The following is a 63,145-nucleotide window of genomic DNA, read 5'->3' as shown; positions in this document are numbered from 1 at the left end:
TCGTACAACCTGCCTGCCTGCCTTCATTTGCGCTTTCCTTCCTTCTTTCTTTTCTTATTTTTTCTTTTTATTTTTCACTCCCTCCCTTTGTTTTTGTTTTTACATGTTTCCCCCCCTAACGTGTGGTTTTCTAAAATCCCATCTGGTGCAAAGTATGATTATCTATCAGGCTTGGTGTCCTGGATTCTGCAAGCTGTTATCATAGTCAGAATTGGTCATATTCTATGCAGAAAGAGTTGTTCAGATGGATTTACTCAACTGTAACAGAGAGAATTCAGACGTTAAGTAGTTAAATAGGGTTTTTTTTGGGGGGGGGGGTGTTTTTTGTTTTTTTTTCCCCCACAGGAAGCAGGCAGGGCTGTAGGGACAGAAGTATCAAGCCCATAAAAAGAATATTCAAGGGTGATAGTTGTCTTTCTCTGCTTGACTTATTATCATATGATCTCCCTGATATGAGGAAGTGGTGATGCAACATGGGGGCTTAAGTGGGTAGAAGAATAAATGAAACAAGATGGGATTGGGAGGGAGACAAACCATAAGTGACTCTTAATCTCACAAAACAAACTGAGGGTTGCTGGGGGAAGGGGGTTTGGGAGAAGGGGGTGGGGTTATGGACATTGGGGAGGGTATGTGCTTTGGTGAGTGCTGTGAAGTGTGTAAACCTGGTGATTCACAGACCTGTACCCCTGGGGATAAAAATATATGTTTATAAAAAATAAAAAATTTAAAAAAAAAAAAAAGAATATTCAAGGGTGAAAGCGTGTTTGTGGGCTGCAGTAGGAGGGTGTGTAAGTGGCTACCAGGCCATTGTTTCCATTCTCCATTCTCCACAGAATTTCTACTTCCTGCCCACAGCTACACCATCACGCTTACCAAGTTGTTGTGCCCTATTTCAATACCACCAAATACTTTTTGGTCCTTATGTTTCTTGACTTAACTATATTTGACACCATTGATCACTTTAACCTTGAAACATTCTTTCCTTACCTTCCCTGATAAATGTTCTTGTAGTTTTCCTGGGCCCACCACTGAAGAAGCCAAGGCACTCTCCTCCTCAAGGCTGCAAGCTTTTGAAGTCTTCCCACCTCCCAGATTGTCCCTACTACCTCAGTCTCAGCAGTTACTAATCTCTGAGTTAACTCAGCATCCAGTTTGCTCTTTTAGCTTCCAAACATGAGTTGTGATGTTTTAAAATATGTCAACAAACTGATACTTCTCCCTTCAAGAATGGAACTGACAATGTCCACAATAACTAAACTATGGAAAGATCCCAGATGCCCATCAAAATATGAGTGGATAAAGAGGTTGTGGTATATATATTCAAAGGGATATTACGCAGCCATCAAAAAAACTGAAATCTTGCCATTTGCAATGACGTAGATGGAACTAGAGGGTATTATGCTAAGTGAAATAAGTCAATCATAGAAAGACAATTATATGATCTCTCTGACATGAGGAATTTGAGAGGCAGGGCACGGGGTTGTGGGGGGATAGGGAAGGAAAAAAATGAAACAAAATGGGATTGAGAGGGAGACTCTTAATCTCACAAAACATACTAAGGATTGCTGGGGGGTGGGGAAATAGGGTGGCTGGGTTACGGACATTGGGGAGGGTATGTGCTATGGTGAGTGCTGTGAAATGTGTAAGCCTGATGATTCAGACCTGTACCACCGGGACAAATAATATATTATATGTTAATAAAAATAAGTAAGCCTGGACTCAATGAGTCATGTCTAACGAAGAACGTGGCAGAAGTGACAATGAAATGAGAACACAAAAGGCAATGTCGCTCCTCCCTCATTCCCTTGGATCCCTGACTCTGGGGGAAGCCAACTGACATGTCACAAGAATATTCAAACAGCCCTGTCGACAGGCCCACATGGGCAGAAACTGAGGCCTTTGGACAACAGCCATGTGAGAGAGCCATTTGGAATTAGGTCCTCTGGCCCTAGACAAGCCTTCAAATGACTGTGGCACCAAAACTAGCACCTAACTAAACTGCTTCCAAATTTCTGACCCACAGTAACTATGAGAAAATAACTATTTGAAAATCATTTAGTTTTAGGGTAATCTATTATGCAAGAATAGGTAACTGAAACACTAGTATTACCGATAGCCTATATTATACCCTCCCTATAATACCAAGTATTGTTTTAAATTCCTGACTACACCCCAACTAATACAAAATGCCAATCTTTTTTGAGTTTGTCATTGGCTGGCAATTTTTGGAAATTTTTTTTTTTAATGAAAAGCCAAAGGCTTGGACTTTTAATTATAACTTAATCATAATTTTCAATAGTTTAATGGCTCCAATTTAGTATTTTAATACATGAGCAGGAAGCGCAGACTGATAGTTAGATAATGATATATGTATAGTTGGTTTAAATATATATTTTATATATTCTCTTTATAGAATGTCTCTTCCTCTCCCCCAACCCACTCCGTCCCTGGCTGTCCTTCTCTATCTCCCTCTCCCTACCCAGTAACTCTAGTCAAGATGAGAAAGGAGCTAAGGAAACAGATGCACTGAAATTTAAAGACTTGTCCAAACTCATATAGATAGTAAGTAGTGGAGCCAAGATTCAACTACAGAGACCACTTTCAAATTCTATGCTCATAATCACTATGCTATGCAACCTATCAGAGTATATATATCTGATCACAAGTTATGTATATCAAAATAGGTAACAAGTTCTGATATTTATCAGTACGGTTACAGAGCCTACCACTTGGCTGGTATTTCCTTCCATGGTATTCACACTGTTAATAGTTAAATATCAACTGTTCTAAGCATTGACCAAAAGATTAATATACACATACATATACACACCAGAGGGACACAAAAGAAAACATGACTGTTTTAAAGAAGGTACCAGAAGGTACACACACATAAACATCAAAATTCAAGGGAATTATTTGAAAGTAGCTCCAAAATACGTAATGTCATACCCCAGTACATGATCTACAAATCAGTTCTTGAAGATATTTAGTGTAATCATGAACACATCACCTTCTACTATGTTTACTTAGAAAAGAAATGAAAAGAAAAAAGAAAAAACATTAATCCAAGTCACATTGGGAGATTTTTATTAACTTAAATTGACACTGTTAATTTTGTCTGCCAACTCCTTACTGAATATACCTTTACTTGATACAAACCTACCCGTTCTTATCAATACCACAGGATCATGAAGACTTACAGTAATCAGTGTTTTATGATGCTTAAAACAATGTTCAAATAACAAGTTATTTCACTGACATACTTAAAAGAATATTTTGGGGAGTGTCTGAAAGCTCTTTTTATAAATAGTAATTGATATATTTAGATAGGTATTTGGTGTTGAAGATAAACACTTCTAATATAAAACATTATTTTAACACATTGCTCTGCTAATGAGACTAGTTATCAGATATAATATATTTCTAACACTAAAGAATAAAGCTTTATCTTCATATTTATTTTATTCATAGGACTCTCATCAATGAAGAATGTTGAATCTAACAATAAACTGGCATATTGTGAGTGACATTCTATAGAAGTGAAAAAGAAAGCTGCAACAAAGAAACTAGATCACTGCATTATACATTCTTTATACAAACAGCCCACTCTGAACAGTAGAATTAAATGCAGACCAAATGCTTTTAAAAGTTTTTGTGCCTAGCTGGCAATTATAATCTCCGTACACTAAAGAGAAAAGGAACAATAATAATACAGAACACAGTATTTTTAACAATTATCGCACATTTAACACCTTCAGCCATCCACTGGGTTCTCCAATCAGATTGGCAACTGAAATTTCACATCCACCTGGGCTTGCTTGGCTAAGGTCACTATTTCAGAGAGCTTTACAACCTGGAAGGAAAAAACAAAGCATCTTTGTTTCCGATTTCCACAAAACCATAAAATCAGAACTACCAGTAAATGTGAAATTAATGCACATTCAATCTTTCTCACTTAAAACATCTGGGCTATTCTGACATTTTATAAATCACTTCACACTTACAAGCATTTGCCACTCTTGAAGGATAGTCAAATCTGAAACTCTTCATAACTCACACCTCAGCTCAATACCTTCTGTATGTATGTGTGTGTGTGTGTGTGTATACCTACTCTTTTTTATTGCCTAAATTTTATCTATTTTAAAGACAGAAACTGTGGTTGTCTTAATTGGACACCATACAGTGCAAAGTACATCTAATCAAAAGTCTGTTTAATAATATGTATATAATCCTAACTTGCAATATCAGGATAGGAGCTTGAGTCTAGAAGTTAGTATTTCATATTTTGCCAAGCTGAATTCCAATGTTGTGTCTATAATCTGTGTGAGGATAGCCAGCTGGTACCATACAAAGGATTAAAATTAAACATGTCTAAAACAAAACACAAATTCAGCTTCTGTCCTCCCCAGGTGAGTAGTTAAGAAGAGGTTTCAAAGTTAGGCCCCCTGAGTCTAAATCCCATTCTGATGTTTATGACATGTGATCCTGATGAATAAGTTAATTTATTTGGCCTGTTTCCACATCTATAAAAATAGAAATTGTATAATCAAATATAATGAGATAATACCTGAAGAAAAAGCTTAGCATTGCAAGCACAATAAATAAGTGGCAGCAGTTGCTACTATCATCATCATCATAATTATTAATATTGTCATACTTCCATAATCTCACAGTCAGTAGAAAAACAATGCAGTTACAATTTAATCAGCTGTTCACTTTTGTCTTTTATGGTCTATTTGATCAAGAGTTGATCAATATTTGACTGATTCTTCTCCTTTTTTCCCATGTCCACAAAGTTTTCTGAAATACTTTTGCTCTACCATTCCCTTGCTCAAAATCTTAATCTTTAAACTCGGGATTGAGGGGCACCTGGGTGGTTCAGTCAGTTAAAGTGTCTGCCTTCAGCTTAGGTCATGATCCCAGGATCCTGGGATAAGAGTCCCGCATCCAGCTCCCTGCTCAGGAGAGAGCTTTCTTCTCCCTCTCCCTCTGCTGCTCCCCCTCGGCCCCATTCTCCCCCTCTCTCCCCCGTCAAATAAACAAATAAAATCTTAAAAAAAAAAAAAAAATTTAAAAATAAAGTCAGGATTAAGTATAAATCTGTCACTAAAGTGCAGCTGATTTTTATTTACTAGTGTGTACTTTCCCAAAGAATGACACTAGACCTTTATTATTTTTATGAAATGATATCACATTAACTCAGCAAATCTCAAAAGTCTACTGCTGATTAAAACAGACAGCCCAGAGGATTCCACGAAATGACCATAAACAACAGTTGGAAAAATCAAAAGTTCTCATTAAAAAAACACCTCTATGTCTACTATGGAGTGTGTTCCAAGACAGATTACTAAGTAAAAGAAATGACATAAAATATGTTATCATCATACAATGTGAGAAAGTGGAGATACAGATATATATGTGTGTATATGTATGTGTGTATACACAAACACACACGTACACATTACTTGCATATTATTTTTGAAAAGTGAAATGATGAACTAAAACCTTCTTTTAAAAAGTGGCTATGTGTGGGAAAGGAGGAAACAGGCTATATTATAAAAGTATAAAAAGTTTAAAAGTAGAAAAGCTAGATTCTCTGAATATACCTTTGGAACCACTTTGGAACCACATAATATTTACATAAAACAAAAATTCCTTTAAAAGTAAATGAGGGGGTGCCTGAGTGGTTCAGTAGGTTAAGTGCCTGACTCTGGTTCAGGTCCTGATCTCAGAGCCATGGAACTGAGCCCCACATTGGGCTCCCCGCTCAGCAGGGAGTCTGCTTGTCCCTCTGCTGCCCCCCACCTCCATGCTCTCTCTCTCTCTCAAATAAATAAAATCGTTTAAAAAAAATAAAAATAAAAATAAAAATAAAATAAAAATAAATAAATGAAACTAACTTAGACTCTAAAATGAGCCAGCTAATATTGCCAACAATGAGTGTTTCTGCTAAATATTAGGAGCACTGAAGTGATTATACCTATCATCCCATCTTATACACTTTGCAAATTTGCCCTTAGATATGTAATGTAGCATGTTTACCATTTTAGCAGCTTCATCCAAGTCATCACAAGCAAGAATTTTAAGTCCACTGTCTGCTATCAGTGCCTTAGCATCATCAACTCTTGTACCTGGAAATGATTTATACAAATATAAAGATGTTTTAAATACATGCTTAAACTCATTTAAAATGCAGGTCACAATATGAAATTTCAACATAGGAGTACTTTCATCATCTAAAATAAATGCTTCTAAAACCAAAGAAACTACTGTAAGATTCTGGAGCTACCTCAGGAATATCTTGCCTTACCATGTCCATGGTAACTTAGGCAAGTCCGAATTTTAAAAAAGCACAACAAATAAATAACATAATAAATTATACCAACCAAAACTATAAGCAATTTCCCCCAATATAAGAAATATTTTCTAAACCCACATCTTAAAAATTTCCTATTATAGGGGTGCCAGGGTGGCTCAAGTGGGTTAAGCCTCTGCCTTCGGCTCAGGTCATGATCCCAGGATCCTGGAATAGAGCCCCACACTGGGCTCTCTGCTCAGCAGGGGGCCTGCTTCCTCCTCTCTCTCTGCCTGCCTCTCTGCCTACTTGTGAGCTCTGCCAAATAAATAAATAAATAAACCTTTAACAATTTTTTAAAAAAAAATTCCTATTATATATTAACATTTTCACTTCAAAGATAAAGCTATTTGAAAACTCTATTTTAAATTTATTAAACTCCTTGGAATTAGGAACTTTTAAACAATCAAGAGTTCATGGAACAACCACAAGGTATCTTTTACACTCACCTTGTAACCGTACCACAATAGGTATTTTAATTTCCAAATCCTTTACTGCCATAACTATACCCTGTGCAATAACATCACACCGCATGATTCCTCCAAAAATGTTGACCAGAATAGCCAGTACCTGTGAATAAAATGGTTTTTGTAGATTAAAATTTAAAAGCAAGGAGTATCGGTCCTTCCTTCTCAAGAAAATACTAGTGCCTGTGCCCTACCAATTAATTTCATGGTAATAATTTTCAACCAAACCATCACCTTCTCTGCAGCTCCCACCACTGAAGTTTATGCAGTCCACCACGTACCAGAACTTACTCTCCCCAACATGGGTGATTTCAACACCTGGCTTATACAGCATCTTCTCTCCTAGCCCATATGAACAAGATTCCCTGATCCTATTTACTCGTTTTCTATTAAACAGCCATTCACCAACATGACTGCCCCAGATCATGATATAAGATAACATTACATGCAAGTTCTCCAATTTAATATTTACTACCTATCATTCCTTCTTCATTTATCCCCACCAACTCAACCAAATTCTCACACACAACTGAACCTCAAAGTCACTCAGCTTCTCCTGAATACCCACTCCTAGCTACACTTCACATCCAAATCTCAAGGCCTGTTTGGATCAGCATTCTTACATCATCACTGATAGTCTGAATCACTATTTTTCTATCATTTCCCCCAAGAAATCTTTTTCTATTTTTTAAAAAAGAGTTTTAGTTCATTTACCTACACCAGAGCTTCCAACTAGCAAAATACAAATGGGTTATAGACATACCAAGATATTGTTCCCCTCTACCCACAGAGCAGTTAGGAGGATTCTGGGACAGCTAGCACCTCTGCACCTCTGGGCCAGTATCCTCTGTCTACAAGCAATCTGCTACATCTATCTTCTATACCCCACTGAAATACCATTTTCTGTGAATGACAGGACATTAAAAAGACTGAAACACATTTAACTACACTATGCATTCCTTATTTTTACCAGTATTATTTCTAGACCTTTAAGAAATGAAGGAGTAGACTAGAATTCACAGTGACCTTGGACGTATCCTCCTCTCCTCCCTCCCACCTCATTCTCGGTAGCTTCAATACATACCACAGGCATCACCTAACACGCGTGCCTGAAAGTGTCTCTACCATGTCACTTTTACCTCTGGTTCTCCAACTAATGATCACCAAGGCTAAATCGTTGACTTGACCAGAATGAATGTTTCTAGAATATTAAGTGTACAAAGCCCACTCTCTGCTCAACCTCCTCTCCTCTCACCTCCAGCTCCATCAGACCCAGTCTTTTCCTCTTAAAACCTTCTAGTCTCTCAACCTTGATCTAATCTCCCAGATTCTCAGCAGCTCTGGCTTTCTACACTACAGGGCCTGGATCCTGTGGCTCAGTGATCCAGTGACACTGTCACCTGCATGCTTAACTTCCCCATACCCATTCCTCTCAAGACCAGTCGGCCTCTGCCATCCCTTCAAATAATGCACTCTTGGATGATTCTAGTCAATCAGTTTACTCATTGCAACTTCAAGGAAAACCTAAAAAGTTAAAACAACAATAACCCGAAACATCAGCATAACCTAAAGAGCAGTACAAAAATGACTCTTCATTAACAATCATTTCTTTAGTGGTCTGCCTCATATCTCTCACTTTCTTCATAAGCCTCCTATCTCACCTTCAAGCTCTCTAATTGTTAGATGTGATCTTCCTTTCTCCAGTGACACCTTGAGGAAGGAGTTAACCCCCCCTCTCTAAAGCTAATCTCACTATCTCATTAGTGTGTCATATCTCCTCCAGGTCTTCATTCCATTAGCTAAACTCACTTTCTTCTTCATCCTCAAATCTCTTCTCTCCTTAGATAGAAATAGTTCATATTCTTGGTCTTCTAAATAAACAAGAAAGTAAACATACACTAAACACTAAAGTTCTCCTCAACCCCACCTCCATTCAACTGCTAACACTATGTCCTTCTATACCCCGGGGTTGCCTCAGTGGCTCAGTCGGTAAAGCTTCTGACTTTGGCTCAGCTCATCTCAGGGTCCTGGAATAGAGCCCTATAGGGTGAGCTCCACATTCAGCAAGGGGTTTGCTTCTCCCTTTCCCCCAACTCATGCTTGCTTGTTCTCTCTAATATATAAAATCTTAAAAAAAAAGAAAAAGAAAAGAAAAGAAAAAGAAAGAAAGAAAGAAAAAAATACCCTGAAAGGGTAATCTCTGCCGGAAGTCTCTACTCTCTCAATTCCCAATCAGAGCTAACCTATTACAACCTGGTCTCTGGCCCTTCTTCCCTATTGTTCTTGCTAGGGTTCCCAATCACTAATTCAGTCCTTACTCTACCTGATCATTCCTATAGATGGACACTGCTGCCTACCCCTTACTACTCAAACTCTCCACCTTGGCCTTAGATGTCATTGCTCTCTCCTGATCTCCAGGAGGTCTCTCCTGATCTCTTTTTCTATTTTGTTGGGCCTTCCTTCTCTCTTCAGTCCTTCAGCTCCAGCGGTGGGCAGGGGCTCCCATTCTTGGTTTCAGCCTCCCACCCTGGGTCATCTTACCAACTTCCTAACACTTCAAGAGACACTTCAAGAGAGACACCATAAGCCAAGTTCAACCCAGTCAGAAACACCTATTTCTCCACTTTGCCTCTGACTACACAAAATGCTCGCCACCGAATGATCTCGCCAAACAGAAGTCCTTAATGTTAACCTAACCAACCCTTCTCTGTAGCTTCCCAACAAAAAAGGAAAAGATGAATTTAATGATTCTGTCTCAGAAATGCCTCTAAATTAGGTTTCTTTGTTTTATTCTTACTGACACTACTTCTGTCAGGGACCTCTTCATAGTTTTGCATAAGCAGGTATATAACAACTGAACTCTCTCTCCTGCCAGTGCCTCCTTCCACTCCATTTCATCCTCTACTAACCCCAGTTACCTTCTTTAAAAAAAAAAAAAAAAGGAAAATAAATAAATAAATAAACAAAAAGGTAAGGGATATATATATATAATCCCTGTGTATGGATTAGGATAAGGGAGTTAAAATCCAAACTTCCTAACTAGATACAGAGGATCTCTACAATGCGGTCTCAATTTGCTGACTTTAATCATTCATTCCAAAAATGTTGTATTCTTACACATAAGCACCTTACCATTCCATAAACACAATGGTCTTTTTTGGATTCTATATAGCTTTTTTAAAATTTATTTGTCAGAGAGGAAAAAAGGGAGAGCGCACAAGCAGGGGGAGCAGCAGGCAGAGGGAGAAGTAGGGTCCCAGCTGAGCAAGGAGCCTAAAGAGGGTCTTGATCCCAGAACCCTGGATAATAACCTGAGCCGAAGGCAGACACTTAACCGACTATGCCACCCAGGCATCTTTGGACTCTACATATCACGCTATTTTCTTCTTCTTCCCTAACTCATTCAATTTCTCAAGACAGCTCAAGAAATCATTCATTCAGTGAAGGTCTCCTTCATTCGCCTACTAGTTACCAGCTCTGACTTCTATTCTTCTACAACACTACATTCAGTTTATCACTCCAGTCAGACTATAAAAATGCCTTAAGCAAAGTAACCATGCATTCCCAAATCCAAGTACAGTGTCCAACACAAAGAGACATAATAAGTAAACAGCTATTTCAATGCTATCCACCCTGTGTCCCTGGGTTCCTGGCCTGTTTCCAACTCCAATGCCCTTCCTGTCAGTCCACAACACTGGAATTCTTACGCTTTTCTCTATTCTTGTACGTAGACCCTAAAAGCTCTACTTAGAAGAATAGTTAAAATTCTAGCTCACCGTAGTAAGTACTCAACAGTTAAATAATTAGATGAAGCTACAGAAATACAGTTCCAATAAGATTTATTTTTTGAATAGTTATTAAACAAGGAAAATAAAGCACTGTTATTTCTCATTTCAGTTCAATGCTTTTTGTAAAACAAAATATGGCAAATAATTCCAGAGGCTCAAAGAGCAGTAAAAAAAAAATTTTTTTTAAACAATTAATTACTTTAGAGTCTAACACCATAAGTAAAAAGGCACATTGTCAGCAGCATCAATAATACTTATTAATGACCTCTGTATGCACTGAGCACTATGCCAGCCACAGGAAGAGGCAACAGTGAGTAAGAAATACTCCTCACTGGGGCACCTGGGTGGCTCACTGGGTTAAAGCCTCTGCCTTCGGCTCGGGTCATGATCTCAGGGTCCTAGGATTGAGCCCCACATCGGGCTCTCTGCTTAGCAGGGAGCCTGCTTCCTCCCTCTCTCTGTGCCTGCCTCTCTGCCTACTTGTAATCTCTCTGTCAAATAAATAAATAAAATCTTAAAAAAAAAAGAAAAAAAGAAAGAAAGAAAGAAAAGAAATACTCCTCACCAATGAGGAATTCTCGGTACTGAATTCAGTAAAACTAGTTCCACAGAAGCCACTATCTTATTTTTCCATAAGTCTTACAAAACTCACAAGGGCCACACAGTAGATATACCTCTTTAAAAAATCATTAATAATATTGTGTATCTTTTGGATCATTATGCTTCATGTCCCTTGTATTCTGATAATCACTTACAAAATCATAGTTCTAATTTATGGCCTATCTACATATGAAAGATTAATACAAACATTAAAATGAGTGTTTTAGAAGAACACCTTATGTAAAAAGTGGGTCAAGGTATGCTAGCCAAAGAAGACAGGAACAGACATTTCTGCAAAGACATCCAGATGGCCAAAAGACGTATGAAAAAGTATTCCACATTACTCGGCATCAGGGAAATACAAATCAAAACCACAGTGAGAATACCACCTCACACCAGTAAGAAGGCTAAGATTAACAAGTTAGGAATCGACAGTTGTTGGCAAGGATACGGAGAAAGGGGAACTCTCCTATATTGTTGGTGGGAATGCAAGCTAGTGCAGCCACTCTGGAAAACAGTATGAAGGTTCCTCAGAAAGTTGAAAATAGACCTACCCTACGACCCAGCAATTGCACAATGGGTATTCACCCTAAAAATACAAATGCAGTGATCTGAAGGGGCACATGAACCTGAATGTTTATAGCAGCAATGTCCACAATAGCCAAATTATGGAAAGAACCTAGATGTCCATCAACAGATGAATGGATAAAGATGTGGTGTGTGTGTGTGTGTATACACACATATATACAATGAAATACTATGCAGCCATCAAAAGAAATGAAATGTTGCATTTGCAATGACATGGATGAAAATAGAGGGTATTATGCTAAGTGAAATAAGTCAATCAGTGAAAGACAATTATCATAGGATCTCTTTGATATGAGGCATCTGAGAGGCAGGGCAGGGGGTTATGGGAGGGTAGGAAAGGAAAAAATGAAACTAGATGGGACTGGGAGGGAAATAAACCATAAGAGACTCTTAATCTCACAAAACAAACTAAGTATTGCTGGGGGTAGGGAGGGGTAGGGATAGGATGGCTGGGTTATGACATCGGGGAGGGTATGTGCTATGGTAAGTGCCGTGAAATGTGTAAGCCTGATGATTCACAGACCTGTACCCCTGGGGCAAATATTATATGCTAATAAAAATAAATAAATAAAGGGGGAGAAAGATAATACATTATATGTTAATAAGAACAAATAAATAAATAAATAAATACGGGGGGAAAAGATATGCTAGCCAAAAAACTCAAACTATGTGTTTTGACATATATTTACAAATGGGTGAACTAGATGGCATGTGAATTATATCTTAATAAACTGTTTCTCTAAATATATATATATATATGCAAACAGAAACAGAGAAAGGGAGTGTGAGTGTGTGCGTATGTGTGTGTATGTGTGAAATATACAAGCATTAGCAAATTTAAAAAATGGTAAGTCAATAGTAACAAAAATAATCTCTGGATAGAATTAAAAGGTAATTTTAATTTTCTTCTTTGTAGCTTTATAGATTTTCCAGATCTCTGGGCTTTTGTGGTCAACTACCATCTCCAGCAGTTTTTCATAGGAATGGCTCCCATACTAGATCACTACTATTCAGAGTATTACCTAATACCATCTAATATATCTTCATCTTGTTTTCTAAATTACAGGAGGAAACTACCTTTTTTTTTAGTAAACTTTTATTGCATTGATTTCAGCAACTCTTCTAAGCTAGTTAGGTCTTCTGAAATTTAATGCTCTACTACTGTAATGACCACATCTACTAATTAATCAAGTTACTTCTTGTCATTCAAATTCTAAAACATAAGCCCGGCCCTTACCTTTTTATCTGAAGTGATAAGCTTAAATGCCTCTGTTACTTGATGGACTGTGGCACCACCACCAACATCAAGAAAGTTCGCTGGAGTCCCTCCATGAAGTTTTATTATATCCATTGTGGCCATCGCCAAACCAGCACCATTTACTGTCAAAAGGGAAAATGACTTGTATAAACAACAAACACAAAGAAAATAAATTAAGTTCAGCCAACCCACCTTTAACATAACAACACATGGTACCTAGACAGCCTATATTTCCATCAAGGCCAATGTAGTTGAGATCTGCCTTAGCTGCACCTTTCTCCCTTTCATCTTCCTGGGTCCAATCCTGTAAATCAAAGATTTTCTTCTGGCGATAAGCTGAATTAGAATCAAAGTTGATCTTTGCATCCATGCACAGCACTATGAAGGAAAAAAAAAGAAAATGATCTGAATTTCAAAACAAACACAATAAACCATCCAATAGTGAAATGTTCTTAGTTTAGGAGAGAAAGGTTTTGTATTGAAAATATTTCAATTTATGTTCACAATGTATTCAAACTGTTTATTAAAAAAGAGTATTTGGGAATTAAAATTGCTCTATCAAAGTTACTAGTTATACATCCATCCTAGCCAGATAGTAATGGATAAAAGGGGGGGGGGGGAGAAACACTTTAAAAACCCTTAAAATTTGTTTTAAAGTTACTAAAAACAAAACAGTCAAGCACCTAGCTATCCCCCTTCTCATGTGCCTTGGACCCCACTGTCTCTTACCTACGGAAGGACACTGCTCTAGCAATTCCATCCTTCTTGCATTATAAACTGCCCCCTTTTTGCTACTGGCTAAATGCCAATGATTTGCAAAAATGCTGTTATTTCTCCCACCATAAAAAGAAGAAAAAAATAATTTGCCATCTCTTCCCTCTTCTCTTCTCTTCATATACAGCAAAAGTCCATGACAGACTTGTCTATATAAACCAAGGGTCAGCAAAAAACCAATATGGCTCAGGGGCCTGACTGAGACTATGCCTATTTTGTATTACCTGTGAGCTAAGAATAGGTTCCACATTTTTACATATTTTGAATGGGTTGTTAAGAAAGAAGGGGAAAAGGAAGACAAGGAAGATGAACAGGATATGAAGAAAAGCAGCAGGAATGAAAACCATAAGTGGGCCACAAAACTGAAAATACTTACATCTGCCAACTACTTTGCCTAAACTCCCATCATCCTCCCTTAAATCCACTCGAATCAGGTTGTACCTCCAGCATTCTTCCAAAATGGCTAATTTGAAGGTTACAGCTACCAACTTCACCTTTCAGTGCTTTATTCCTTCCTCACTCCAATATAACTACAACATTCTCCTTGCTATCCCTGATAAAAGGCTGAAAGACTGAGCCGCTTAAGCCTACAAGGCTACCCAAAACAAGAGACAAAGTTTGAAATCCAGCTAAGTTAACTACTAATAACAGCAGAAAACCAACACTCAACACTCTTTCAGAGGAAGATAAAAGAATTCTGTCTCTACACTGCATCTCCCAAAATATCCAGTATAAGACTAGATCCGTGAAGGTAAAACAGGAAAATATGAACACTGATAAAGAGAAAAAGCAGCCAAGAAGAACCAAACCCAACACAACCCAAATTTGGAATCAGAGGACTCCAAAAGCTCTTTTAAATACTTTTAATAATTTTCCCTTTGAAATAAAACTATCAAAAGAAGCCTAGTGGAAAAATCTAGAACTAAAAAGTTCAACACCTAAAATGAAAAGTTCTCTGGATGTGCTTAACAATGTATTTATTGGAGATGGATCAATGAACCTGAAGACAGATAAACAGAAGTTACCCAATCTGAAAAAAAAAAAAAAGAAGTTATCCAACATGTGATACTGGGAAGAGAAAGGAAGGAGAATGGGGCAGGAGAAAATATTTGAAGTGATGAAAAAAGATATATCAAGCTTGATTTCTATGTCCAGTAAAAATATTCTTCAAATCATGTAAATAAATTTTCAAAAAATAAAGACCTCATCAAATTAATAAGAAAAACTATCCATGTTTCTTTTTTTTTTCATGTTTCTTTTGAGTACTGTAATAGGCTGAATAATGCCACCCAAAGATAAATAGGTCCTAATACATGTGAATGTTACCTTATATATTAAAATTCTTACAGGTGTGATTAAAATAAGGATCTTAGAGGATTATCCTGGATTATCTTGAAAGGCCCTAAATTGCATCACAAGTATCTTTATAGGAGAGAGGCAGAGGGAGATTAGATACACATAGAAGAGGAAGAGGCAATGTGACTCAAGAGGCAGAGACTAGAATGAGGTGGCCACAATCAACAGAATGCCACCAATAAGTTACAAAAGGTAAGGAATGGAGGCTTTCCTGGAGCCTCTAGAGGGAGCACCTTGATTTCATGTGACATTGATTTTGGACTTCTGGATTCTAAAACTCTGAGAGATTAAGTACCTCTTGTTTTAAGCCACCTAGTTTGTAGTAATTTGTTACAGAAGCCACAGGAAACTAACACAGTTACCAAAGGACATCAACAGAAAATCTGCAGTCTACCGAGGAAAATGTATGCCCAATAAACATGAAAAATTCTCAACATCACAAGTAACCAAAGAATTGAAAGATAAATTAAGACATTTCCTGATTATTAGTTTGACAGAGTTTAAACCCAATATAAAACTTACTTCTGCCACAAGTAGACAATGAAATGGACACTCTGTATGTTAGACTAACTTTTCCAGATGACAATCTGGCAAAATACATCTCAAAATGTTATTATCATGACCCAATAATCAAACATATGTGAAAATATTATTCTTCTTTGACCCCAAAATTCCCCTTCTAAGAATCCATACGAAAGATAATGAAGACTGCAAAGATTTATATACAAATAATATACACGCCTTTAAAAACTGAAAAATATTTAACATCAAAATATTCTATTATATAGGTTTTTGGGTTTTTTTAAGATTTTATTTATTTATTTGACAGAGAGAGATCACAAGTAGGCCGAGAGGCAGGCAGAGAAAGAGGAGGAAGCAGGCTCCCTACCAAGCAGAGAGCCTGATGTGGGACTCCATCCCAGGACCCTGAGATCATGACCTGAGCCGAAGGCAGTGGCTTAACCAACTGAGCCACGCAGGTGCCCAATATTCTATTATATAGTTTTAAGTTTAAAAAAGAAAAGATACAAACTGAATAGACAACATGATCCTGATTACTGAACAGACTGAAATGAGCTACTGAAATATTAAAACAGTGTTAGGTAATGAGGCTATATAAATTTTTTATTGGTGCAAATTTTCTAAAGTAAATATACAATGCCCCTTAACCAGAAAAGGAAAAACAAACAAAAAATCAAACAACAACAACAAAAAACCCTCCTTCAAAATATATAGAAATACATACAAAGAATAGAAACTAAATACAAAGAGATAAATATACAATGCCCTTAACCAGAAAAGGAAAAACAAACAAACAACAACAAAAAAACCTCCTTCGAAATATATAGAAATACATACAAAGAAGAGAAACTAAATACAAAGGGAAAAAATGGTTTTTAAGAGAACAAAGACATTCTCTTAACAAGAGAATATGGCTGCAGAATTCCACTGCTGAAAATAATTCAGGAATCTTGCTTTCAACGTTTGGAATGTTCCCATGAGGAAAAAAAAAAGAAATAGCTGTTCTATACAAATAATACTCCTTCACTGAACATTCATTTTTAAAATGTGCCTTTACTTTCTAAAAAACTTAGTTTTTTAGCTTTATAAACTACCCATATGATCAAAAGAGAATTTACTCATTCTTTATACAACTATATAAATGACCAACCAAAAATCAATTTCTATAATAAAGAATATAACTAGAAGTATAAAAGTGAAAGATGATCTACAAATGCTTAAGAGATTAAAATGCCCAAAGTGACTTGAAACAAATCCAATAAATTACAGTAACAAAGGTTGTTAATATAAAAGATCAAGAAAAGGGAGGAATGGGGTAACTGGGTGATGGGCATTAAGAAGGGCACATAAGAGGCCCCTGGGTGGTTCAGTGGTTAAAGCCTCTGCCTTCAGCTGAGGTCATGATCCCAGGGTCCTGGGATTGAACCTCACACCGGGCTCTCTGCTCCACAGGGAACCTGCTTCCTCCTCTCTCTACCTGCCTCTCTGCCTATTGTGATCTCTGTCTGTCAAGTAAATAAATAAAAATATTAAAAAAAAAAAGGGCACATAATATGATGAGCACTGGGTATCATATGCAACTGATGAATTATTGAACACTACATCTGAAACTAATGATGTACTATATGTTGGCTAACTGAATTTAAATAAAAACAAATAATCAAGAAAAACTTAAGCTACAATAATGCAACTTATATTTTTATAACTTATATATAACATATATATAACTTTATAATTTTTATAACAATAAAACAACTATACATGGAAATTGTAATAATTCAGAATCTTTAAACACATGCAAAAGAAAAGGTATCAAAGTAACAAGCTAATCTTACTTCTCCAGTGAATAAAAATATTAAAAGGACTCAAGTATCAAGGTCTACCCTCTGTATAATAAAGATCCATGATGACTCTAAAGTCTGAAACTTGTGAGAGACTAAGATGGCTAATTTCCATAACTACAGCCAATTACTCACTACCACACCAGATACTCTAATCAGCAATGCCCAAAAGAACTTTCTGCAATGATGGCAATATTCTATATGCGTGCTATCTAATGTGGTAACCACATGCAGCTACAGAACAGATGAAATGTGACTAATTTGACTGGGGAATAGTTTAATCACATATCATTTTAATTAATTTTAATTGCCACATGTGGCTAAGAGCCCCCATAAGGTACAGTATAACTTTAACACCCTCCCTGTGTATTTTAATAGGTATCTTTAATATTTGTTCACACTCATTCTATTTATTTTAAAGTAGTTTCTACATAGGAATGCCTTCACTCCATTATGAGTTAAACTTCCCTAGTGAAACACATGATTGGTAAATAAATATATCATTAATGTTTGATTTAAAAAAAGATACCTTACCAGATCCATCTGAATCCTCTACCATTGGATTTATTTCTACCATAGTTGCATCGTATTTCAGGAAAAGGTTATAAAGCTTGACCATATTTTCTGCCGCAGAATCCACAATATTAGGTGGAAATCCCATCTTCTGTGCAAGCTGAAATTCATTTGTCTCTTTATTAACAACATCAACATTAAATTCTTGTAAATAAAAAACCTTATAATTCATCATTAAAATGGTAAGCATGAATCATTTGTAGTCCCCAAACATGAATGACTGAAATCGCAGCTACTACTACTAAATGGTTAAACAAAACTTTTTATTCAAAATTCTCACAAGGCAAGTAGTATGCCCATTTTACAAATGAGAAAGAAATTTAGAAAGGTCAAGTGACTTGCCATTTGCCTAGATTCCAGTTCCAGTGTTTATTCCTCCATACTGCCTCTAAGCCTTATGGTAAACCTAAACTGAAAGAAGAGGCTTATATTTTATTAAAACGACATATGAAATGTGGACTGACAATCCCAATAGTCCAAATGATAGCAAAAATATTAAGTCACCTGATCTTACCTTTTAGGTAATTTATGAAGAATATCTACCAAGCAATGAGAACACAAAATCAGTGTAACTGCAATCATTCAAAAAATCTACTAAGCACCTAATACAAGTGAAGCAAGTAGTATGCCCATAGATATAGGTACTTTAGCTATGAATCTAAAAGAAGAGTTTATAGTCCTGAGCAGAAATCCCTAACTAGATATACCTGAAGAGGTTTTTTAAAAATACATATCCCAAGGTCATAAGGCCATAACTGAGAAGTTCCAGTTCACAAGTTCTATAATGGACCAAGCCATCTGTAACTTTTGAAGTTCCATAAGCAATTCTGAACCACTGGTATGGAAGTTCCATGTTTATTCTAACTGCTGCCACTGCTCAAAAACACTATGGAGGATGTTCACCTTTTTTCCAACTGCTATCCAAGGCTGCAATACATTTGAATTTTAACTACAGAAAATCTTAAATTCTTTAAGGGTGAATATGGTTTTTGTAAAAAATCAAATGCCAATAAAGCAGATAATCAAGCTAAGAAATGTCATTTTCTATTAAGACTTATTTCAGGAATGCCTGGGTGACTCAGTTGGTTAAGCATCTCTCTTCAGCTCAAGTAATGATCCCAGAGTCCTAGGACAGAGTCCCACATTCGACTGCTGGTTTAGCAGGAAGCCTGTTTCTCCCTCTGCCTGCTGCTCCCCATGCTTGTGCTTTCTCTCTCTCTCTGACAAATAAGTAAGTAAAATCTTAAAAAAAAAAAAAAAAGACTTATTTCAAGTAAAGAATAGTAAGAAATAAATGAGAAATAATGAAATTTTATTTCATTAAGAAAGATTTTCACTAGGTCATAATCCACCATTTTAGAGCTAAACATATGAGAATTATGACAGAATCTGATCAACCCAGAATGACATTAATTTACCAAATGCTATGCTTGGTACTATTTCTGTTCATCACTCAAAAAGCTATAATCTTAGTAGACTATGTCTTCAACTATTCTTGTAAATCAAGTATTCTTTCTCATCTAAATTTAGCCATCCAGTCATCACTCTCACATAACTACCTAATGAATCTCTCTGTCCCATTTAAAGATTTATACCATTCTTTTGTCTAAATGACATTATCAAGGTAATTTCTCTATCTCTTTTAAACTTTTGTGCAGGTCAAAAATTTCTGTCCTATACTTCAGTATCATAAACCTATTTTGACATAGTTTCCCACTAATAGATGGTAATTTCATTCAAACTTTAATATTCAAACTTTTTTTTAAGATGGCACTTATTTTTCATATCCAAACTAAAAACAATTTAATTCAGTAGGAGTATTACCAACCTTACCAAGCAACTCTCACAGGCCATGGTATTAAACTTCATGGTTGGGCTTTTTTTTGGCGGGGGTGTGGCAGGGGATGGGGAGTATTGATGGAGAGGTGGAGGGAAAATGCATACAAAAAGGACAATATAGAATACTAGTTATAATGTGGGCAAAATTTATTCTGTATGTGCAAACACTAAAAGTCATACCTGTCATTAGGTTCTCAAAAGCATCCTTAACCCCCCCCCCCAACAAAATAAAATCACTGACCTATCATAGGGATACATAAGACAGTGTCCGTACTATTCCATACAATTTTATAGGAAATAAAGGGGAGGTTGAAACATATCAAATGCTACCATGGGAATGTAAAATCCAGACTGTGATAAACAATAATCACTCCAGTGTCTTCAACAAATGAAAGAAGACAAAGAGAGTAAGAGAAAGAAAACCTATAAATTAGAAAAAGACCCATGAGACAATAACCAAAACCTCAAAGGAAGACCTAATATGGATCCCAACTCAAACAAATTATAAAAGAAAAAAAATGAAAAACTTGAGACAAGGGGATGTGAATGACTGGGTAAGTAATTAATGATATTAAGAAATTATTTTTAATTTTACTAGTTATAACAATGGTATAGTGCCTATTTTAGAAGAATTCTTACCTTTTAAAGACAAGTAATAAAATATTTATGGAAAAAAGGATATATTGTAGATACTTCTAAAAGTTTCAATTTCAAACAAAATAGTCAAAATTTTTAAAAGTTTCATCAATCACTTCACTTACTCAAAGTTAATTCTCTTTCTTTCTTTCTTTCTTTTTTTTTAAGTATTACAATTATCCAATAAAGCTAGACAGAAATTTTTCAGAATACAACATACCCGGACAGCTTGTTCCTTCTTGATGCCTTCTACAATATCAATAGGTTCTTTAAATATGGCCTCAGGAGTCTCAGCAGCAACATCTTCAATGTTGACACCACCTTGAGAACTTCCTATTAATACAGGACCCTACCAGGAGGGGGAACAGACAAAACATCTAGATTTTATTATGGACCCTTCATTAAATGTTAAAACCTATTTATGCACACTACCAGACATGAATTTATCACTCCCCACTCCTATTTTTAAATTTCCCAGAGAATTTCTCCTTACACTTCCTGCACAGTGCCCCTTTATAAGTATTCATTTGAAATGAAGGCAAAGAAGTAAAAAAAGTAAAGGAAGACAAGAGCTCACCTGTGAAGGAAAAATATTAAAAATATACACAAAACTCACACCAAATAAGTTAATATAAATACATATATATATAAAATATAATCCGTGCATTATTTCTTAAGAACTGAAGGGCAATTAAAATATTATTTAAAGAACATTTTTAAAAGATCATAAAAAAGATACTGATATTTAAAAAGGAAAGTCTAATGAATTAAAGATTTTATAAGCTCTAGACATTCTGCAAGTTAATAAAAAAGAAAGTTACCTACCTTGAAAGAATAATTCTGGCTATTATCATGGATAATATAAGAAGGTAAGATACAAATACTAAATAATTAAATTAACTTTTAAGTCCTCTAAAACCTAGACAAGAAAAATCTCGGGAGCAAAATAATCTAATAGATTTGTTAATTCACACACAAAACTGGAAATAACCTTAACATGCAAAAACAAGGAAGTGATAAAATCGTATTACTGAAGATTATTTAATGATATAGGAAAACGAACTCAGCAGTGTTACATGGGAAAAAATTAAGAAAAACTCTAGATTCTATTCTCAATTGTTTGGGTTTATTTTAACATAAAGTATGTCTAAAAGTGCCCCTACTCACTAATCACATAAACTGAAACCATTATATGTTAAGACTTTTATTATTTTGTGTCACTATTCCATACCCCACCCCAATCTTTTTTTTACAGTGAACATAGTATTCTTAATGGGGGGGTGGGGAGCGGAACAAGGTGATTTTCATGGGAAAAAGGCAAAAACAAAAACAAAAGACTATTTTCAGTTTTCTATCCCAGCAATTAGTGTGCTTAAGTAACAAAATCATCTCAAGACAAAATATAAAGGAATAGTATTGTATTCATTACTGGAGAACAAAACAGTCTGGAGAACAAAACAGTCCTTCAAATCCTCAAAATAAGGCAATAGCCAGAGGAAAAGAAATAACCTGTTACTTTTTAAGAGAATCAACTGTTACTTAGGTGAAAAATGACTTAAAAAATAGTACCAGTGTCCATGGAGAAAAACTGGGTGGCTGAGAAACAGGTGGATGGGAGATTTATACTTCCTTGTATATCTTCATACCCTTTAAATTTTATATTATGGGATTAGAATTCAATATGCATGTATAATAGTTTGGCTGGCCTTTGTCCCCAGTGTCTGGACAACCTTTAAACCTTCCACTACATCTCACAGTTTATGCTAATGAAGTGACTCATGGTCGGCCCCTAGTTAATACAAAGGAGATGACTCAGGTAGGCCCCAGGCTAGGACAGAAAGACAAATGCTGTGATTAGAGGTTTTGGAGCTTTGAGCCACATGATATCTGCACACCCTTCTGGGAGGAAAGGGGATATTAAGTACAACCAAGCAGCTAATGATTTAATTAATCGTACGTACTTAATAAAGCACCCCCCTAAAACTATGGACATCAGCATCAGAAAGATGGTAGATTAGGAAGCCCTAGACCTCATTCTCCCACAGAAACACAAACTTAACAATATATGATCTGAATTTTTATTCCCTTCTATGAGAAGAAACCTCTTTATGAGAATACCAGAGACCAATTAGGAAATTGTAGTACCTCAAGTTCAAATGCAATGAAACAGGTAAGAAAAGTCATTTCATTTCATCCAAGTCAGCCCCCTCCCCTAGGTTGACACAGCTAAAGATCAAGAGAAATAGCCCAATGCCATTTCTTCCTTGGGGAGAAAAGGGGGAAGTTGAATGCATATCTAACATTCCTGCTTTTCAGACGGCTATGAAAACTACTAATCAATATCATTGATGAGTATTGATGCAAGAACTCTCAACAGAACACTAGCAACCAATTTCAGTAACACACTAAAAGGATTATACATCATGAATAAATGGTTTCTGTCTCACCTGACTTGGAAGACTGAATGGGAAAAGCATACTCTTACTGGTGGTGGGGAAACATGACACAACGAGAACAAAAAAAGAGCTCCCCATCTTAGGATGCTGTGGAACTTGTATTACTGCACCATAGAACTTGTAATACTGCAGAAAGAAGTCAACATAGCCCTCAGAAGTTGGGAAAAAGCACCCATCTCAGGGATTTTCTTTTTTTTTTTTTTTACAACTCAAGGAACTAGAAAAAGAACCTAAACTCAAAGTTAGCAGAAAGAAGGAAATAATTAAGATTAGAAAATAAATAAATAAAATAGAAAATAGAAAAAATTAATAAAACTAAGAATTGGTTTGTTAAAAAGATCAACAAAATTTACAAACCCTTAGGTAGACTAATTAAAAATAAGAAAAAAACTGAAACAACGAAAATTAGAAATGAAGAGAAGATATTACAAATGGATACCACAGAAATAAAAAGGATCATTCAAGTCTACTGTTAATAATTACATGCCAATGAACTGGATAACCTAGAAGAAATGGAAAAATTCCTAGAAACAAATCAACCAAAAATGAGTCCTAAAGGAAAAATAAAAACCTGAAGAGACATATTAGAAGGAGATTAAATCAGTAATTAAAAAACCTCACAACAAAGAAAAGCCCATGACCAAAGGGCATTACTGAAGAATTCCACCAAATATTTAAAGAACTAACAGCAATCTTCAAACTTCCAAACTCAAGAGAGCTCAGCATTGATCGGACAAAGATACTACAAGAAAACTACTAATTGATATCGCTGATGAATACTGATGCAAAAACTCTCAACAGAGCACTAGCAACCAATTTAAGTAACACACTAAAAGGTTTATACATCATGAATAAATGGGATGTATTCCTGGAATGCAAGGATGGTTCAACATTCAAAAATCAAAGTAATTCACCACACTAACAGATTCAAGTTTTTGATGCAGAAAAAGCATTTGAAAAAAATTCAGTATCTTTTTATAAAAACACTCAACTAGGAATAGAACGAATTACCTCAACATAATAAGCTATACATTAAAAACCCACAACCAACATACACTCAATGGCAAACAACTGAAAGCTGCCTTCTAAGGTCAGGAAAAAAGTCAAAGATGCCCACTCTTGCCATTTTCTTCAACATAGCATTTGGAAGTCCTAGCCAGAACAATCAAGCAAGTAAAAGAAATAAAAGGCATCCAAATAGGGAAGGAAGAAGTAAAATTACCTCTGTTCACAGATAACATGATCATGTATATAGACACCCTGAAGAACCCACAAAAAAACTAAGAACTACTAAATGAATTCAGCAAAGTTAAAGGATACAAAAATCAACACACAAATATGTCTTGCATTTCTATATACTAACAATGAACAATCTGAAAAGGATATTAAGAAAATGATCCCATTTATAATAGCATCAAAAAGAATAAAATACTTAAGATAAGCTTAACCAGAAAGATAAAAAACTTGTACACAGAAAATGATAAAACAGTGCTAATGAAACTGAACAGGACACAAACAGAAAGACATCCTGTGTTCATGGATTGGAAGACTTAATATTGTTTAAATGTTCAATACTACTGAAAGCAATCTACAGATTAAATGCATTCCTTATTGGCACATTTTCCCAGTGCAATCTTGTGTCCATCATCCATTTTCTGCAAAAATAGAAAAAAACCTTAAAATTCATATGGACTCTCACAGGACCATGAAAAGCCAAAATAATCCTGACGAAGCAAAACAAAGCTAGAAGCATCATACTTCCCGATTTCAAACATATTATAAAGCTATAGTAATCAAAACAGTACGGTTCTGGCATCAAGATAGGACATAGAGACCAATGTAACGGAATAGAAAATCCAGGAATAAATCCCCATGCCTATGGTCAAATGATCTCTGACAAATGTGCCAGGCTATACAATGAGGAAAGGATAGTCTCTTCAGAAAATGGTGTTGGGGAAACAATATCCACATGCAAAATAATGAAGGTGGACCCTTATTTTACACCATACACAAAAATTACCTCAAGATGGATTAAAGATCTACATATAAGAGCTGAAACTGCAAAACTTCTAGAAGAAAACATAAGGGGAAAATTTCATGACCTTGGATTTGGCAATAATTTCTTAGCAATATTTCTTTGGCAATAATTTCCTTTGCCCAATTTAAAAATGGGCAAAGGACTTGAAGAGACATTTCTCCAAAGAAGATGTAGATCTTTCATCAGCTTAGGATAGTGTAACAAAATGCAGTAAACTTGGTGGTTTAAACAACAGACATTTATTTCTCACAGTTCATGGTTCCCACTCATACTAACCTCCTTATCAAATGGTTATTCAGCCACACCTTCCATATTCTTTTCCAAATAGCTTTCTCATTTTTTGCAGTATAGGCAGACTGAGAATTTTCCAAATCTTTTTAAACTGATTCCTTTTTGCTTAGCTAAGTAATTTCTTCTTCAATTCATTTCTCTTTTCTCACTTTTTACCAATAAGCAGTCAGAAGGAACCAACCTGCTTCTTCAATACTTTTCTTTATAATCTCCTCAGCTAAACATTTATCCCTCCCAATTCTACCTTCCACAAAACACTAGAACATAAACACAATTGAGTCAAGTTCTTTGCCACTTTGTAACAAGGATCACCTTTTTTCCATCATTCTTTATTTCAGGCTGAGACCTCAAAAAAATGGCCTTTACTATCCATATGGATATTTATACTAACATTCCATTTATGAATATTTATATATTTTCTAATAAAATGGAGGTTTTCTCTATAGCTCTTTTCTTTGCACTCTCATCGGAATCACTTTTAACAGTCCCTTCATGATAATCCCAGCTTTTTCTACCACATGCCTCAAAACGCTTCCAGGTTCTACCCTTTACTGAGTTCCAAAACCACTTTAGTGTTTTTATGTATTTGTTATAGCAGCACCCCACTTCACTGTATCAACATCACCTTACCTAAACCTAATTACCAAAGGAATCACCTCCAAACATATCACATTAGCGGATAGAGCTTCAACATAGGAATTGGGGTGGGAGATAAACTTCAGTCTGTAACAAGAGCCAACAAGTATAAGAATGGGTGCTCATTATCATTAATCGTTAGAGAAATGCAAATCAAAACCACAGTGAGGTATCACCTCACACCCATAAAGGATAACTTCTGTTTTTAAAAAAAAGGCATTGGTGGATGTAGAGGAATTGGAACTCTTGAACACTGTTGGTAGAAATGTAAAATAATGGAGCTACTATGGAAAACAGTATAAGGTTGCTCAAAAAATTAAATACCATATTATCATATAATCCAGCAATCCCACTTCTAGGTATATTCAAAAGAACTGAAAACAATATCTCAAACAGGTATCTGCACACCCACATTAACTGCAACATTATTTAAAATAGCCAAGAGGAAGAAACCTGAATGTTCATCAACAGATGAAAAATAAAAGAAAAATCATATATACATACAATGGAATATATCCAGCCTTTTAAAAAAAGGAAATCCTGACACATGCTAAGCATGTGTCACAAAAATGACAAATACTGCATGATTCCACGTACATGAGGTTTAACTACATCTAAAACAATCAAACAAACTCTTAAAAACAGAAAGTAAAATGGGATTGCCAGGCGCTAAAAAAAAGCAGCAGAAGGGGAACTGTTCAATGGATATAGTTCCAGTTTTGCAAGATGAAAAAGTTCTAGAAATTTGCTGCACAACAATATACATAAAGTTAACACTACTGTACTGTTACTTAAAGATGATTAAGACAGTAATTTTAATACATATATTTGACCATAATTTAAAAAAAAGAAAACACAACTCTAGACCAGAAACTTGATGAGGTCCTATGGTTGGCAATATTTTCTTTCTGTGCACTGTCATATATCAATATTCCAGAAGAATGACAGGTACCTGAGGACAATGGAAACTTTATGCTTGGAACTCTCCCAGACCTTGCCCTGTGCGTTTTCATTTGGTTGGCTGGTTCTGATTTGTGTCCTTTGGCTGTAGTAAAACTATAATCATAAGTATAATATTTCCTAAGTACTGTGATTCACTCTAGCAAATTATGAAACCTGAAGGGGTACTAGAAACCCCCAAATTTGTAGCCAGCTATTAAGCATACAGGTTACCTAGGGAAGCCCAAACTTGAGGCTGGTGTCTGAAGTGAGTGAGCACAGGCATGTGGAGGCTGTACCCTTAACCTGTGAGGTTTCGCCCAATTCTGGGTACATGGTATCAGAATTCACTACAGTACACACAGACAAAATTTTTAATGAAAGAATTCGTTGTGCCTCCTGAGACACAAAAAGAGAAAGAAAGCTACACTAAAGAGAAATGATCAAAATTATAGTCTAATTTTTAGTTCCCCTATAAATTTCAAATGAAAAGATATTTTTCACTTCCTTTCTCGAAAGGCAGTTCATAATTATAAGCTTTTACAAAGAACTAAAAGGGGGGGATACAGATTTAAGAAAACCATGTATGACTAGTATCATGCTATTGAAGTAGAATATAGGTAAATTAATGTACAGATAACCTCAAAATATAATTTTATACAACAAATGAGGTAGAAACCAACAAACTTTTAAAATATTTTAACATTTTTATTTTATTTTATTTATTTGAGAGAGAGAGAACAGAAGAGGGAGAGGGAGAAGCAGACTCCTGCTAAGCAGGGAGCCCAATACAGGGCTCAATCCCAGAACCCTGGGATCGTGACCTGAGCCAAAGGCAGATGTTTAACCATCAGAGCCACCCAGGCACCCCTGGACATTTTATTTTTGTTTTACCTTTTTAAAAATATCTATTGATAAGAACAATTAAGAGCCACAAAGAAGGCAGCACTATTAAAGGGGAAAAGATACTAAATTCTCACTGAAGTAATGATTAAGTCTCCAAGAGTTAGCTGTTAAGTTGGGAAAAAAGACAAAAAAACAAAATATCAAATAATAGTATAGAAAAGAAAGTGAACAGATTCTCTGTGTATTAATTCCCTAACTGGTTAGAAAGAAAACCCAAAATTATAGGCAGCTGATCAGAAGAAAGCTTACATAGGTAAATATGTATCAATTAAAACAATGACTATAGTTTTACATTTGGTCATAACTGCTGAATGCATGCTGTTTCTGTTTAAACAACTGGTTTTAAGTTTAAATTTTAGTAATGAACTTTCAGAACTACTTAAGTTCTAGCAAATAGTTGTAAATTCAAATAAATTAATAATGCTATTTTCTCCTTCTTAACCTAAATTCTTCTTTTCTTTGGTCCTACAAAAGTTTTGCCTTAAAATAAATCTGAATTTTAGGGCGCCTGGGTGGCTCAGTGGGTTAAGCCCCTGCCTTCGGCTCAGGTCATGATCTCAGGGTCCTGGGATCGAGTCCCACATCGGGCTCTCTGCTCAGCAGGGAGCCTGCTTCCCTTCCTCTCTCTCTGCCTGCCTCTCTGCCTATTTGTGATCTCTCTCTGTTAAATAAATAAAATCTTTAAAAAAATAAAATAAAATAAATCTGAATTTTAAATATGACAAATAAGCCACTTAATAAAAATGTCTTCTGAGAATAATAAAAGTGGGGTGTCTGGGTGGCACACTTTCTTAAGCATCCAGCTCTTGGTTTCAGCTCAGGTCGTGATCTCAGGGTCAGGAGATCAAGCCCCACAATGGGCTCCACACTCAGCACAGAGACTGCTTAAGACTTTCTCTCCCTTGGGCACCTGGGTGGCTCAATGGGTTAAAGCCTCTGCCTGCAGCTCAGGTCATGATCCCAGGGTTCTCTCTGCTCAGCAGCAAGCCTGTTTCCTCCTCTCTAACTGCCTCTCTGCCTACTTGTGATCTCTGCCTATCAAATAAATAAATAAAATCTTAATTAAAAAGAAAAGACTTTCTCTCCCTCTACTTCTGCCCTGACCCCCTCACTCTCTCAAATAAATCTTAAAAATAATAATAATAATAATAATAAAGTATGGAAAATAAAATTTGCAATTCTTGAAGCATTTGTTATCTATGCCAGGCAAAGTAAAAAAACTCTATCCGGTTAAATGCACCACTCATTTATAGCAGATTACAATGTTTTACTAGACAAAAAATATTAAAATAGCAAATGTAATTTGCTAAATTAGATTTGTTCAGCCCAAAAGTACCCAGTAAGTACTGGGAAAACGTTAAGAAATATAATTTTGAAAAAGTGCCAATACAGAGTAGGTACTTAAACTGATTTTTTTGATATACCATCCCTATGGTAAATATCTACCCAAGCTTCCTGATGTAACACATACTAAGAAGACCAATAGATCCTATGATATACTCCTAAAAAGAAATAAGGAACAAAAACAATTTTTAATCATCAGCTGACTTCTATAAACAGAACTTTAATTCAATCAAAAATGTTTCTTTTTAAATAGACTGATTTTTTTTTTCTTAGAGTTCCCAAAATGCTTGCCATATCCCAAAAGGCAACATCAACCAACACTATATTGTTTTAATGCAATTAACATCAAAGAACACTTGGCCAAATGGTTTTATTGGTACTATCAAATTTTTATTTTTCTAATTTTTTTAAAAGATTTCATTTATTTATATGAGAGGGAGGGAAAGAGGGAGCTAGGGAAAGAGAGAGAGCACAAGTTGGGAGAAAGAAAGCACAAGTTGAGAGAGAAAGAGGGGGAAAAGCAGACTCCTGGCTGAGCACAAAGCCCAACACACAGGGTTCAATCCCATGACCTGAGTCAAAGTTAGACCCTTAATTGACTGAACCACCCAGGCACCCCACTGGTACTATCAAATTTTAAGTCTCAGTTATTACAACTAGGCAGTGTGAAATAAAAACATTTTTCCCGGGAGAAGGGGGGTGGGATTATGGACATTGGGGAGGGTATGTGCTTTGGTGAGTGCTGTGAAGTGTGTAAACCTGGCGATTCACAGATGTGTACCCCTGGGGATAAAAATATATGTTTATAAAAAATAAAAAATTTTAAAAAACAATTTTCCCACATAAGACTCAGAGAGTTCTCTAAAAATTCAAGTCCTTAAAATGAACTCAAATTTGATCCTCTTCCCTAATACATTTGGTTATGACTCTTCTCTCAGTGGTCATTATATTTTTAATGAAGTATTTTCAGTGTGTTATAGTTGTATCTTTAATAACACATATTTAGTTTGCCATATTTACTCCAATCAAAGTGAGATACTCTGAATGTTTAATATTATAGGACTCATAACTCTAAAACAAAAAGTAAAAACATAATAACTAACAAAATGAAACATGTTGATAGACAACCTCAATAGAAAAGAAAATACAGTGAAAATAAGTGAATTTGTAAAAATATGGTTTTTGTAAATGTGTGTAATATGTAAGTTTATTGTCATGAAACTTCTAAAGAAACTAACAAAACTGAATTCTACCACATAGAGAAACCTATATTGGTAAAGACATCACTTACAAATAAAACAATGTCTTTTATCCTATATATTCTGAGTGGGTTTTTACTACCATCTAGTGTTATATCTTAAGAAATACTTTCTTGCAAAAATAAGTTACAAAAGACACTTTACAATATTACTCAAACATTACTAGATTTAATTAACTGTAGGAAAAAAACATCACAGTATAGAAAATAGCTATTTTTAAAAAGCTGTCTTATGTAAGAAACCTATTTTCATTACTCTTAAAATTTTTGTTTTATTACTAATTGTGTAATTGTGTAATGTACATCAAATCCTTTCTAGGGCTTCTAAATACATACTCAAGTTGCTTCAAAAGACAAAGAAGCTATTACAAAGATTCAGCCCATTAAATCTAGCCAATGCATTCAAAAAGCCAGATACTATTAGTATAAAATGATTATCAATGTTCTCTCAATCCCAAGAGGTATATGAAAGGACTTCCTCCTCACCTGACACCTTAAATGCTAGCATTTTAGGTTCCATACAGAGAGAAAAGCAAAGGTATGGTTATGCTCCATAGAATCATATTGTTTGCTATTGAATGTCAGTCATCCTTCAACTTGCCAAACACCAAAACGCCTAGTGAAATAAACCCCAAACCATTAAAAAAAAAAAAACAAAAACAAAACACCAAGAGGTTGAAAAGGAAGAAGATGAAGCCATGGAAACACATTCTTTTAGTGGGTTCAGAAACTACCTTTATTAAAAGATTTTACTCTGCTAGAAATTATTTTCTCAGGCACAGATTCCGGGAGTCCGGGAATCAAGTCCCGCATTGGGCTCCCAGCTCCATGGGGAGTCTGCTTCTCCCTCTGACGTCCCCTGTCATGCTCTCTCTCCCTCAAATAAATAAATAAATTCTTTTAAAAAAGAAAAAGAAAAAAATTATTTTCTCAGTCTATGGAATCTAGAGATAAATCCAAAGGATTTAAGCTGCTTTTAGTAAATTAAAAATTAAGAAGTCCTATGGATTCTATTTCAGCAAAGTTTTGCCTACAGCTATTTTTACCACAATATTACATATTAAATTTTATATCATTACCCATACAGGGTTTGTTTTTTTTTTAAATGACACAAAAATATTGTGCCCATGACATATACAAATAAGATTATGGATCATACCTTTTAAATCCTTCCCATACAAATAGAAATAATAAACCTTTGAAATTGAATGTAATAAAATCGTCCTGAAGGTATCATGTCTACATTACTCACTTGAAATGACCTTTCCATTGTTATTGCAAAGTAGTATTCTCTCCGGGGATATCTTCTCTCACAAACCAATACTTGATTGCATATTCTGCCTTTTTCTCCTGTTTGCTTGGTAAACAACTTTTTCCCAATCATTTGTGAGGAAACAGCTTTTGCTTCTTCTGGACTGAAAAAATGAAAAAGAACTCAAATTTTTTTTCTCCTCCAACTGAGAAAAACAAAAACATAGGACAACCAAAATTTTATCTCACTTAATATTTATTTTAATTTTTTTTAAAGATTTATTTATTTGAGAGAGAGAGAGAAAATACAACAATGGGGGGAGAGGCAGGGGAAGAGAAACTCAAACAGACTCTGTGCTTAGTGCGGAGCCCCACATGGGTCAATCCTAAGACCCTGAGCTCACGAACTGAGTCAAAATCAAGAGTAGGACACTCAACTGACAGAATACCCAGGAACCCACTCATTTAATATTTAAATTTCAGTATTTTCACCAATTCAATAATAAGGGATAATTTTTAAAATACATTTTTTCTTTAATACTGATGATTTTTCTTTAAAAAGCAGGACTTACGAGAAAACTATCTTCACTCCTCCTTTGAGGCCACTCTCAAAGGTTCCTTTTCCTCTACCACCAGCTAAAACCTGTGCCTTTATCACAACGTCTTTTGAACCTAGAAGAAAAACACTTCCATTAGATAAACAGCATGGAATAGCATGCAAGATGTTACGGTTATTAAGCATATATATTAAGTGATGTTTTTAAATGCAGTAAAGACTCATTTACCCACAATGTCAAAAAATGTAGTCCACATATATAATTTTTCTAGATTAGAACATTAAAACATTCACCATCTAAAGATCCACAAGTTAAAAAATTAGCCATTCATATGATACCATTTCTTAAAGTAGACTGAAAATAATTTTACTTTTCCTTAACACTGAATATCTAATGCTTTGGAAGATATTAAAAGTATAAAAATTAAGACTCAAATGACTTCCCAACATTTCCCTCCCTTTCTGTTCACATGTAAAATTGCTATCCTGTGAAAATTTGAGTTAAAAATGCTACTCTGAGCATAATATACATGATAACTTAAGGGAAAACTGCCAGTACTGATACCAACTTACATTGTTCTAGTAACAGAAAGACTTGTTAATACACATTCTTGAGCTATACTGTTATGAGGAGTATTATCAGAAGTTAAACTATATTTATCAGAAGATTCAGGGATGTTACATTTATAACTCTTAAATTTTTAATTTTTTATAATTCTTAAAAAAAAATTCTTAATGAAATTTTTAAAATAAATACTCTGAATTTTTCTTCTTTAACAGGTAGACTGATCTCTCTTCTATCTTCCTCTTTCTAATGTGCTGAAGAAAAGCAGCAAACCAGCTGGTTAACCTGGGTACCCTTCATCATTCATGGTCCATGGCTACTCCTCCTTGAGGGGCATTCTCTGTCTCCCCAGACACAGAGAATTTCAGAATCTCCTCATTTTGCCTCTTATAGCATTTTGCCTATACTAGCAGTGCAACACTTATATTACATTATGGCAAAATAATAACCTTATCCTTATTGGTCACAATCCCAAAGCAGTCCCTCGTATGTAACTACCAATCCATGCACACACCATGCAGAATGTGGGGACTCTCACCTAATCAGATAAACCAACAAAATCAAAGAGGTAACAAACACAGTTTCTGATAAAACCAATAAGAACTGACCTAAAGTTTACACCTAAACAATTATTTAAAAAGAATGTTTAGAAAATTTATGATGTAAGGGTGCCTGGGTGACTCAGGGGGTTAAAGCCTCTGCCTTCGGCTCAGGTCATGATCCCAGGGTTCTGGGATCGAGCCCCACATCGGGCTCTCTGCTCAGCAGGGAGCCTGCTTCCTCCTCTCTCTGACTGCCTCTCTGCTTACCTGTCAAATAAATAAATAAAATCTTTAAAAAAAAAAATTATGATGTAAATGAGTCTACATTTAGAAATTAGAAGAAGACCCTTAAGTCAGTCAAGGATGTTTTTTAAAAAGCCATCTTTTGGGACGCCTGGGTGGCTCAGTTGGTTAAGCAGCTGCCTTTGGCTCAGGTCATGATCCCGGCGTCCTGGGATCGAGTCCCACATCGGGCTCCTTGCTCAGCAGGGAGCCTGCTTCTCCCTCTGCCTCTGCCTGCCATTCTGTCTGCCTGTGCTCGCTCTCTCCCCTGCTCTCTCTCTGATAAATAAATAAAATCTTTAAAAAAAAAAAAAAAGCCATCTTTTTCACACCCCATACCCATCTTTAAAATTTACGCAGAATCTTGACCACTCCTCATCACCTAGTTTGAACCCTGGTCCCAATGACCATTCTATCTCACCTAGATTACCCCCGTCCCTGACAGTATTCTCAAGGCAGCGAAGAGAGCACATCACTCCTCTATTTAAAACCTTACAGTGAATGCCCATTTTACTCAAAGTGAAAGTCACACTCCTTACAATGACCTACAAGGACCTATATAATCCTCCAGTACCCTTACTATTTGTATCTCCTATAACCTCCTCATCGTTCACTCCACTCCAGCTACACTAGTCTCCACTGTTCCCAGGCATACTTCCGCCTTCGGGATTTGGCTCTAATGCTCCCTCCGCCTGGAATACTCTTCATCAGGTATAGGAATCCTCTGCTTTTCAAAAGTTGGCATTACACCACTTCACTTTTACAGAAGACCTACATCAGTTACCTATTTTCACTAACCAAAAGAAATCCAAAAGTGATCTTTACTTCTGCAAAAGTATCACTGTTGATTTTGCAGAGAGCCATGAGAGGTAACACAAAAGTGGCCAAGCTCTTTACCCACAACTATATTCAGCATCCAGCCACCAAAGCTTTGAACTGTGCCTGTGAGCATCTGTGCTTTAGCCTAGGAAGGGTCATTTACTGGGTCTGAAAATGTCTGAAATTTTTTCCTCATAATTAATGCTAACTTCTTTCACTTTATGCCATTTTGGCCTACAAAAGGTTTCACAAGAATGCTCTGCTTTCAAAACCAGAAGACACCTGTAACCACTTGAGAAAGGTCCACATTCCTTTCAAATTTTTCTTCTTACATCTCATTATCCATTAGGCTTACCCTGATCATTTTATTTAATAGTACAACCTGCCCACCAGGGACCAATCCTCTTTACCCTGCTTATTTATTTTCCATAGAACTCATCACCTTCAAACACAATATATAATTTCTCATGTTTACCATTTATGGTTTTGCTCGCCCACTAGAATACAGACTCCAAAAGGGCAGAATCTTCATTGTGTTCACTGATGTTCTCAAGCTCCTGGGAGCGTTCCTAGCATATATTTTCTGAATGTTGAATAAAAGAACGTGTAAAAATGGAAAGAATTCTTGCACACCTTGATTTTTCACTGCTCTTTTAAAAACTCAGAACTGGAAATACTGGGACCTACAACTAAAGCTGATTAGAAATGCCTGGTTTACACAAGACAGACCCTTTTCTACCTGCCACAGTCCCCACCATTCCCAGGTAAAAACAACTAATATTAGATGAAGAATAGACAAAACTTTAAAAATGTCCTTAAAATGAACAATAATTTTCTTACTGGAAAGAAAACAGGTAGCCTCTGGGACAATGGCAAATTACAGAGTTCATGCCCAAACTAAAAGGAGCAACCACTAGTCATTTTACCCTGGCTTTTCCCGTACTTTAGAAATATTCTTTTATATCCAAAGAGAATAAATGTAATCCCAACAGTGTAAATATAGCATAAATGGGCAATAGTTAAACTGGTGATTTGCTGGGCTAAATTCAAACATTCCTAACATTAAACTGAGAACTTAAAACACTGACCCATTAGAGTAATAAAGCTCTACTTTTTCAAAATACATTTTACAAAACAAGAAGTCTCCTCCTCCACAAAGTGTCAATTTCCTTTCTTTAGGAATATAAATTCCTTAAGGGCAGAGAAGATTCCTCAAAAGTTCCTTCTAAAAAAGCCCTTCACAACAAAAGAAATACCAAAAAAATTTAATGAATACAGTTTCATCAAGACAAGAGGGATTACAAGAGAAATCTGAGGACAACTGATTGAAACAAGAATTTTATTCAATTCCATTAATTCATTCAACAATTACATCTATATACCAGTTACTTGCTGGAGCCACAGATCTACCAATGAGCAAGAGAGACCTACCTGCCCTTAGAGAGCTTACAGTCTTACTAGATTTGGCCCTTTGCTCTAGTCAGACAAGACCTTTAATGGATTCCAAAGTTGTCTTTAAAATATAGTCAATACTCTCCTAGCTTTAGTTAGTCATAAATGTCTTAAACATTCTTCATTATATATAGTCATTAATAAAGCATTGAGGAGAAAAAAAAAGAAGGCAAAGTCCTATTTTATGCCTTTGGAATCTCCCTCCAGGCTGTTATTCATTAATTGGCAACCTTTGCACATGTTTAATCAGTCAGACAAAAATTCCACCGTAATTATACTAGAATCCTATACATTAGGACTAATACACAGAACGGCTGAGTAAATAAAAAAACAGGCTAATCTATGCTGACTGTAAGAGACTCACTTTAGATCTAAGGACACAAACAGACCGAAAGTGAAAGGATGAATAAAGATATTGCATGCAAATGGAAACCAAAAGAAAGCTGGGGTAACTATACTTATATCAGACAAAATCAACTTTATAACAAAGACTGTAACAAGAGACAAAGAAGGGTATTCCACAATAATAAAAGGGTCATTCCAACAATGGGACGTATCAAGGGTGTTACATAATGATAAATGGGTCAATCCAACAATGGGACATATCATTAGTAAATATTTATGCACCCAACATAAGAGCTCCTAAATATATAAAGCAAATGTTAACAGACATAAAGGGGGAAACAGACAAGCAATACAATTAATAGTAGGGGATTTCAATACCCACATATATCAAACAATAGATCACCCAGACAGAAAATCAATAAGCAAACACAGGCCTTAAACAACATATTCAACCATGGTCTTAATATATATATACAATGTTCCATTCAAAAGCAACAATACATATTCTTCTCAAGTGCATATGGAACATACTCTAGGAGAGATCACATGGTAAACCACAGAACAACTCAATAAAATTTAAGAGGACTGAAATCCCATCAAGCATTTTTTCCAACCACAATGGTATGAAACCAGAAATCAATTAAAGGAAGAAACCTGGAAAATTCACAAATATATAGAGACTAAACTGCATGCTGTCAATGGGTCAAGGAAAAATAAAAAAAAATTAAAAAATACATTGAGACAAACAAAATGGAAATAAACCAAAATTTATGGAATCAGCAAAAGCAGTCTAAGAACTCACAGTAATAAAAGCCTATCTCAAGAAGTAAGAAGTCTCAAACAAATTAACTCTGCACCTCAAGGAACTAAGAAAGAAGAACAGATGAAGCCCAAAATTAGTAGAAAAAAGGAAATAACCAAGGTTAGAACATAAATAAAATAGAGATTAAACAGACAATGGAAAAGATCAATGTTCATCTTCAAAAAGATGAACAATATGACAAACCTTCAGCTAGACCTACCAACAACAACAAAAAAAGAGTGGATTCATAAAATCAGACACAAAAAGATATTACAACTGAACACTCAGAAATACAATACAAAGGATAAGAGACTATTAAGATCAATTACATGACAACAAATTGGACAACCAAGAAGAAATAAATTCCTTGAAACATACAACCTACCAAGAAGAAGCATACAATCTTAACAGATTACCAGTAAGGAGATTGAATCAGTAGTAAAAATCCTCCCAACAAATGAAGGTCCAGATCCAGATGGCTCACTGGTGAATACTACGAACATTAAAAAAAGAATATCAATCCCTCTCAAACTCTTCCAAAAAATAAAAGAGGTGGGAACATTTGCAATTCGTTTTACAAAGCCAGAATTACCCTGATATCAAAACCAGACAAGGATGCCACAAGCAAAGAAAACTACAGACCAATATCCCTGATGAACATAGACGTAAAAATAGTTGACAAAATATTAGCAAACTGAATACAACAATACATTAAAAGAATCATATATAGCTTCATCAACTGGGATTTAATCCAGGGATGAAGACTGATTTAACATCTACAAATCAGTCACTGTGAAAATGAAGGGTAAAAAATATATGATCATCTCAAGAGATGCAAAAAAAAGCATTTGGCAAAATTCAACATCCATTTATATAAAAACCTCAACAAGGCAGTATAGATGGAACATACCTCAACATAATAAAGGCATATATGGCAAGCCCATAGCTAAATATCCAACTCAACAGTGAAAAGTTGACAGCTTTGCCTCTAAGACCAGCAAAAAAAGCAACAGTTCTGCCACTTAAACACAGAACTGGGAGTCCTAGCTATAGCAATTAGGCAAAAAAAAAAAAAAAAAGAAAGAAAGAAATAAAAGGCATCCTAACTGGAAAGGAAGAAGTAAAACTGTTCACTATTTGCATATGACATGATATTATATATAGAAAACCTTAAAGATACCATCAAAAACCATTAGAATAAATGAATTCACTAATATTGCAGGACACAAAGTCAATACACAAAAGTCAACTGCATTTCTATACATTAATCATGAACTATCAGAGAAATTTTTTTTAAAAGTCTCATCTACAACTGCAGCAAAAGAATAAAATACCTATGGATAAATTTAACCAAGGAGGTAAAAGACCTGTGTACTGAACTGTAAGCATTAAAGAAATTGAAGAAACTGAAGAAATTAATTAAAGAAATTGAATTTCTTTAAAGATTAAAAAAATTGATTAAAGAAATTGAAGAAGACAAAAATAAATGTAAAGATATTCCATACTGAAAAATTGAAATAATACAGTTGAAATGTCCATACTACCCATAGCAATCTACAGATTCAATTCAATCCCTATCACAATTCCAATGGCATTTTTCACAAAATTGAACAATCCTAAAATTAGTATGGAACCAAAAAAACAACCCCAAGTAGCCAATGCAATCTTGCAAAAACAGAAAATAGCTGGAGATACCACACTCCTGGATTTCAAACTATATTACAAAGCTACAATAATCAAAACAGTATACTACTCACATAACAAAACAAAACAGAGAGCCCAGAAATAAATCCATATATACATGGTCAATTAATTTATCAAAAAGGATCCAGGAATATAAAATGTAAAAAAGATAGTCTCTTCAATAAATGGTGTTGGGAAGGGGCGCCTGTATGGCTCAGTCGGTTAAGCGTCTGACCCTTGATTTTGGTTCAGGTCATAATCTCAGGGTCCTGGGATCAAGCCCTGTGTTGGGCTCCACACTCAGCAGGGAGTCTACTTGGAATTCTCCCTTCCTCTCTCCCTCACCCCACACTTGCTCGCTTTCTGTCTAAAAATAAATAAATCTTAAAAAGTTTTTAAATAAATAACTAAAAGAAATAATGTCGGGAAAACTAGACAGCCATATGCAAAAAGCATGAAAGTCAACCACCATCTTACACCATACAGAAAGATTAACTTGAAGTGCATTAAAGACTTGAACGCAAGACCTAAAACTACCCCATAAAATTCGAAGAAGAAAATAGACGTGGCAAGCTCTTTGACATTATGTCTTGGTGATAATGTTTCCAATCTGACACCGAAAGTAAAAGCAACAAAAGGAAAAATAAGTGGGATATGTTAAATTAAAACACATCTGCATACCAAAGGAAATCATCAACAGAATAAAAGAGCAACCTACTGAGAGAAAATATTTGCAAATTATACCATAATCATAACTCTGACAATATGGATAGTGTCAATATCCATCTATCCAAAACATATAGAGAACTCAAACAACTCAATTATAGGGAAAAAAAACGTGATTAAACAACAGGCAGAAGATGTGAAGACATTTTTACAAAGACATACAAATGGCCAGCATACATATAAAAAAGATGCTCAAAATCACTATTTATCAGGGAAATCCAAATCAAAACCAGAAAAAGATGTATCTCATACTTGCTACAATGGCTATTATACAAAAAAGACAAGGAATAACAAGTGTTGATGAGGATCTGAAGCAAAGGGAACATTCATGCACTGTTGATGGGAATATAAATTGGTGCAGCCTTGTGGAAAACAGTAAAGAGATTCCTCAAAAAAATTAAAAATAGAACTACTATATGACACAGCAGTTTCACTTCTGGATATTTATCTAAAGAAACACTAACTTGAAAAAATACATGTATCCCATGTTCACTACCGCACTATTTACAATAACCAAGATATGGAAACAACATCCCTTGATGGATAAATGGGTAAAGAAATTATGGTATATGCACATGGGGTGTGTGTGGGTGTGTGTGTGTATGTGTACTCAGCCACAAAAAAAGAGTAACACTTTGCCATTTGCAGCAACATGGATGTGGATCTGATGGCTAAGAAAGCCAGAGAAAGACATATTCCATAAGAATGTTATCTTATATATGAATTGGAAAACAAAACAAAACAACTAAGCCCATAGATACAGAGAACAGATTGGTAGCTGCCAGAGGGAGGGGGTAGGGGATAGGAAAAATGGATGAAAGCAGTCAAAATTAAAGAAAAAAAAGAAAAAGATGGGACTTAAGACCCATTTCAAACTTCTAACCTCATGAAAGAATAAGTTTATGTTTTAAGCAATTAAATAATATGTAGCAGATATAAGTATTATTATTCATGAAATTTAGAATTTGGCAATTCAAGTCTATTCTAAGGATCAACAAAATATGCAAAAAAGACAGACTAGTCAGGCAACATAAATTTCACTAGGTTGAACAATTTTCAAGCAACAAAATGATTACATTGTGTCGATTTCAAACATGGAAAGTCAATTCAGTTGCAATTCTATTTAGGGTAACAGAGAAACTAAGATGTATTTGTAGCTGAACTATGTATTACGGTTTCCCCTTTTAAAATTCTGTGAAGCACAGCTTTTAATAGTTCCTCTGAAAATTAGAACAAAAATGGGAGAAACTTCCCAAGCCTAAAAGATATTATTCTTGGCAATACAGAATCATGAAATCAATGAGATGTCTACTACAGACTTATCATTAAAAATGGATATGAGGGGGTAACCTGAGTGGCTCAGTTGGTTAAGACTGCCTTCAGCTTCGGTCAGGATCTCAGGGTCCTGGGATCAAGTCCCACCTCAGGCTCCTTGCTCAGCGGGGAATTGGCTTCTCCCTTTGCCTGATGCTCCCCCCTGCTTGATTTCTCTCTCTCTCTCTTTCTCTCTCTCTCAAATAAATAAATAAATAAAATCTTTTTTTTTTTTTTTAAATGGTTATGAGGGGATGCCTGGGTAGCTCAGTTGGTTAACTGTCTGCCTTCAGCTCAAGTTGATTCCAGAGTCCTGCATTGGGTCCCTTGCTCAGCAAGAAGCCTTCTTCTTCCTCTGCCTGCTGTTCCCCCCACCTGTGCACACACAAGAGCACTCTCTCTGACAAATAAGTCTTTCCAAATAATAAATAAATAAGTAAAAAAAATAAAATGAAAATGGATACGAAAAGGAGAGCCTCGGTGGCTCAGCTGTTTAGACCTCTGACTCTTGATTTTGGCTCAGGTTATTACCTCAGGGTCCTGGGATCAAGCTCTGTGTCAGGCTCCATGCTCAGCAGGGAGTCTGCTTGAGATTCTCTCTCTCCCTCTACCCCTACCTCTGTGCATGCTCTCAATCTCTCTCTCTCTCTCAAGATAAATAAATCTTTTAAAAAATGGATATGAGAAAACCAGTCTATTAAAACACACACACACACACAAACACACATACACACAGGAAAAGAAAAGAAACTATAGATTTCTTCCCAACCATTCTTCCATCCCTAACTTCAATTATTCACAACAGGCAAAACTAGCCTCCAGGCCAGTGTATCCAACTTTTTTCACATCACAATATACACAGAAAATTATAGAATTTGTAGGGAATACTGGGGAAGGAAGCCAGGGCTATTTCAGGAAGAGTCACCAGTTGTAGGCTCAGTGCCCCCAGACCCCATGCTAACTCATGGAAATGAGGGCAAGCAAGTTTGGCCCACCTGTAATGCATTTATATCTCACTGTTTCAGCTGCTGATGTAAGAGTTCTAATAAATGGGAATTAATACTTTGTGAGTTGTTCAAAAATTCAAGAAGCAAAGTAGCCAAAATCAAAATTAGGAACTGCTAGCTAGATGGACAGAGCCAGGTATATTTCTAAGGCACCTTATACCATACCTTATTAGATCCTATAAGCAACATTTTCTGACATTAATGACTCCCAAACAAAAGACAAAACTGTCCTCAACATCTTCATAGTAGCTGCTAAATATATCTTTTAAAAGTGGCATTTCAGGGCGCCTAGGTGGCTCGGTAAGTTAAGCCTCTGCCTTCCGCTCAGGTCATGATCTCAGGGTCCTGGGTCCTGGGATCGAGCCCTGCATCAGGCTCTCTGCTCAGCAGGGAGCCTGCTTCCCTCTCTCTCTCTCTCTCTGCCTACTTGTGATCTCTGTCTGTCAAATAAATAAATAAAGTCTTTTAAAAAAAGAAGAGACTAAATATTTATTTAAAAAAAAAAAAAAGTAGCATTTCTGGAGCACCTGGGTGGCTCAGTGGGTTAAAGCTCTACCTTCAGCTCAGGTCATGATCCCAGTGTCCTGGGATTGAGCCCCACACTGGGCTCTCTGCTCAGCAGGGAGCCTGCCTCTCTGCCTACTTGTGATCTCTGTCTGTCAAATAAATTTTAAAAATTTAAAAAATAAAAAAGTAGCATTTCTGAGTCTCTGAATTTAAGACCTCCTTAACCACTAATCCCACTTGCATCCTATAATCATCATCTGCAGTGTTACTTGACAAAAACATACTCTCCAGATGAACAAGATACCTTCTGTTCCAAGGGGCTCAAAATCAGAGCTGTCTACTTGCTCCTTAATTCACATAAATCCTGGTCCCAGAGACCTTCCCAGAAATACTCATAATTAGAATATACCCTGCATACGTTAACTATCAAATAAATCCTACTTGTTTTATGAAAAAGTTCCTACACAGATCTTTTTTTTTGACAAAACAATGAATTTTGGTTAAATGAGCAAATATATGGAAAATACAGAAAAATGAATTATAGTGATTCAGAAATAGAAAAGCGAATTACAGTGATTCAGAAATAGAAAACAATAATTTTTACCAACTTCATTATATATAAATCAGGCCTTACTGACACTGGCATGAAAATCATTTTAAGCTTCAGCATTACAACAAAGGAAAGAATTGGTAAGCAAAAAATCATCAATGCGAGGGATTAGACTAATAAAAATAAAAACAAAGTCAAAGGTCTAAATTTCATTCTTAAGGACAGAAGGGCAAAATAAGAAACCTTATACTTTCTCTACTGCACTTCCAAGTTTTCCTTCCCACTTAGCTGACTCTTCTTTACAAATTAAAGCTTAGGTCATACAGATAAAATCAAATCTCAAGGCAATAGTTATTAATAAGTAGCCTTTGCAAGAAATAGTACAGAAATACAATCACGAGTTTTCTTTACACTTGACCTTTAAGAGCCTCTACCATACAATGTGTTGAAGGTAAAAGCGAAGCACATCTTTTACCATGCACAAGTTCCAGCTACAGGTCATTAATTAACAAAAACTTCCCCCAAATTAATATCAATTTACACAAGGCTTTCAACGAATAAAAAGAAGTGTGCTTATAACCTGAATAAAGAGGACTTTTTTCTGATTAACAAAAAATTAAACTGTCAATGAAAAATCATGTTTCCAAGTAAACATCTCATTCAAAAATATAATATATGACATATGTCTGAACTTGTACATGCCCTCACTTTTAAAGAAAAACTCATTCTAGAAACAAATAAGTACAAAACGAGAATAAAACTTAAAAATTTTAAACATTTTTAAATGTTCCACTGTCTTCTTAAAATACTAATAAAAGCAAAGTCTTCACCAAAGCACATTCAAAGCCTTATTAATCAAGTATACATACAACAGAGATTGTGCTAATCTACGTAAAATTGGTGGAATTTTAAATATTGCTAAAAATAAAATGCAATGTATAGCTCCTATATTACTCGTTGTTATGGCCTCATATTAAATCATTAAAAATGTAAGGGGCGCCTGGGTGGCTCAGTGGGTTAAAGCCTCTGCCTTCGGCTCAGGTCATGATCCCAGGGTCCTGGGATCGAGCCCCGCATCAGGCTCCCTGCTCAGTGGGAAGCTTGCTTCCCCCCTCTCTCTCTGCCTGCCTCTCTGCCTGCTTGTGATCTCTGTCTGTCAAATTAAAAAAAAAAAAAAAAAATCCTTAAATCATTAAAAATGTAAAATGAAGGATACCTTCTAAAGTCAGTATTTTTTAATTATAAGATTAATATAAATTAACAAAATTCAAATTAACAAAAGCTATTTAGTTTTCTGTTAGCAATAAAAGACTTGACTAATAAACATGAGCAAGTACTTAATTCATTTAACAAATATCAATAGTTCTTGATTATGTAAGTGTCAGGTACTCTTCTAAGAATTTAGGATATATCACTGGACAAAATAAGACAAAGAAACCCTGCTCTCATGGAGCTTACAGTCTAGCACTCAGCTTCGCCCCTCCCTCCTACCACCCTGGTTCCATACTTTTCCTATCAAGAGAAAGCTGGGGGAGTTTTATTAGACCTCTTTACAACCATATAAACAGCTAAGATTTTCTTCACTATTTTCTTGAAGAAGAATCATCACAGACACCAGTCTTTTAAGCTTTAGAATATTAAACAGAACTTTCTTCCCATAATTATACTCCAACTAAAGACAGGACTTTAAAGGCTTCCTAATGCCAATATAATTGGTTCTTAAGTTACTAGCTCTATGGGAGCTCAAAATAATCTCATAAAATTGCAGAATGTCAACAATCATAAAGTTCTACCTTCCCTTTTAAGTAAATAAAATTTATTTTTTAAAAAATAAAACAAAACCTATAAACTGTTATAAACTTAAGTAAAGTTTACATCTTATCAGAAGTGCCCATGTCAAAGTGGCCTAAGTTTTTCTTAAGTTAGTACCTAATTTTTTGGCAACTGCATAAGCTTCATCTGGTGATTTTGCCACATGTCCTTTGGGAATGGAGACACCAGCTTCTTGCAACAATTCCATACTCATGTATTCATGTAGTGAGAGATTCCTTTGTTGCTGCTGCTGTATTTGGAGTCCATGGTTGTTAAAAAATCCAGAACTTCCCAGAACCTAAAGAAATTGGGGACATATTATATATGACAGTAATTTAGAACTTATTAAAAACACCTTCTCAAAACACTTTTTTATATACAATAGTTGGTTCTTCATAACTGTAATAAAACTGTTATGTTAAACCATCAAAGAATAATATTCAGAATACCTAAATTATAACCTAAGAGCTAACCTACCAGCTAAATATCAAATGTTACCCTTGTAGTTTTAACTATTTTCTCATCACGTCTAGTCTTACAAAATCTCTGGAATGGGCCATATCCCTAATGACCTACAGAGCATTTCTACCTCAATGCCAAATTCAGCAGATCTAAAACCAACCTCATCTTTTCCAACAAACCAAAAATCCTTCCCATTTTCTTCACTCCATGATTCTTCCAGCACCTAACAAATTGCTTGGCACTAGATATACGGTAGTTAGTTGAGTAATAGTTGAGTGATTCCTCTTTCAAACACATAAGACTATACCTTGGTTTCATCTGTAGTGATCACTGTGGTGTGCTACTCAGATTCCCCTTTCATAGCCCAGCTGCTGGGAGTGCTGGCTACTGACAGCTCTCTACTGAGTCCTCTCATTGGCACTTCCTTGCCCAAAGTCACACCTTCCCATTGTCAGCCTGCATCCAATGACTGGTCGATGGGGGTTTAAGGAAAGGTTATAAAGTCCTAGCACCTCACCCAATTTGGGATAATTCTGAAGGACCATCCTAGTTCAGGATCTCCCAGAGGAGGCAAAAGTTCCTACTGCAACTGCACCACAGTTCTACTTCTCCCACTTCTCAAGCCTCATTCCTTCACTCCCACAAGTGTTGATCCAGACACCACTTTCCAGTTGATTTCCTCAATGAAACTCTTCATTTCATAGCCTGTAAATATCAAAATTCCTCAATCCTATCAACTTTATATGACAATATGTAGAAAAAATTAAGTGCTATGAAAGCCCTAGAAGAATGAATTGAAATCATACATTTAAGTATTATCCATACATTTTCATTCTCTAAACAAGGAATGCAGAATACTGAAACACAGCTCATATGAAACACATAGTAGCATAAGAATTGAATTTAAAGGGATCATATATAGAGTCTCTTTCTTTTTTAATATAAAATATTGGAAACCATTTACTGATAGTCCATGTTATAGACAGTTTAGAGCATTAGAAATGTGCAGTTCTGGACTATCAACTATTGCTTTATTAAACAGTCTTCTTGAAGGAAGTTTATGAGCCATCTGCATCAAAATTACGGGGGATGTTGTCTAAAAACACAGATTCTGGGGCCCCACTTGAATCTACAAAATCTCTGGAATGGGCCTCAGGTAATCTGCATTCACAACAAGTCATTCACCTGATTCTTAAGCACCCTACAGTTTGAGAACCCTAGTCTAAAAAGTCAGTCACACCAAGTAACAACTTGTTTCTGTTTCACCTGGTAAGCTAAAATCCTGAATAACATTTCAGCAGAGAAACTCAACTCCATGAGTTACTGTCACTTCAATATTAAAAACCAGCAACATCCCAAACCGTTCATTATATATCTACTTTCTGAAATCCCATTCCTGGGTATATACCCAACAGAAATGAGTGCTTTGTCTACCAAAAGGCATATTCATAAGAATATCCATAGCGGGCTTATTCATTAAAAAATAAAAATGACTCAATCACCCATCAACAGAAAAAAATACAGCATATTCACATACTAGGATCTTACAAAGCAATTTTTTTAAAATCCCTGTTGTTCACAAAACAATGGATTCATCTCAAAGACATAATTTTGAGGAAAAGAAACCAGATACAAGAATACATATTTATATTTTTTAATATTGTTCAAAACCAATCAAAAATAGTGATAAAGTCAGTCAGAATTAGTGGTCACCTTCTGTTGGGGAATACTGATAAGGGGAGAGGACATGGGTGCTTCTGAGGGCTGAAAGTATTACATATCTCGATCTGAATGGTGGCTACAAAGATGTATACATATGTAAAAATTAATCTAGCTACCCAAAGTTGTATACTTTATATAAATTATACCTCAAAATAACAATAAAAATAAGGGGGAAAGAGGTGTACCGAGCAGAGCTTGGTAAAAACAGTTATACATTCAGACATTATGCCTGTTTACCAGACACTGTGCAAGGGATGTTAAAAGAATAAAACTGACTTGGTCCAGCCACAGAATTCATTTAATGGAAATGAACATGTAAATGAACACCTACAACACACACATGAGCATTCAGAGTCATTACGTGGCACCTAATTAACTGGACAGACTAGAAAAAATACTACAGAGGCCTGATCCCAGCTTGAAAATAAAACAACTTGGGGCTATTGAGTGGCTCAGTCAGTTAAGGGCCTGGCCCTTAGCTTTAGCTCAGGTCCTGAGCTCACGGTGCTAAGATGGAGGTCCCAGCAGTTCCAGGCTCAACTGTAAGTAGGCTTCCCCTCTCCCTCTCTGCCTGCCACCCCCACTCACAGTTGCACTCTCTCTCAAATAAATAAATCTTTTAAAAAATCAATCAATAAATAAAAATGAAATATAACACCACCTTGGGAACAACTGGGAAAATCTAAAACTAAATTTCCAAAGTATGATAACTACAAATTTCCTAAATATCATAACTATGTTGTGGTTATTTAGGAGAATGTCTTCACCTTTAAAAGGCGGGTACTATGGGATGCCTGGGTAGCTCAGTCAGTTAAGCATCTGCCTCAGGCTCAGGTCAAGATTCCAGGGTCCTGGGATGGAGCCTGAGCCTTGCATCAGGCTCCTCCCTCTGCCTGCAGCTTCCCTTGTTTGTGATCTCTCTCCCTCCCTCTCTCTGACAAATAAATATCTTAAAAATAAATAAATAAAAGCCGTGTGCTAAAATACTATCTAGGGATAAAGCACCATGATATCTGCCAGCTAGTCTCAAATGGCTGAGCAAAAATAAATGAATGTTATTTTATACATATATGCATATATAAATATGTATATATGCACATGAATGCAGTTTTTTAAAGATAAAGCAAATGCAGCAAAATGTTAAATAAAGATGAAAGCAATATCTGTGCTCACTGTACGATTGCTGGAACATTCTATCAGTTTGAAATTTTCCCAAAAAAACTTCAGGGTAAACCAATGACACAAAGCTCTAAGTATATTTTTGCAGTTTCTTTCAAATATCTATATTCACAAAGAATCAGTAGTACTCATAAGGTAATGCTGCTAACTTTTATACCCCTTTAAAGGTTTTGTAATATCTGAAGTGTGGCTAATCCTTTCCTTGCACCCCTAGAAGTTATGACTTAAAATATGCTTTTTTAATTATGCTGGTAATAAATATTCCCACAGAATCACAAGGATTCCCACATTTAAGTCTTTGTCTTTCTCCACATTATCACTTAGAAGATTCCTACTGCCAAAAGGCCACCAGTACCTGGCCAAATTCCTATAACACCAGCCATTTAATCATCCACCCATTTAATCATTCACCAATTCAAAAGGGGGAAATGTAGTTACTGAAAAATGTGATTCACAACGAGAAAATATTTAAAATTAGTTCATCTGGGGCTCCTGGGTGGCTCAGTTGGTTAAGCAACTGCCTTCTGCTCAGGTCATGATCCTGGAGTCTGGGATCGAGTCCCACATGAAGCTCTCTGATCGCCAGAGAGTGTTTCTCCCACTGTCCTCTCTCCTCTCATGCTCTCTCTCTCATTCTCACTCTCAAATAAATAGATAAAATCTTTAAAAAAAAAAATTAGTTCATCTGCTCATAACCTAAACTATTTTATCAGACATACACTGGACAAAAGATACAGAGAAACTAGACCAGGGTTAGAGAACTAAACACAATGTTTAAGAATATTTGCTAAACTCAATGTGTGACCTTGAACAAGTTTCCTAGGATCCTGCACCTCTGCGTCCTCATCTACAAAAGCAAGGGATTAGATTAAGGGCCTTCCAAATTCTAAAGCTGTATTTTTTAATGTGTGGGTGGAAAAGAAGAAATGTTCTAAGACAATAAACTAGGCACCTCCATATGGAGAGACAAGAGCTTTTAAAAGAATTTCCAAAAGGACAGATGAAAACATATTTGTTCACCAAGTCTTCATTTTCTAAAAACAAGACAGCATTCTTTAAGACTCATAAGAAGGAAGTTCAAGGCCAAAAAATTATCACTTCTCCTATTGAGAAGCATGCTCATGTAATTCACTGCCTCCAGATTTAGAGTATTAAAATCAATTCATTTTTGTCATGTCCAAGGAGTTAATTTCAGAACGTAATCTAAAACTCTGGAATTGACTTATGAAGCAATCGTGCCCTTCCAACAAGTTTCTTGGTGTCAACACTGGAAAGAACAGGCCAAGTCTTCCGGAAAAAAAAATAAAGAGCAGATTCGAGCACAAAGGCTTTGGAGCCGGACGGTTCTGGAATTACGCCTTAGCTTTGCCCCTACCTGCTTTGTGACAGAGCCCGAAATACTAGCTCTCCAGGCCACAATTTCCTCATCAATGATGAAGATATTGATGACGCCCTTATAGTGCTGCTGAAAAGCCTAACAAGAAACTACAAGTAAAATGCCCAGCTCAGTACCTGGCCCACGGTAAACACTCCAAAACAAAAAACCAAAACAAACAAACACTTGTGATTATTACGCTATAATATATGCTATATAAACGAAGGGATCCAAAAGATAATTGTCTTACTTCCCCAACTGGTAAGCTGGTAAACCTCATCTTATTACCACCCTTAACAAACAGAACAGGTGGGAAACTTCCCTGCCTCTTCCCAGAACAGACCAGTCAGCAAGCTGATCCTGGGAAGGCATTCCCACCTATGACAGCTCCCCAGGGACATAAAAGTACATCTGAAGGGCATTTTCCCCCCTCCCCAAAGAAGGGCCGCGGAAGCCTCTGCCCACTGCGCTGGGTGAGGTAAAAGCAGCAGAAACTGCCTAGGCCCCCACACCTCCACTTAGAAGCTCCCCTCACCCGCCTCCCCTCCCGCCCTCAGAAAGTGAGAGGGCAGCGGCAGCCGAATGGCCCGACTCCTCGCGGGCTGAGGACGAGAGCAGAGCGGCGCAAATATGGGCCCGCTCGCAGCCACAGCCACAGGCGGGCAGTCCTCCAGAGCAAGCCGCCCGCGGGCCCGGCAGGGCAACCCCATGTCACCCAATGTCACCTATTGCAAAGTGACCCCGAGCCGGGCCTCACATCCCCTCACACCTCACCCACAGGAGCCACGTCTCCCACCTCGCCCTTCCTCCTGCCGACCCTCGAAGAGATAGCGGGCGGGGCCGCAATACCTGGGCGGCGGCCCGCAGCGCAGGCCGGGACCCGCGGCTCCTAAGGGCGGTGGTAGCCAATAACCGGCTGTAGAACATGGAGGCCGCCATTTCTGAGCCCGACCCCGTCCCCTCGGCGCCGTGCGCAGGCGCAGAAGCGCGAGGCGCCCGGCGACCCAGCTGCTCCTGACGCGGACTCCAACCCGTGGCCCCACCCATGGCGGGCGGGACTTCTGGTTAACTCTGCGAATGCGGATTCCCTTAGCAGAGATTGCCAGTTCAAGCAAAGTTGGGCTTGACAGGCACCTAGCAAACTTTGACCTTTGGAGCTAACCTCCGCAGCCTCAATATGCGACCTGAGACCAGAAAGCAACCCGAACACTTCCTAGTAAAGTAGTAAGATGTGGTATTGGAGAGATGACCAGCCTCGCCATCTGTGTGATCCCAACTTCTCTGAGCCTCAGCTGCCTTAACCGTAAGATGGTGGTCGTTGAAAAAATAAGCACTCAGTGTCTGCTTTGTGCCAAAGTCTGTGTTGATACAGCAGTGAATAAAACACCAATTCTACCTTAAAAAAAAAAAAAAAAAAAAAGCCGATCAGCCACTAGTTACCAATCCAAATGGCACAGAGAATTGCCTAGGAAGCTTTAGAAAAACTTCCTTCACCAGCCCCATTGGAGGATGGAGTCAGGAATCTATATTTCTTAGAGCTCTCAGGTGAATGACATACACACTGAGCATTGAAAGCCCTGAGATGAGACGTGTGCCCCATCCAGACTTGACCACTGGACACACGGCGCCTATTTTCCTCTGGATATGTGGTTTTAAAATGTGTCGAAGAGTTTTCAATGTTAAAAAGATGTTAACCCAGGAATAGATTGGAGGGACTGACTAGCATTATACAGACTCTGGTAGCTGCTTCTGAAGTACAGTGGCCCAATGCCCAGAACAGCACTGTATAAAGAAAAAAAAAAAAAAAGGAATCTAAAACAGCCTATCAACTCAGGGAACAGAAAAGGGCTTTCTGCAGTCCTCCAAATCTCTGAGCTCTTAAAGACAAAACTTTCTCACGGATTTTTTCATTTCACTGCACTTAGGCAGGACTGTCCTTAAAGCTCGCTTCCTCACTAAAAGATAGGTACAGTTAGAAATAGGCAGAGTGGGAAAAAGCCATTGGTAGTTCAAATGTCTCTTGCTCTACCCTTCTACTGTCAATCATTGCCAGTCAAATAAAATCTAGATATCTGCCCAAAAAGCTGGGGCTGGGACCTACCAGCTTCTGTTGGAAACACCTATCCCATCAGATATGAATAGGACATACTTATTTTCAAGCCATTTTTTTAATTGCTAGTAAACACAGCAGTTGAACAACCAGGTACAACAAACCATCTGAGTCCAAGGCCAGTTATTTAAAGGGCACACGGGTAAACTCAGAATAAGTCAAGGTGCTAAAATAAGATGTAAGGCTTTACCCCTGGTAGGAGCCTGAGAGGCTCCACACCTTTCAAGTCTGCATCACAGGTGAACCATTACACATCTCCCCTGTTGTGCCCTCTTCCACCCTAGCTTAAAAACAGGGAAGGCAGCAGCAGAAATATGGAGTAAGTCAAGAAGTGAGAAAGAGAACATGCAGATTATGTGGGACTGGCTCCTTTGGAAACCTAAGCAAGAGGCAGAGGTGCATTCCTTCAGCACTCCTTGACTGTGTTCAGAGCTCTGTATGCCTGGATACCTCATTAAAAGAATTCAGTGAGGTAAAATGATGTGACTCCTACCTGCTAACCTTGTTTCAGCATCAGGCAATCAGTCTTAGAAAATGAAATTTCTTTACTAAGAAACTACTTTTTCCACAACAAACATTTTTATCATTTTTTTCTACAAGTATCTCAGAAACTAGTAGGCAGAATGTATTAGGTGGAGGATAGGGGAGAATATATGAGGAAGGGGGGAAAAAAGAATTGTACTTCATGCATAATGCTATTCTTATGCTCAACCTGTAGTCCCCCACTTTGTGTATCTCTGCCTCTACCTGGAGATTAAGGATGAGCGTGGTGTGCAGGAAAAAAGAGGAAAAGAAATTTCCTAGGGAGAGACTTTAATTTTTTTCACAGTTCTTTCAAATCATTAAAGGATATAACATCTGATGTAGCAAAATCATTGAAGGTATAATAATACCCCCCCCAAAAATTTTACTGCCTAGAGCAAAGACTTATCTAAACTGTCCTATTGGTTAGGTGATGGGGATTGAGAAGTGTACTTGCTGTGATGAGCACTGGGTGATGTATGGAAGTGCTGAATCACTATATTGTACACCTGAAACTAATATAACACTGTATGTTAACTAACTGGAATTAAAATAAAAACTTTAAAAAATCTTTTAACTCACTTAACAAATAACTTTGCGGTATTTGAAACAAATATAAATGGAATTTTAGAGGAAAGAGCTGACTTGGAAATGTTAGCAGTGCCTATCAGTGTTAACACCATCTAGATTCAAGAGACTAAATATGTAGCCAGTTAGTGGGTGCAGACTTACCAACACAGGTGAAAAAAGTGGCTTTCATGAATGACATTGAAAATGCAATGGATAAAATGATGGAGACTGATTCAAACTTAGAAACAAGTATGACAATTCACTAAGGTACAGAAAAGATGTTTGGGTTGTATTGTAAGTCATACAAAAAGAAGGAGGCAAGTTTAAAATGTAGTTCAAATTATTCTTGCTAAATTTTTTTAAAGATTTTATTTATTTATTTGATGGATAGAGATCACAAGTACACAGAGAGGCAGGCAAAGAGAGAGGGAGAAGCAGGCTCAGCCTCTCTGCTCAGCAGAGAGCCTGATGTGGGTCTTGATCCTAGGACCCTGAGATCATGACCTGAGCTGAAGGCAGAGGCTTAACCCACTGAGCCACCCAGGTGCCCCTCTTGCTAAATTTTGTTACAGAGAAATGAAACGCTTGAAATTCTCAAAAAATAATAAATTGTCCTATTGTTAACTATAGAATTAATAGAATTACCAAGTGCTGCAGAAAAAACTTCCAATATATCTGCTTAGCCTGAACTTCTATTGATGGCTGAGTGAATAACGGTGATTTACTGAACACTTAGTTTTTGGTGCCAGATAATTACATATTTTTTTTTCTATCCTTTATTTTGTTATGAGACATTTTCAGATTCTCTGGTTTTCAACTTATTCCATTTTACCCATCCAATCTGTGCCAAAGAAAGAAACAGTTACCAGATTTACACAGAGTATAAGGGTGAAGGAAGAGGACATACAATGTTTACACAAGATTTCTCTTAGTTCTCTTAAAGCCTCAGAAGTAATAGTAGGAACACTTATCTAGACCACCCTAGAATGGCAGTAGCAAAAGACAGAAACACATCTTAGTAATCCTCACAATCCTGCATTCTACAGAAGGGAAAACGGAGGTTCGGAAACAGTAAGTAACTTGCCCAGAGTAAACAGCTTTTACTTGATTGCTCCAGCACAACATCTGAACTGGTTCTGTATGGTAAGAGCTGGTTCCATATGGCAAGAGGAGAATTCGAGAAAATAACTAAGATTCATATCATCTTATCATGTTCATTAACCTTTTACTTTTCACTCCATTCACTACCTAAAGGAAAGAATGATGCTGCAGACCATCAGGGGACAGGTTCTGAGGTGTAAATGCAAGGGTTGAGAACTGCAAAAGACTGAACTTCAAGTTTCAAAAGCCAGAACGAAGAAGGACTCAAGGAAAGTTTATGCCTCAGAATTAGAACTGGAATTTCCTCTCTCCTAGAGAATTTGGAGAGAGGAAATTGGGAGAAAGTAAGACACTCTGGTGGTTTCTTGAGGAGGGCCCCTGTGTTTTATACTTTCCAATGCCACTGTGTCCCGGATGAAGGGTTATTCCGCTCCCAAAGAGTTTTGGGGATTTCAACAAGAAATACTAGAAGAAGACACAAAATCCCCTGATCACACTGGTGGCACAGAAGGAGTGGAAACTTCTGACAGTCAGGTGTACCTTTGCAGATGGAGCTAAATCATATTCCCAGGATTGTACCCATCCCACCAAAGATGGGGAAGCCTACAAGGGCTTCCAGAACCATTGACAGCTATGTAGACAAGCATGGAGAGATGGCAGATGGAAACATGTAAGGATAGACCTGTAAGGAACAATGACACAGAGCATATGGGAAGAGGAATTTGACAATAAATGTCAGCTTAGTTATCTAGCAATACCAAAGACTAGCTGTTCCATGCTCATCTGTCACTGCAATTATCTCCTGGATCTAAGGAGGAGGGAGGGAGATAGCTCCTAATTTACCAGAGGTTAATTTTCTGGCAGTTGATGTAATCAGGTTAATAATAGAATTCAACTCTATATGTACAAAAAGAGTCGTATCTCTCCTACCTATGAAAATATGAAATGAACTTGGCATCTCTGCTCCACTGGGAGCAATACTGAAGGCAGAAGATTTGTCCTGCCCCAGTCTTGTCACACTTCCACCTTGAGGCTCTGAGGGAAAGTTGCCTTGAAGAATCTCCTGAACCAAAAGACACTTGATAACATGGTATAGTCAGACAGGTAGGCTCTCAGCCACCCTTGGTTTTTATGTGAGGACTCCAGATTTCTTATCTGCCTGATTCCAAGGCACATGTTAAGTCCACATGGATTCAAGGAAACTATCTTCCAAAAGTGTTACAAAATGTCCAAGCCATACCCAGCTTCATATAGCTGGATGTCTTCAGTAAAAATAACAGGGAGAAAGGTGACTGAAAGGCCAGCTGTTTAAACCAAGATAGACTGAATGTGACTTAAGGGTCCTGACTAAATTATTAGACTGGACTGTTTTGAACAGATTGAATATTTAATGAATTCTCTACAGACCCATATGCAAACTAGTGACAAAGAGTTTGGGGAGAAAAATGAAAGGAAGGAAGGAAGGAAGGAAGGGAGGAAGGGAAAAAGAGAAAGTAGGTCATTATTTCTGTGCATCTGAGTTGTGATGTGAGTTAAATTTGTTAAATTTAAATTCTGCCTTAATGCATACAATACCATGCTGTGTAAAACCATAAGGAGGGTACATGAGTTATATACACCTTTGAACATCAAACACAGGACAGGCTGGAAGGACAACACTGCTCTCCCAATAAAGTCCTAGAATTGGGCAGGGCAGGAACCCTTGTGCCTGGCTACCCTACCCTTTAACTGGGAGTCTGGATAAACTGGAAAGGAGATGTGGCAATACAAAGCTCTGTTAGGTTCTAATGCTGCAGGGACTGCTGGTATACCTTGGTCAACTAGTTGGGAACCCTGCAAAAGGGAATTGTGTGGATTCTCTAGAACAGAGTGGCAACTAAGTGGGCTGATTTACACTTCTCTTGTATGATTCATAAATATCAGCTCGGTGTCTTTTTTCCTTCATCACTAATTGTATTTCGTGTGAATCACACCACCTTTTTCCATATGCATAAATATTCTAGGAACAAATTGTTTTCTAGTTTGCTTAAATACAACGAAACTATTTTGTTACACGGATAATTGATGTGAAATGCTGGGGTTCGGGAACGACCTGTCAAGAAGGATTTCTTGAGATGTTTTTCATGCAAAAGGGGTGGTTCTATTAAAGCTCAGGGACAGAATCCGAGGGCAGTAAGAGCTGCCCTGGGGTTGTGCGTGACTGATTACACACTTTCAAGTTGGGAGAGGGTTAGGGATGATATAAGTCTCTAAGGAATTTGGAAGAAAGGCATCCAGGACCTTGAGAGCCTAGCTGTTGTTAGGAGAAGGTCATTTACTACTGTCCTGTAAAACCTTAGTCGTGAGATTCTTCAGATGTTTATCAGTGGGACATATGCTTGGAGGATAATTGCTAACATATATCTTGCAGTAGGTAGAATGGGTAGAGATAAAGGGAGTTTCCAAAGGGATCTTCATATATTAAAGTAGACTTACAGAATCCTGGAGGTCAGGCTAATGTCAAGCTAAGCTTGCCTTTTGCCTTTAGCAAAGTATGAACATTGAGGCAGTTGAGTGCCTGGAGGAAGGTCACACAGCCTGTCCCAAATACTTGTCAATGGACTGTAAGTTTAAGGAAGTTTAATTTTTTTTTTTTAATTTTGCCTTTGTTCTCCACTTCAATAGTAAGGAGAGAAGCTTCTGTTCAGCTGTTCATCTATAGGGCACTTACACGTCAGTCACTGCTCCAAGTCCCCAGAACGCTGAGATCAAAGACTCTCCTTGACCTCAGTGCTTCTCTGGCCTGATGCTATTCTCTTTTCACATCTTTACACAGCCCTACAAAGCATAGGAAAGACCAAGCTACAACATGTAAACAGACTTTATTGAAGGCGTCCAGACAGTAAGATGGAATTATAAACCCAATAAAAGAAAACTTTAAACTGGCTACTAAATGTGACCCCTGAATGTCACAGGATGTCCTTGCCCACCACTCCCTTTAGACCCTGACTTCCTACTGTGTGTAAGGAGTAGCCTACTCCTTAACAGGATGTCTGTGACCTTGAACCTGCGGTCCCCGTCCTCCCTTCCCTTCCCCCATCTCCCCGCCCCAGCTCAGGCTACAGCCTAAGGCTAGCTCCCAGGAAACACTATAATCTCCAGAGAACAACTCCACACACAAGAATGACAAATTTTAACATTGGTAAAATAGGGCAGTTTAGCTCTGGGCAACCTTAGAACTCTCTTCTGCATAACTGCCAACTCAACTTTTTCTTTCTGCAACTCCACAATCCATTTTTCTTTCTTGGCTATTTTTTTTTAAGTCAGATTATTGAGGTATAATATACATATAGTAAATTTCACCCATTTTAGTGTATAATTCTGCATTTTGAAAAACACATAGCTATGTTATCACTGCCACAATCCAGATAAAACACAGTTCCTTTATCCATATCTCTCATGCCCTTTTAGTCCAACTCCTCGCATGCTCAGCTCCAGGCAAAACTGACCTTTTTGTTATGTCTATAGTTTTGCCCATAACAACATGGCATAGAGATGGAATCATACATATGGTAGTTTTTTATATCTAATTACTTTCACTTAGTATGATGTAAGTTTATCCATGTTAAATGTACCAAAGTTTGTGCCTTTATATTGCTAAAGGCAATTTAAATTTTAAATTTTAAATTTTCTATTGTCTGAATTTACACTGTATGAATGTACTACAGTTGACTTATCCCTTCACCACTTGAAGAACATTTGAGTTATTTATAGTTTTTGATTATTATGAATAAAGCCACTAAAATATTTACATACAGGTCCTGAAGAGAACGTAAGTTTTCATTTCTTTTAGGTAAATATCTAAGAATGGGATTACTGAATCGTATGATAAACCGATGCTTAACATTATATGAAACAGTAAATTGCTTTCCAAAGTGGCTGTACCATTTTGCATTCCCACGAGCAATGTGTGAGAGTTCTGATTTTATGAACTTTTAAAAAAAATTCTTAATTTATTTGACAAGACATTTTTTTTTAAAGATTTTATTTATTTATGATTTGTCAGATAGAAAGAGAGCAAGCGAGTGCGCACACAAGCAGCAGGAGCAGCAGGCAGTGGGACAAGCAGACTCCCAGCTGAACGAGGAACCTGATGCGGGACTTGATCCCAGAACCCTAAGATCATGACCTAAGCCAAAGGCAGACACTTAACTGAAGGAGCCACCCAGGCATCCCAACAAGAGATTTGTGTGAGAGTTCTAACTGGACTTCAGCATTTGGTATTACCAGTCTTTGTGGTTAAAAACAAACAAACAAACAAATAAACAAAATAAAACACTAAAACTTATTCATTCTAAAAGATGTATAGTTACCTCAATGTAGTTTTAAATTTTTTAGAGACTCATCGTGTTGAACATATTTGCATGTGTTTATTTGCCACCCATATCTCTTTTTGATGAAATCTCAGTTCAATAATTTTGCCCATATATTTATTGGGTTGTTAGCTTTATTATTGGGTTTTGAGGACTCCTTACATATTCTAGAGCCCAGTCCTTTATCAAAAATGTGTGTTGCACATTTTTCTCCTAAGTCTGTAGCTTGTCTTCATTTTGAAAAATAGTTTATATCTTTGTTAGCTCAGGCTTCTATAATAAAATGTCATAGACCGGGCAGCCTAAGCAACAGATGTTTCTTTCTCACAGTTCTGGAGGCTAGGAAGTCCAAGATCAAAGTACCAGCAGATTCGATTCCTTGTGAGAGCCCTCTTTCTGGTGTCCCACCTTCTTATGTCCTCACATGTTAGGAAAGGAGAGATCAAGCTCTCTGGTCTCTTGTAAAGGCACTAATCTCATCATGAGGATCCCACCTTTATGACCTCATCTAAGGCCACTTACCTCCAAGTCCCCATAATTAAATATATGTGGGAAGAGCACTTCAACATATAAATTTGGGGAGGGATGAAATACAATCCATCCTTAATTGTGTCTCTCAAAGAGAGTAAGTTTTAAGTTTTGATGAAGTCCAAATTATCAATTGCTTTCAACAGATCATGCCTTTGGTGTCCTAGCTAGGAAACCTTTGCCTAACCCAGATAACAAAGATATTCTCTTATGTTTTCTTATAGAAAATTTATACTTACTTTATAATAAAGCGTTGAAGATCTCATGTAACTTATTGAGTACTGTAGTGGAAGTGAAAAGCAGAATGATTGTATACATACTGGGAGCTGAATCCCACTGTAGCTGGCCAGCATCATAAGAGAGTGCCATGCTGCATATCACTACCCTGGGAAAACATAAAAATTCAAAATTCAAATTATGGCTTCTGTTTTCACACTATCATAAAGTCAAAAAACTATAAATAGAACCATCATAAATCGGGAGACTAGCTGTATATGGAAATATAATTGATTTTGTGTATTGACCTTAATCCTTTGAACTTGATAAACTCATGTATTTGTTTTCGTAGCTTCTTTGTGGATTCCTTAGGATTGGCTGTGATTAAAGATAGTTACTCCTTCCTTTTCAATTTAACTATCTTTTATTATTTATTGATTTTATTGGTTGCACTAATAGAACCTCCAGCTATGTGATGACTTCAAATGATATCCTTGCTTCTCTCAAATCTTAGTCTTTCACCATTGTATTAGTCTGCTAGGGCTGCCATAAGGAAGTACCACAGACTAACTGGCTTAAATAACATTTATTTTCACACAGCTCTGGATTCTAGAAGTCTAAGATCAAGGTATCAGGGGGCTGGCTTTTTCTGAGGGCTTTCTCCTTAGCTTGCAGATGTCTGTCTTTTCCCTGTGTTTTCAAGTGGATTTTTCCTTTGTCTGCGTCTAACTTCATCTCTTCTTTAAGGATACCAGTTATACTAGATTAGGATTCACCCTATTGACCTCATTTTAACTTAATTACTTCTTTAAAGGCCCTATTCTCTAAATATAGTCATATTTTGAGGTATTGGGGGTTAGGACTTCAACATACGAATTTGGGGCAGGGGAGCATGACTTAGCCCATAACAACCGTTAAATAAGATGTTAGTTGTAAATCTTTTAAATGCCATATATAAGGTTGTTAAAATTCCCTTTAATCCTAGTTTGCTTAACTCTTTTTAAAATCATTAATAATTACTGAAGTTTCTCAGGTTCTTTTCTGCATCTGTTTAGATGATTATATGAGTTGGGACACCTGCGTGGCTCAGTGGGTTACCTTCTGCTTAGGTAGGTCATGATCCCAGCATCCTGGGATTGAGCCCCACATCAGGCTCCCTGCTTAGTGGGGACTCTGCTTCTCCCTCCCCAGGCTCTTGTGCTCTTGCTTACTCTCTCTCTCTATTTCTCTTTCCCTCCCTCTCAAATAAATAAACTCTTTTAAAAAATGATTAAATGTGTTTCTTTTTTCTCTCTTTTAATGCAGTAAACTACAAGGATTGATTTTTCAAATATTAACCTCACCTTGTATTTCTGGGAATAACTCCATTCAGTTATGATACATTATCCTGTCTATATGTTGCCAATTTTTATTTGGGAAAATATTATAGAATATCTTTGTGGTGCATAACATATTAAAGGGTGTATTTCTGGGTGGAAGGAAAGATGCTGTACAAATATGTAGTCATTTACCAAAACATGAAGAAGAAACCTATTACTTGAAATATGTAGGCAAGTATCAGGAATAATAGTTCAAAGAGCTAAAAGTGAATGGAAACCAGGACTAGTGGGTAAAGTCATCCCTACTCATCCTTACTTGTTTTTCTACCATTTGAGTTTTAAAATTGTAAGTGCATTAGTTCAGTAGAAGTAAAACCTGATTTATATTAATGAAAAAAGTAAATCCTCCCCAACCAGAGACTAGTCATTTGTTCTTTTTTAGTTCATTTTCATCACAACTCTAATTCAGCTGGGATTATTTTGGTGGGTGCATGTTGTGCAAACAACTGGGACAAGTTCTTTCCTTCCCCCCAAACTAGCTTCTCCCAGCACAATTCATTGTCTTTAATTTTTTTCCATGTTGTGTTAATACTTTCAATAATTTATACCAGGTTGTTTCTATACCATTTATCCTTGCCCTAATAACCATGCTGACTTGAGCTATACATAGAATGAATTTATATGGTGGTGGAGAATCTCATCCAAACAAAAAAAGAAATAGGATATGCAAGGCGCAGAGGTTTATAAAGGCGGACAGCTGGTAAATGCACGCTTTGGATAATCTGAGAGTAGATATTGATGTAGAAATTGTTGGGGTTCGGGGCAAATGCTCAGGAAAGAATTCTGGAGATGACTTTGGTGGTTTTATTAAAAGCAGGAAGACAGGACCTGTGGACAGAAAGGGCTGCCCTGAGGTTGTGATGTGTGACTGATTATGTACTTTCAAATTGGGGGGAGGTTAGGGACAGCACAAGCTTCCAAGGTATTTTGGAAACAAGGTTCCCATGATCCTGACAGGCTGTTGTTCGGGAAAGGTCATTTATTTATTTATTTATTTTTTAAGATTTTATTTATTTATTTGTCAGAGAGAGAGCGAGCAAGAGCGAGCGCAGGCAGACAGAGTGGAAGGCAGAGTCAGGGGGAGAAGCAGGCTCCCTGCGGAGCAAGGAGCCCGATGTGGGACTCGATCCCAGGACGCTGGGATCATGACCTGAGCTGAAGGCAGCTGCTTAACCAACTGAGCCACCCAGGCGTCCCGGGAAAGGTCATTTATTACTGTTTAGTAAAAACTCAGTCCTGAGACCCCCTCAGAAGTATATCAGTGGGCCACATGCGTGGAGGTGATTACCAACATACATCTAGGGGTATAGAAATATAGGAAATTTGCAAAGGAGTTTTTGTATGTTAAAGAAGACTTACAGGATCCTGGGGCAGGAGGTGGGGGTGGAATCCTCAGGTTGATTGCCTCTTGCCTTTAGCAAAGTCTTAACATCGGAGAAGCTGAGTTCCCAGCGGAATGTCACTCTGCCTGTTTCAGGACTTAACAATGGGCTGTAAGTAGTAAGGAAATTTAATTTTTTCGTCTTGGTTTCCCTTATCAGATATGGATAGCAAGTGTTGAAAGTGCAACAGTAAGTGGCATTACTTAAAACAAAGCCTTGAGAGGCAATCCTTAAGGGAGGAATCATTAGCTTCATCAACTGAGATAGCACCAAGGTAAGCCCCTCCACTCAGACTTTTTGCGCCAGCGCAGGCACAGGGAGAAACTGCGGGCGGCCCAGGAGGCGGGGCAAACGTCACTTCCCCTGGCCTCTGCCGGGTCCTCCCGCGCTATGACCGCCTGCCCGGAGCCTCCCCCGCGGCGCCCCGGAATCGGGATAGGAGTAGTGATAACTAGCAGCGGGCATCCTGGTTGTGTCCTCCTGGGCAAGAGGAAAGGGTCAGCTGGAGCCGGCAGTTTTCAACTGCCTGGGGGCCATCTGGAGTTCGGGTGAGCAGTCGCAGGGATCCCCTTAGAAAATCCCAAGGTGCAGCGGGAGAATGAACTCGCTCCTTGCGTGCGTCCGTGCGTCTTTGCGTGTGCGCTGACGCTGCGTCATCTCGCGCGTTTCTCTGCGCCTTCCCTGGGCGGATAAGCCCCGCCCACCCCAGGTGCGCGCTGGGAATGGGTCCTGAGCTGGGGAAGGCTGGGAGGGTGCTGCCTTCGGTGTGAGTCCCGCCGGTGTTGTCCCTTTCGGCAGGCGTCCGCTTGGTCACGGGCTGGTGTGTGTGCTGTTCTAGTGCATGCACTTAAGGGACGCCTAGTGGGTCTTTCTAAACCTCGAGCAGTCTAGTTTTGCCAGTGAAGGCATTTGCACGGTTTGGCTGTGCTTTAAACTTCCAGGCAGGAACGATCTCTTTCCTGCCTCAGCAGATTTATTTGCACCCTGACCAAGCAGATGGGGTACTCGAACTCTGTGGGACTCAGTGTCTTCATCTTTACAGTCAGAAAGTTGGAACAAAGTACTCTTTAATGTCCCTCTCTGCTTTGGCATTCTGTGGTGTGAAGATAGATCCAACCAACAAAGGAAGTTGGGCAGTTAAGGGTCAGATCTACCCAAGGGTGTAGAAAGCCAGTAGTTGTGCTGAAAGGTGGGTTCTGAAGTGAGAACCGGCTTAAAGTCAACAGCGGATAAACAGCATCTAAAGCGTTCAGAGCCAGAGCTTGTTTTTCCATTAGTGTCAAAGTTCGAAACATGCATAAAAGTAGAGCACATAGCTGGTGAGTCCTCGTTTACCTGTTACTCAGAGCTTGTTCGTGTTTCATCTCTGTGGCTCCCTCTCCTCGGACACACACATCCCTTCTTTTCTGCACTCTTCTAAAGGAAAACTCAGACATTTATTATACCACCCCAAATCCTTCAGTATGTATCTGTAATAGGCTTTTTAAGAGATGTAAACGTGTTTTCCCACCTTAACAGAATACTATTTTAACACATTAAGATAATCCTTTAATAACCTGTGATACTCAG

General features: G+C 37.1%; 2 protein-coding genes across 3 annotated transcripts in view; one reads left to right on the top strand and one right to left on the bottom strand.

The window, feature by feature from the left end:
* Nucleotides 1-3,064: 3,064 nt before the first annotated feature.
* SUCLA2 (succinate-CoA ligase ADP-forming subunit beta) lies at nucleotides 3,065-50,435 on the bottom strand. 2 transcript variants are annotated; one of them, XM_059377698.1, is made up of 11 exons: nucleotides 50,266-50,435; nucleotides 44,796-44,976; nucleotides 32,289-32,388; nucleotides 31,718-31,880; nucleotides 20,818-20,946; nucleotides 18,084-18,222; nucleotides 13,273-13,434; nucleotides 13,036-13,178; nucleotides 6,805-6,925; nucleotides 6,043-6,131; nucleotides 3,065-3,853 (listed from the first exon to the last, which is right to left on the bottom strand). In XM_059377698.1, exons 1-11 carry the CDS (start codon nucleotides 50,353-50,355, stop codon nucleotides 3,779-3,781), a joined length of 1,392 nt encoding a protein of 463 aa, XP_059233681.1. In that variant the 5' UTR covers nucleotides 50,356-50,435; the 3' UTR covers nucleotides 3,065-3,778. The 2 variants fall into 2 exon arrangements, with proteins under 2 accessions (XP_059233681.1, XP_059233682.1); XM_059377699.1 differs by lacking the exon at nucleotides 50,266-50,435 and adding an exon at nucleotides 50,213-50,233.
* An 11,425-nt stretch (nucleotides 50,436-61,860) lies between these two features.
* NUDT15 (nudix hydrolase 15) overlaps nucleotides 61,861-63,145 on the top strand; it is a 9,634-nt gene continuing 8,349 nt past the window's right edge. The window contains exon 1 of the mRNA XM_059377451.1: nucleotides 61,861-62,124. Coding sequence (XP_059233434.1) covers nucleotides 61,967-62,124 — 158 coding nt within the window. The 5' untranslated portion in view covers nucleotides 61,861-61,966. The remainder of the gene's footprint in view (nucleotides 62,125-63,145) is intronic.

Source organism: Mustela nigripes, chromosome 15, assembly GCF_022355385.1.
Source record: "Mustela nigripes isolate SB6536 chromosome 15, MUSNIG.SB6536, whole genome shotgun sequence".
Lineage (NCBI taxonomy): Eukaryota > Metazoa > Chordata > Mammalia > Carnivora > Mustelidae > Mustela > Mustela nigripes.
The sequence above is the reverse complement of the archived record's forward strand: the minus strand, read 5'-3'. Positions and strand labels throughout refer to the sequence as shown.

Coding starts and splice junctions, on each gene's coding strand:
- SUCLA2 (XM_059377698.1), bottom strand. CDS start 50,355: ATGGCGGCCTCCATGTTCTACAGCCGGTTATTGGCTACCACCGCCCTT. Junction 44,977..50,265: donor CGCTGCGGGCCGCCGCCCAG/GTATTGCGGCCC, acceptor CAATTTCTTTAG/GTTCTGGGAAGTTCTGGATT. Junction 13,435..18,083: donor AGAGGATTCAGATGGATCTG/GTAAGGTATCTT, acceptor TTTCCTTCATAG/TGCTGTGCATGGATGCAAAG.